Source organism: Ruditapes philippinarum, unplaced genomic scaffold (assembly GCF_026571515.1).
Source record: "Ruditapes philippinarum isolate M1 unplaced genomic scaffold, ASM2657151v2 ctg517_1_1_1_1, whole genome shotgun sequence".
Lineage (NCBI taxonomy): Eukaryota > Metazoa > Mollusca > Bivalvia > Venerida > Veneridae > Ruditapes > Ruditapes philippinarum.
In genome coordinates this window covers 362134-434222 of record NW_026862442.1, presented here as the reverse complement: position 1 = coordinate 434222, position 72089 = coordinate 362134, and the positions used below count along the sequence as shown (strand labels likewise).

At 30.4% G+C, this 72089-nt stretch overlaps 2 protein-coding genes across 3 annotated transcripts; both read right to left on the bottom strand.

Moving 5' to 3' along the window:
• Positions 1-7317: 7317 nt before the first annotated feature.
• Positions 7318-18626, bottom strand: LOC132719093 (uncharacterized). The gene is made up of 4 exons (XM_060702837.1): positions 18340-18626; positions 12301-12445; positions 9390-9756; positions 7318-8162 (listed from the first exon to the last, which is right to left on the bottom strand). The coding sequence occupies exons 2-4, from the start codon at positions 12422-12424 to the stop codon at positions 8084-8086; spliced, it is 570 nt and encodes a 189-aa protein (XP_060558820.1). The 5' UTR covers positions 12425-12445; positions 18340-18626; the 3' UTR covers positions 7318-8083.
• Positions 18627-29031: 10405 nt separating this feature from the next.
• Positions 29032-62227, bottom strand: LOC132719092 (uncharacterized). 2 transcript variants are annotated; one of them, XM_060702835.1, is made up of 5 exons: positions 62025-62227; positions 33705-33782; positions 32546-32683; positions 30909-31299; positions 29032-29596 (listed from the first exon to the last, which is right to left on the bottom strand). In XM_060702835.1, exons 2-5 carry the CDS (start codon positions 33760-33762, stop codon positions 29530-29532), a joined length of 654 nt encoding a protein of 217 aa, XP_060558818.1. In that variant the 5' UTR covers positions 33763-33782; positions 62025-62227; the 3' UTR covers positions 29032-29529. The 2 variants fall into 2 exon arrangements, with proteins under 2 accessions (XP_060558818.1, XP_060558819.1); XM_060702836.1 differs by having other exon boundaries at positions 33705-33779.
• Positions 62228-72089: the final 9862 nt, after the last annotated feature.

Sequence of the window (72089 nt, the reverse complement as noted above, 5' to 3'; positions counted from 1 at the left end):
CGAGGGGACATCTCAAAATTGCCAAAAATCACTATTTTGCGTTGATTTTTTCCTTCAAAATTGATTTCCAAGTGCTGCAACTTCTCTATGGATTGAGATAGAGTCAAATGCTTTTCAGCGTTGGTTACACGTTACCTTATGATCAATCTGGGGTCATTTATATAGCCTCTCACAAGTCCAAAATTTTCTTGGCGATGAGGGGGACTCCGCCCCCCTTCAAACCCCCCAAACAGAAGGGGTCACATCCCCCTTCTGGCAACCCCCTGATGTTTCTTTTGATTGAGGGCCGCGGCAAAAAAGTGGTCACTTTTTTAACAACATTTCTCAAACAAAAATAATTGTTGGGGGCCTGAATAGGGCATTTTTTTCAACATTTGAGAAAACAAAAAGGGGGGGGGGCGGGTGAAAAAGGCGTGTATATCGCGTAATGGGTTAAATTTTTATTTATGAATAATGTACGTAAACAGAATAAAATGTTCCAGAACTATATATTATTTTGCTATTTTAAGTAGGGTTTTATCCGGTTAGCAATGACTTTGTTCATGCGCCACTCGCTTTAAGAAAACTTATTGCCATTTTTATTTCACACAAACATTTTAGAAGTTTTTTTTTTTTTTTAAATGCAAACAATAATTTTGCATAAGATATATAGCTTTATACACTTAAAAATTGTTTGATTAACATACTTTTTGCCCGTTTTGGAAAATGAAGAGGAAATGTTTCCATATATTTAATAAAACATCAACCGAAAATTTGCTTATTGAATTTTTCAAGAAACTTTTATTTTGATACTAATATTAATATACATAGCATTTATTTTAAATTTAGTTTGATGACATATCATAATTATATTGATATGTAATGCACCAAGAAAAAAGTCAATTTCTCTTGCATATAATCTTTCAAAACATTAAAAAAATGAAGTGTAAAATAAACTTTGATTATGATATTATATTCAATAATTTTGATACATTATATTTTGTTAAATAATTGTAATTTATAACCATTCATTGCGCCTTTTATGCAAAAATATCCCCAAATATTTTCGAATTAAACAAATTTTCCACAGCTGCAAAAGACCTCTTGCATGCTTCTTTTTAAACATATATTGTCGCGGAAAATGAAATAACTCTTCCGAGCAATCAAAAGTAACTGGACAAGTTGTTTCCCTTGAATGTCAACAGCATAAACATTATTTGAATTGATGCCTTAGCGTTAGAAGCAGTCTACTGACATATCAAGTTGTTAGAGTGTTTAAGCTTGACACGAAGTCACGTTCTTAAAGGCCCATTATAAAAAGCTTTGTTTTAATTCCTCAATACACATACCTTCTTATTCTTGGTGCCCCATTATATTTCCAAAAGTTTCCCATCCGTTGTATTTTGGCATTTAGTACACATATAGTCATTTGGTATATCTTATGGAAGTCAAAATACTACTTTGTTTCGATTTTGCTAAGTTTACGACAAATAATTTCACATTCAGTATTATTTTCTTCCTTTGATTAGCATCTAAAATGCTTTAACCCATTATATAAACATTACAAAAACCATGTTGCCCTTTCTAATGAAAAAAATAATCGTTTATATCTTATGGATGGTTCACACATCTGTTATAGCATTGGATAGAAAAGAATGAATAGGAAAGAACATAATTATTGTAACATACGAACAAATATGAAAAAATAAATGAGAACCAGATTATAAAAAAAAAATAAGAGAAATAATAGCAGGGGAGAAAGCAAGAAGTATCTTTAAAAAGATACTCGGCCGAAATCAAACTTTTACTTGCATAGGATAAGCTACTTCTAACCATGCTTACCGCAAACAGAACATTTGCGCTGTCGAGTACGGACCCCGGACATGTCACCAGTCATGCCCTTAAAGAGTTAATTTTGAAGCACAAAATGGTGATAATTTACCTCCATGCAATTTCCACGGAGTATTAGCCAAAGATATGAATTTTGAGCCAAAAAGTAGGTCACTGTACGGCGGTCAATGAGAACCTAAATGTACAGTAACCTGTGACAATAGGAAAGGTGTTTTTAGCCCTGAAAAGGGCTGTTGGTGCCAGCTATAGGCCTGCCTTACAAGCCGTCTATCTGTACTAGGGGCTCACACACCCTAGTACACCATCCTCGTCGTCTCAGCCTACTTTGTAGGGCCACTCCCCTCGGCATTAGTCAGGACATCGGCAGCTGGTCCGCAGAAGTGACGAAATAGGATTCCGTAGTTAACGCCCACGGTTGAAGGCTACGTTAAAGTTGTCTACCAGCCAAGTTGAAAATCTTCTGCCGATGCCCTGTGCCTTCTCAGCGACGTGCACGCTCCGAGTGGAAATGAGAAGTCTTCTAAAGTATCAATCGAACAGGCTATTATCAGGGCTGGGAATCAAAACTGCGTCGTATCCTACAAAATGTAAACAAACGCCGCCATCTTGGAACGAAAAATGTATGTTTTTGTTTATAACTCTTTTTGTTGGAAATGACTGAAAACAAGATATATGTATTAACACGCTACACTATTTTCCGCTTCGTTCGGTATATGTTGCTTGCACAACTATTTTGTAAAACAAAAGTTATAGCGAACTTGCAACTCGAAGCGAGGCAGAATTTTTATGAAAATGTGTGGATACGACGCAGTTCATATTGCTTTATCTATCGTTTTTCCTTCAAATCAATTATATACTCGTTTTCAGAGTTCACCATAAACTCACTTTTATAGTGTTATTTAAAATGGCCAATGAAAATTCTGCCCATATTCATTTCTTTACTGTTAATTTAAGCGGAAGTCAAGGTGAAATCAGACGGCCTTTGGCAAAAAAAAAAAAAAGATTTTAAATGCTCATGTTGTAACTGCAGTATACATTCATACTTTCGAAGACCCCAAACTATCGCACGAAAAAAAACCGCGAATCTTAACACGTGATTTTGTCTAGCTAGTCGTCGAACCGGATTACTCGGCATAGGAGGAGCTATAGTTATCCCCCGCCGATGGAATCGGGAGGGGGATATAGTTTTGGCGTTGTCCGTCCGTCTGTCCGTCCGTCCATCCGTCCGTCCGAATTTCGTTTCCGGAGTAGTTCTCTGCAACTACTGGCTGGAATTCAACGAAACTTTATGGGAATCATCAATATCAAGAGGAGATGCGCATCTGACCGTCCGTCCGTCCGTCCATCCGTCCGTCCGTCCGTCCGAATTTCGTTTCCGGAGTAGTTCTCTGCAACTACTGGCTGGAATTCAACGAAACTTTATGGGAATCATCAATATCAAGAGGAGATGCGCATATCGTCGGCTTGTTCCGGTCAGACACTTTAACTCAGAGTTATTGCCCTTGATTAGTTATGTAGTATGCATATAGAGTAAAAATCGTTTCCGCGCTACTTCTCTGCAACTACTGGCTGGAATTCAACGAAACTTTATGGGAATCATCAATACCAAGAGGAGATGCGCATATCATCGGCTTGTTCCGGTCAGACACTTTAACTCAGAGTTATGGCCCTTGATTAGTTATGCAGTATGCATATGGAGTAAAAATCGTTTCCGCGCTATTTCTCTGCAACTACTGGCTGGAATTCAACGAAACTTTATGGGAACCTTCAATACGAAGAGGAGATGCGCATGTCGTCGGCTTGTTCGGGTCAGACACTTTAACTCAGAGTTATGGCCCTTGATTAGTTATGCAATATGCATATGGAGTAAAAATCATTTCCGGAGTAGTTCTCTGCAACTACTGGCTGGAATTCAACGACACTTTATGGGAATCATCAATATCAAGAGGAGATGCGCATATCGTAGGCTTGTTCCGGTCAGACCCTTTAACTCAGAGTTATGACCCTTGATTAGTTATGTAGTATGCATATAGAGTAAAAAATCGTTTCCGCACTACTTCTCTGCAACTACTGGCTGGAATTCAACAAAACTTTATGGGAACATTCAATACCAAGAGGAGATGCGCATATCATCGGCTTGTTCCGGTCAGACACTTTAACTCAGAGTTATGGCCCTTGATTAGTTATGCAGTATCCATATAGAAAAATATTTGTTTCCTCGCTACTTCTCTGCTACCACCGGCTGGAATTCAATGAAACTTTATGGGATACTAAGAGGAGATGTGCATATAGTCGCCTTGTTCCAGTCAGATACTTATAACTCAGATTTATGGCCCTTGATTAGTTATGTAGTATGCATACATCTCATTGGCATTTCCAGATTTTACTATTTAACACAAAGTTATGGCTCTGTTATTTCCCTGAATATTTATCAAGTTCAAAGAATATTACTGTTTATGCCATGATTAATATATAAATAAAGCCTTATGTCTTCAGTTGTTGTGTTAATAATAACCAGTACTCGGCGGGGGATATAAATTCAACGAATTTGCTTGTTCAATTTTGTGTTTACTTAAGAAACGAAACACAAATCCTTTTTATTTTTATATTTTTATATTAAAAAAATCAAAGAAAATCAAAGTATTTTTTTCTTCAAAACTACGTGCCTATACTAATTACATAAATAAACAACTCCCATACGCAGCAAACGTTTCCATAAGCATTTGGCAATTATTAATCTTAAGTTTCACATCGTAATTGACTTTATCTTTTCATCAGCTTTTTTTTTATGTTAGCTGTAAGATTGAAATATAAAATAGGTCTTATTTAGAAGAAATCTGAAGAGTAATTCTGAATTCAAGACGAGATGAGATTTTTGTTTAGTATGTTATTTATGTAAACCAATAAGAAATAATATTAAAAATATTCTTCCAGAGTATTTATCAAATGATACTCGTATATACGTTCCTGCTGCTCTACAAAGAGAATGTTCTGACCAACAATTAAAAAATAAGAGTCCATAAAAACGTTCAAATTACTTACGCCTGTCAAGGTAATAGGTCTTTCACTGACCAAATAGTGTCATAAATAACGGATATTAGCGCGAATAAAATTGTGAAAAAAAATCTTTTAATCTTAATTGAGGTCAAAGCAAATTGTAATAGCTGTAGGAATTGTCATTTCTATTTCATATACTAGTATTGTATTTCAAGTAGCTTTGTCACGTGACCAAATGATGGAGTGCTTTATCAATATATATCTTGGAACCCACGTGCAATTTTGGATTACGAGAAGAGTGGGTTATACATCAATAAAACATTGTCAATAAGATACAAAGCCACATAATTCACAGCTTCTGTTATTTAACCGATCTAATTAACAAATATTTCGTTAATTTAAGTCAAGTTGTCAACGTGTATAAGACTTTATATATGACAAGGATGAATTTGAAGGTTATCTTAAAATGCCATATTTCATACATGTACCTTTAATCGCGCTTTATTGGTAGAAATAAGAAAAATTCTAACAGTGCAAAGGAAAAAATACAGAAAACTTTGTTCAGTTCACAAAAACTATAACAACAAGACACAAAGAAATAGACATTAAGATAGTAAAAAATCTGGAGAAAAGGTGATCCCTCGGAGGCATTAATCACAACAAAATTACATGAAAATTGCCGGCTCGGTTTGATTGAGTCTGTACATGAGGGATAATGTATAAGCGCAACATCCCTCACACACCCTAGCACCGGCTTGAGCGCTACTCAATTTTCAACTGTTAAAAGTGTTAGAATCAATGATCCAATGACCCCGATGGACAAGAAGAAACATAACAATACAGACTTGATTTTGTGTCGTTTTTATATGACGGACGTTACTGGTAATGCAATTTATTTCATCCACCCTAGCACCGGTTTTGGTCTGTATTCAATTCTTAATTTAATTTGTTTCAGAAACAAGTTGATTTTAATTTCATTTTCCTACAGACAGGAAAATAAAGTTACATGACAACTATTGTCAGTTCTTGCAGGTGTGTTCTACTACTTGCATATTGCCTTAAAACAAAACAAACAAATATCACTGACGCTAAAATTGTTGATTCAACAACAACAAAAATATTCTTCTTGATAATGCATTAAAACTTATGTCTGGAATGGCAATATATATAAAAGCAATAGGACGAAGTAAATCCGTTATTTGTAGAAAACACAAGAGTTGTAAAGAAAGTTTGCACTTGTGTATAGGGAAATTTTGTATACTTAGGCATATTTTATAATATGTATTGTCTACCCGATGACCTACTTTTTATTAAAATTGATTATAATCAGAATTTTATTTTATGTGTAAATAGCGAAGGTTTGATTTTTGTAAACTTTGAATACTTGGGTACACGAATGGAACGTAATTCAAAGATCTGGAAAAAGGATGATCCATCCAAAGCATTAATCACAACAAAATAACATGAAAATTGAAATCTCAGTTTGATTGAGGGTGTACATAAGGGATGAAGAAAAAGTTCTAGACCCTTCAAGCCCCCCTAGCACCGGCTTGATCGCTACCCAAGCCGACTCTATAAGACGTCACGACTGTTTCATGCGATCTAGAACACTTTCGTTGATCCGTAGACGAGATGAGCACAACTGCCATCTAACTATCCAAAGGCAAAACAATGTTTACAAAAATCTCAAGTTTTATAATGGAGGCGTTATAGTTTCATTCATGAATACCATTCCATAAGTTAAACATTGATTATTATTTTTAAATTTTTATTTTTAAGACTTATAGTATGCCACGCATGTAATGATAAGTATTTACACTTTGCACGAGACGCTTGAAAAGAAAGATCATGTTTAAATTTCATAAAATTACACTCAAAACTCACGGGGTTCACCAGTCACTAGATCATTACTTGAAGCAAGATATATACATGTATACTGTACTACTTATATGAATATTGAAATAATGTCATTAATCATGTATTGAACAATTATAAAAAGGCTAAACTATCAAATGATTTAATGTATTTTCTGAAAGGTTTTAATCTTCATACGACCGTATGGGAATTCACTTAAAGTTGTCTTATGACAAAGGCTTTCTGAGCAAACATTGATTTGTTTAAGTTGATATGAATTAAAAAAAAAACGACGGAAAAGCAATGTCAAATGTCAACGAACGTTTTGCAAAACATGTAATACGATGGTACGACAATTTATATAGACAAAAAATAAATTTCAAGAAACAATATGTTAACAGCAATGTATTTATTAGAAAACAATCATTGATACATTTATTACTTTTTGTGCTTTTCATTCAAAACAATTTCCCAGTTAACAGTTCAAAATTCACTAAAATAACAGTTATGATATCCTAATTAGTGACGTATCTATTGGCACGTTATGATAAGTGTATTAAAATATATTTAAAGATGTTCTGGTTAGGTCAAATTAAAAGGAACAAAAATTTTGTCGCGACTATATATATATATATATATAAACAAAATGATATTTTTTAAAGTCGTGACATATCTGCTTGTGAAATGACATCATACATGTGACGCAACAATAAATTCATGTAAGAATATACAATTTACATTTTTCATGATTCACAAACATCAGCTTCCATCATATTGTATATACGTTTTAATTTTTCTTGATATTCTCTATGATGAAACAATCAAGTTGAGGCAATGAACGCCCAAGTAAAAGCGTTAACAGAATCATGATAAATAATAGTAATAAATATTTTTATATGTGGCACTGGAGATATGTCGTGTAGATATTAAATACAATTCTAGAATATAAAATGAGGCAAATTAAAAAAAAAATTTTCCAGCCGGAAATGCCATACAATGGTCTGGAGTTAATGATTTTGTGGACAGTGTAAGCAAGTGTTTATATTCATGAAAAAGAGTCAAGTGTTTCATTTCTTATGTTATCATTTAAATCTCTGCCAAGTTTTTTTAAATGTCACTTTTTTACAAATATGTTCATGTAAAATCAATATCATGTATGAATACATTCAGAAATTAAAACAAGGTCAGTATATCTATTAACATTGCCGCTGTACTGCGTATTTAACTATTCTTACATTTTCTTGAAATGAAAGAAACTTAAAAAATATGTTCAACAACAACAAATAAATAAAGTCATATAAACAAAATAAATTAAAGCAAATACTTTAATGCACATGAACATGTATTAAGGGAATGTGATTGTTTCTCGTCTGCGTGAGAAGTCACGTGGCTTTACATGACGTCATAGGTTCATGAATTCTTTCGTATGCAGTCGTCTGTCTCTTTTTTGGTGTGAAGCTGTAATCTTACTCCTGAGAAGTCTGAAATATATATAGTAAGAAATGGTTAAGAATGATATCTCCTTTACAGACCTGTGCGAATGACTAGCTGTTTATGACTTTATTGCTCACTATGTAGTTGATATTAATTATATTTGTTTTTATCATGATGTAATATCAAAATTATAGATCAAATCATATCTCATGTCATATCATACAATATCATACAATAACTAATATCATATCATATCATTTCGCATCATGTCATATCATATCATATCAAATAATATCATATCATATCATATCATATTATTCATATCAAATCATATCATATCAAATCATATCAAATCATATCATTTCATTTCATATCCTATTATTCAAATCAAATCAAATGAAATCATATCAAATCATTTCACATCATATCATATCATTTCATTTCATATCCAATTATTCATATCAAATCAAATCATATCATATCACATCATGGTACGTTCTTATGATACTGGGGCGCAAACGGTCGATAAGATTCATTTGGCCTTTGCTATCTATTTGTAGTATTTGTCGATCTTTTTTAAAAATGAATATTTCAAAAAGCGGTGAAGTAACCTTCTCCTTTTTTGTATTGGTTATTCATGTAAGGATATGAAACTTGAAAACTTGCTTGCATCAATTCTATTAAAGAAAGTAAAGTTTAACAGCTTGCGTGCAACAATTTTTTTAAGTATGCTTACGTTTATAAAAAAAAATTACTAAATATGGAATCTATGCATTGATATTTCATTCCCGTTTACAGATCTTAGTAGAGAATTATCGCTTTGGTATTTTCAGTATAAAAAGATTAACACGAAATAAGACCAAAAAAAATATCAATAAATAAACGTGTGTTTCTTGCAACCACCCCTGCAGTTGAGACAATGTAGAAATGTAACATTGGTTTAAAGATCTGCCTCAATATAAATATATCAATTGATATAACAGCCACACTTTCAGTTATAATTTCGTGCAAATTCCTGATGAAAATATGACGAGAAAATTCTCTAGAGATTTCAACGATTATCACTTTGTCTTGATGAGTTTCTGTGAACGGGGACAATCAACTAATCAACAATGCCTTTAACAATATTCAGTATCTGTTTATCCTATCCTTAATATATTTATTACAGTTGCAAAACGCACATCTTGAAAAGGTATTATATTACATTTCCATTAATAATCCCCTACGGCGCCGCTATCTTAAGAGACAATAGAAGTTTATCGAAGCAATTTTACCTTTTTATTATAAACGGAAGATCATCCCGGTTAGACAGCGGATCTTCTAGGCTTTCCACATTAATTTTAGACATTGTTGACATGGAATTAAAATGATTTCTGCTCAAGCGAGGACTTTGTTGTCTTGAACCAAAAAGCTTCATCACAGTTTCGCCAAATTTGTTCATGAATTGTTTGTCGACGTCATTTATCTGTTCAAGTGGTAGAGAATTGTATGGGTCGTCTTGTGCGTCCACTGAGCGTTTGAAGTAACCTGTATGCATAGATTGTGTGCAGCCTAGATACACACGATAATCCGACATAAGCTGACTGTAGTCGTTTGGTGCCCTCTCCCGCATATATGCTAGCATTGTTTCTGGATCAAATCCTGCGAACATAATTGTACACATGTTTACACATGCTAAAATCTTTTTCCCCCTTTTTTCCCAAAAAAATTCTAAACCCATTTTTATTTTAAAGTCATGAGAAATAATGTATAAAGGAAACTCATGATTATAAGAACGTTCCCTTAGATCGGCTCTGTATCTGTTGATTTATATGATTGTTTTTTAAATATCAATTTGCTCTCTTTCCTCTTGATATAATTCTGTATTCGCACAATTTTGGACAACTAAAACATGACTCGGATTTTAGCAGTATAAAAGCATGTCTTTGTAATAAAACAATTTTGAAATCATACATCGGAAAAACCAAAAACATATAATTAACAAACACAATTGATATTGTACACATCTATTAAACAATCGAAGCAGACTGAATCTTGAGAAAGAAAACACAAACAAAACAACAACAACAAACAAATTACAAAAAAAAAACAACAAAAAACAATTCAGCCAGCAGTCAACAATTCTCTGAACATTCTGTCTTTTACATTTGTATGTTGTTTTTTTCATATTACTTATAATTATTTTGTTTATTTGTCCATTTTATTTGTACATTGTACAATCAAGTAATAAATGATAACATATTAACGTACTAAAATTGTTATTGGTTACTTTCATAGACAATCTCAGGCTCAATTTAAATAATACACATAGTCCCTACTCATATCGTTTCATTTGTTTGTCCACTGTAATTTCGATTGAATAATTGACTATTCCCGTTGCTGTTTTTCTTGTACACATGTTATTGCAGAACATAAAATATTATGCATGTTTTAAAAAGAAATTATGTTCTGTCTAATACGTTCAATAACTTGACGTTTGTACGAAATCCTTTACAAATAAAAAAATAAAAGTGGCAAATACGATCTATCTCTTTAATTAAAAAATGTTAATTATTTTAATATATAGTATATTTGTTTTCTTGTTAAAACTGTAAGTTCTATTTGGAGGTAACGAGCACAGTAGTATGGGTATTGGGTAGGTATGAAAAAAGAAATACATACACTGTATATTTCATTCACTAAAGCATTATGAATTAATGAGACAAACCCGTTATACTTCTTTTTATTTTATATTTTATTTATCAAGAATTCTGTATAAACAATTTGAATATTTCGTTCAGAAATAGATGCATGAAGAAAGAGATTCATCACATCTTTCGTGTTGTTGTATCATAGGTTTTAAATTTGGATGAAGAAAACTGATATTTTACTCAGTTTGACAATTATAAACTAGAATTACGCACGCCAATTGTGAATATTTAACAACGTTTGCATTTACATTACAAATGTATTTTTAAAATTCATCACCACTTTACATTGTATTGGTAATCTTGGATAGGTGTCATCATAAATCACGTATTATACATACTTGTATCTTATTTTGATAAATGCATTTAGTTTATATATTGTTATGGTACTTAAAGGTATGTAATGCCTTTTTTAACAAAAAAATGCTAATATTTCTTCCCTTTTTGCAACAGAAGATGTTTCTGATGAAATAATATTTACCACAGAGTTCCTTTTTTGAAAAATATTTAAATAATTTATTCCTCAAAATGTTAAAAGTCAACCCACAATGTAAAGATATAGTTAAAACCATAATTATTATATACCATAAAGCAAAAATTCAAATCCTGAAACCTGAGCATTTTCAATTTTATTTCTTTTTAAATAGTTACGCTTGTTTATACTCTGGTAACACAAGAAATATAAAACTTTGTCCCCTTTGACTTAGAACATGATCGTTTATGCCTTTAAATTACGTTTAAGCTGTTTACAACTAATTTACTAACTTTTAAATAAATACTTTACTGTTTACTGAAATAAACATTTTTCTTATTTAAACCATCTAACACTGCCATATTTGCGCTGACATTATTGTATAACAATGTTGTGTTGTTATTTATATTATAATTATTTTTTATCAGAGTTTTTCGTCTTCAAAAACGTGATTACTGCTTTAACTAATAATTTTTTAGAGACAATATTTCATATTTGTATAGTGAACCTAAACAATAAAATTGCCGTTTTCTTTAAATTCGGTAAAAAATGAAACATCTCCATAAAAATACATTTTCATAAATTTCTATGTCTTAAATGAATAAAAACATGAATTGTGATAGGCCAAAGTGTTTTATTGAAAAAATAAAACCATTTGTCATCAGAAATATTAACAAAATAATGTTTTTATGTAAAATATTCTTTTTTATTATATCATTTTGCTTTTCTCTAAGATTTTATTTATTTGATCAACATATTGAGACAGACTTCGAAACTATTGAGAAATTCATGAATGATTGAAAAGTAAAAACAAGATAAATCGGGTAACAAATATTAAAATAAATTTCATAATGTACAGTTTCTATACATTTTTTATAGATTGTTATTAAATTTTCCATAAAATCTCATCCAATATGATGAGATTTTTACTCGAAAAAAAAAATGAGGGAAGACAAATAGATGCACATTTTTACAGCAGGAAACGAAAAAAATCTTTTTTTTATTATATTTTTTTTATTATCTTACCTCTGTCTCTTGAGAAGTCGTCAACAAGCCTTAGTGGATTCTCCCCACAGGCATTGTGAGCTGGGCAAATATGACAAACGCACACACAAACGAACAATATCTTCATGACATCAGAACGCTTCATTTTTATATCTTCTCTCAATGTCTGTTGATGAACAAAATCAAAACTTTTGTAAATTTTAGTTACTAATTTTACAAATAAAATATAAAAAGTAACAAAGAAAAAAATCACAACAGTTTGATAATGCTGTTATCTGTTTGATCAATAATGCTTTAATCCATCCGTTTAATTAAATATATTTTTGTCCGATTTTATATTGATTTCTTAAAATTCTAATTATGTCTTCCGGTTATCCTTTTTTCAGTTTTGATATTAAGTAAATATATTTTCAAAATAAGTCTACTATTTGAAATATTTTGTACTGTTTGAACGTTCGATTAACCCATTACACAGAGGTGCCTTTTTAACTATGTGATTCCAAAGCCATTTGCTATATAACACAAAGTTTTATTTTTCTGACTCTGCAAATGTAATGGTCAGTTTTTATACTATCCATGTGGTCAAGTGTATTGTTAAAGGTACTAGAGCCGATTGACATTCTAGAATAAATTGTGTTTAATAGATTTGTTAAGGCATCGTTTTGATTTACATTATATGTCTTACTTAAAAAAGTATTTTAAGATAGTCTATAATCAAATATTGAAATTTGTTGGCAGTTAATCTTTTATTTTATATTATATATGTGTTTAGGTAATTTGTTTACGCTTATCAAAATTTTTACTTTTAGGACATACATCCAAGGAATAATATAATATCTATAACCAAACCTTTAAAAAATCATAACAAATTGTCTTCAGTGAAACTATTTTCGTGGATCAAGAAAGATTATAATGCAACGCAATCGTATCATAAAAATTATCAGAAATTGTCTTCTAAAATTAGATCTTTGGACAAATTTACCACAGACTTGCAGTTTTTGTTACAGCATTACTATTAACAATACAATTATTCGGCAATGCATTTCAAATACAATATCATTTTGATGAAATCTTAGTAACCAAAACCTGTAATTAAACAAACTTATGTTTACTATTGAACTTGAGAATTTTTTTCTTATAAAACATAACACTTTGCTTATATAGCACATTAAAAAACTAACACATATGTATTACTTCACTGAATCTTACACTTAATACATACTATTAAAATATTAAAACAGAAAAATGATGCAAAAACAATAAATAAAAAGCAAGTACCTTTATTCCGTGGGAATATTTATTTATTTTGTTGTAAAGATATTACCTCTAGATAATTGACTTTACAAAGGTTTCATAAATCAGATTCGACGTTAACTTTTGATATAGCATGTTCCAATATATATTACATGAGCAGGTCAGTTCAGTGTCTTACGAGGTAATGAAATGAGTAATACGGTTTATAGTAAACAATTTTATAATGTGCAAGAATACAACACAATCACAGAACTACGTACCTCTTAAATGCCAAGAGAGCGATGGTTTGCAATATCAATTAAATTGATTGTTGTACTTATACTGTATTTTGCAACAATATCCTTTTATTATTACACACACTCACACAAAAATGTTGATAAAAAGTAATGTAAAAAAGGTGAATTTTTATTTTATTGAGATCAATATTAATAATATTTTATCATAAAATCAAAAATAAATCTTAGATCCAAGCTCTGCTACACGGTCATCATAGCAACCTTTTGATGACACAATTTTTCTCATATTCACTTACTACGTGTCAGTAACGCCCACAAATTCCAAGCCTTCAGCATCTATTACAGAACTAATATTTAGATTTAGATTTTGAAATGGTAGAGAGGTTGGACCAAGAATACATTTTATAGATAAATTATTTAATTTTCATTCAAATATGGCATTGAGGGATGGTCAATGTGTAAGTTTCGCATTGTTCGTTTCATTATACAAGTTTCATGATAAAAATATGTGTCTTTGCTTTTATTATATTTAATACATGATCCAATATAGCGAGAGAAAAACAAATTGATTTTTTTATCAAATATGAATGATGAATTATTACATAAAATTTGAAAAAAATGTCAATGGAGAAAAAAAATGAATCAAGTGATTTTACAGACTAATTAGGCTTTATCAGGTGAGCAACTCGACCAACAATATTTATACCCGTTTAAAAGTATTTTAGTGATATAGCTAAAGGTATTGCAATTCTTAATTCTGTAGAATCAGAAAAAACGTGTAATAATGTCATAAAGGACACCTTCAAATATTGATAACTTTATCTGATTTAGAAATGTTTAAAAAATGTATGGCTTGGAAATCTTAATGTATTCAAACGTTCTAAGCACATTTTTTTTACAAAATATATCGAACAAAATGAACCTATTTTCAATATTCTTCATTTCTGATAAAAATTTGAACGATCCCTTTGTTTGCAATCAATCTATGGAGAATTTGTCATTGCATTGAAGACGAATTAATTTTGATTCTATTTTTATTTTCATTTCAAATAAAGTGAATGGATTTCAAAACTCCAATGCTCCAACGTTTGGAAATATGCCAGTCTGAAGAACATCATTTGAATATTTGATGTATATCTCTGGTCACACAATTTGTTGACATGTGTACACTTCGCGTGTCTTGCTTATTTGTAAGGTTACTTTGTAAATAAACTAACAGAAGGCAAATGGTTTTGACATTTGAAGAAAACGAAAACATACCAGTGTATGAATAAAAGGTACATATTCAAATTCTTGAAATTTGCGAGGTTTAATCTGCTCTTAATCATTTGTTCGTTTTTTGCACTTTTCAGATGACTACTTTTATTATGTGAGATTTTAATAGAACAAAACAGAACATTAAATTAATCAGATACAGCTTATTATAATATTTAGAGATTTTAACGAAAGCGGAGATTTTGTCCGACAAATAGTTCATTACATTTTCTTTCAATTCTTAATTTGATTTCGATGTCAATTCCAGTGGTCATTTATTATATTCTTTAATATTATTCTTATTTAATGATCAAAAATTAAAAAGGAATTTGTTTCTACGAGATTTAAACACTTTTGCAGGGTAACAGGAACAGTAAAATATATATCAATAGTAAAACTTTAATCTGCCGGGAGTGACAAACATGACATTGTTAAGCGTACATTTTTGCATTTATAATATATTTTTATGTTCTAGATAAGAGTATATAGACAATGTTCACCACAGAGAAGTTGAAGATGTACTATCATCATCCTTGAATAGAATATTTCAATTACTTAAAATTATCTGCGAAATTCTTGCTGAATTTGTCTTATTTGAAATAAAAAAATGAATAAACTATTTATGGGAAGCTGCATTCCGTATTCCGTAAAACAGGTCAAGTAAAGTTGGACTTTTCTTAAAAAAGTTTTTTAAATGACACTACATATTCATATTGTGACCACCTATAGTGTGTAGAATCTTAAACATAACATATCTACTTTGTGTGATGTCAAAACGTTATCATTTCATATTAAGAAATGGACTGTGTTGCAATTATCACTATTTTCTTATATCAAATTTGAGCATAGTATCTCCTTAATTTAGGATATTAGCTCATACAGCTTTATATGATAATTTATAAATTACCATGTACTCTTATCTAATTCTGATCGTGTCATACAAGAATATGTTGATACATTCTGAGTATAAAGTACATTATTAAATGACAGTTTAATTTGTTCTTTCGTTTATAATTTTTAAGTTCATTCGTTTATTATTTTTAATAAAATGTTTATATTTATACCATAATGATTATGATAAGAGAATAATTATGATACAAAAATGTATAATCTTTATAATCTTAGTCTAAGGGTAGTAATAAATATTAATTTAAAACCCAATTGTTTGGTTTATACGATGAACTATGATGATTTTATAGGTTTATCGGTATAAGCTTACCTCTTTTATCGACATCGTTGATTTTTTTTTCAATTTATATTTTTTTTCAAATGCCATGTGTAATCATTAGTTTAAGGTATTTAAAAAAAGTTACAATTCGGTTACCATATATTTGTTTTAACATACTGTATTTGTATTCCTGAATTGTTCTTCTTTAATTTTAGGTTGTTAAATAGTCCAATCAAATATTGAAAAATAAAGTTAATTCATTCGTCTAATAATATAAGGTAAATTCATTTTGCATTCTTTTTAAACTCTAAAAATCATGAATTGTTTAAATATCTTTTAAACTGTTGTCTCATGTTTGATATTTTCTATGAACTACAAACATAAATTTTGAATAAGTATATCAGTAATGATATTAGATGATTCTTAGCAAGAGGAAAGTTTCGAAAAAGCTACATTTTTTCGACTTAATCATGCTTTATATTTGATTGAGTTTCTTTGAAACTGAACTGACAGCAGTTAGAACAGAATATGTACTAGACGTGCACTATAGAAGATGGTTTAATTTAAAAAAACGCATCACATAAGCGACCCAACGTGTTCAATAAAAGTAATAATATGGATAAGAAAGCATCTCTCTTCATGTGGCACTAAATAATTAAATTAAATGTAATGCTTTATTGCGATATATATTTAATTTTGTCAACATATTGTTGTTTTATCTGACAAGGTAAATATAGTTAACATATTTCATCCAAATAACTTAAAGTGTATTACATTGATTCTAACCTTCACCCTGTTGGAACCAGCAGCAATTAGCCTATGCCACATGTATAGAGCCAGGACAGCTTGTGCTCTATACTACTGGCTGACCAACTTTTAATTTTCATCTTGATATCCCAGAAATTGATAATGAACAGTTTAAACAAAAATGGAATATATGCAAAAATGACAAATACTTTATTTGAAGTAAAATGCAATAGCAACATTTTACATTCCTAAATGAATTATATAAAGTTATAATTATACATGTATCATAATTGTAGTGAATTTATGTGCTTACTTTGTACATTTGCAAATGTCGTAACACACTTGTCTTTCATGTACATACAATGTATATATCCTTTTTATTTGTCATTTATAAACAATAAATATGATTGATTTTATTTGCTGAAAAAAAAATGTTTGCCAGTATTAAAGCATCATGCCTATAGATTAAAGTTAATATTCATGTATTTGAAAATGTACTAAAGATAAAATATTGTAATGGGAACAAAGAAAATAATTTTCACCTTGCTAATGGTAATTTGCAGTTCAAAATTACCAAAAGAGGGTCAAAATATGCAAAAAGCCTTTACTGTGTAAGTCACGCAGTAGAAATATGGTATGAAATACTACATTCATAAATCGTACATAACGTGTAAATTATTACTTCTATCTTTAAGATAAAGGCTCATCTTAAGGCATGCAATCTAAGACATTTTTTTATTTCAATAAATCCGCAAGAATTAATTTTTATGTTACAGTTTAGTTTTATTCAAATCAGCATAACCAATGTGCCATTATGACGCTTACAAAAACTTTCAGAGCCTTTTGCATTTAAACAACAGTGATGTCTATACATTGCCATTTTATTCTTACGTAATAAATTACATACTTTTTATAGTAATGACATGCACGACTCTAGTCGTAACTTAATTTATGATATAAGTCGTAGACAAAATGCACATTTCTAACAAGTACTTATAATTTATGGCTTTTTAATAGTGATGACATGCACGGCTATAGTCGTAACTTAATTTATAATAAAAGTCGTAGACAAAATGTACATTTCTAACAAGCACTTATAATTTATGGCTTTTAATAATGACATGCACGGCTATGGTCGAAACTTAATTTTTAATTTAAGTCGTAGAAAAAATGTACATTTCTAACATGTACTTACAGTTTATATGGCTTATTTGCAAAGCTCTCTTTTAGTATATTAATTCTGTATATTAAGATAACACAAAATAATTTTAACGTTTAATGTCGATTGAAAATCTATTTCAATATGCAAATATACACTGATATTTATGGTAAAAGTTGACAATTTTACGCATTTTAAACATTTTCGAACAAATTAATATCTATTTTATTTCAGATACCTACCCGATTAAATAAATCCAAAGCAGCCAGCCTAAACACAATTATCTTAATATAACAATTAAATTTTCAAATAAAGTTAATTTGAAAAGGTAAATTATTAATAAAAAACCAAAGTATACACAGATATTAACTTTACCGAAGTATTAAATATATAGCTTTAATTGTGATATTTTTGTAACCGTTTAATTTATTGGATAAAGTTCGAACACCGAATCTTAATATTTGCTCAATTAGCAGTCTTTATATAGGTTGCGTTTTATCCGCTCCACTCAGTCTTTGAAGCGGAACCGCCTTTGTCAGAACACTTATCAAAATCAGTTATTAATGATAGAGTATTGGAGGATGGGATATTTTATAGACCTGATGAAAATGAAAATGGTATTCTTATTGCCCCACCGAGTAATAACAAACCAATTATTATTAAGTGGGGGATGGTATTAAGTGCTAGTAAAGAGTGAGAGATTGTCTCGCTTAGTGCTCACAGTGAGTAACCGCACTCTTTTTTTGGATGGTTTGCATTGCTTTCATTCCAAGAGTAAACATTTTACACTTTTTTATGACTGTGGTATGATAAACATCTTAACCTGTTGACTCTATGAAATAGATTTGACCTGTTATCAGTGTCGTACAGTTCATTTAGGGGTGTCATTGACAAAACTAGAAATTTTGAGCTTCCAACTGTGAAGAGCCTGGTTAGACTTCACGAACATGCAAGGTAGCCAGGGTTTATACTGGTGGCAAGGGCTAAATCGCATTTGGTACCATCAGGTTAAGGTTTAAAGACGAAAATGCGACTTTGGTCAGGCATTGATCATAAATGTATGCTATAAGATAACCAATGGTGAATTTATTTAATTTCGTTCTTTATAGCCATGAAACGTGTGTATTAAATGTAAACGACCTTTTTGTTGATTTTCCTTCTTTATCTCATGTGTGACACAGTATGGTTTACTTAATACCATTTTGACCTTTATGTTAATTTCTTTGGTACTAAGTAAATGATATATATCCTATTTTGATAAAATTTTCATAATTTTCTCATATATAGTTTGTTTCTGATAATTGTTAAAAATTTGATTTTTATGTAACTTTTCGTCAATTGTCACCTCGGTGACCTGCCTTAAGATATTTTTTATCGAAAAGTTTATTTCATTTCAGTTTAGAAATACTTTAAATTTTGTGGCTTTATCATACATTTTGTGATGGTTTGTTACATAGAAAATTTCATCGCGGTCTCTTAAAACATAAACAAATGTCAAAATGTTATTTCCTATTTCAGAATTTCATCATACGAATGATTATCATATTTTTACTCATCTTGAAAGTGTAAAAAATATAGAAAGAATCACTAAAGTGAATGCAGAACGTAAGTACAGTTCAGATTTTATCTTATAACTTCAGTTTTTGCACAATCTCAGATAGTGTAAATTCAACCCAAAGTTTGCATATGTGGTTTCAACATTTTTGAAGTCATTCAGGAGAGCTAGTATTTTTACTCTATATGATGATTTTGTAACGTATTGAACTCCTCAAAATAACATTGTCATATCAACCAATATATAATCCTAGTTTTCTAGCAATAATATAATGTTCAATTCATAAGATAAATATGGAAATGCAGATATACAATGTTCCATTCGTAAAAATAAATATATAATGTTCCATCCGTAAAAATAAATCTGGAAAAGCAATTATATAAATGTTTCATTCGTAAGGATAAATCTGGAAAAGCAATTATATAATGTCCCGTATGTATAAATAAATCTGAAAAATAAAAGATATATAATGTTCCATTCGAAAAAAAATCAATCTGGAAAAGCAACTATATAGTATTCCATTCTTAAAAGTAAATCTGGAAAAGCAAATATATAATGTTCTATTCGTAAAAGTAAATCTGGAAAAGCAGATATATAATGTTCCATTTGTAAAAATAAATCTGGAAATAGAGATCCATTGAGACCAATGAAAACAAAACTAAATATTTTTTTTAAATTGCATAAAATCTCAGACGCGGGTTTATTGAGTATGTTCATGAAATATTATAGAAATTATCTCTCATAATAAATAAATAAATAAACAGTGTCCTATATGACAAAACTCTTGGACAGTATAAATAAATACACACCTTCCGATCGCTATCAATTGTTGATTTCCATCGCCCATGTGGGATCTCCTCTTCGTACAATAAATATAAGAAGGACTCACAAACTCGGATATTAAATGCTGTTAAATGCTAGGCTGTAAAATACTTTCATTTAGTATTGTCAGATTATCTGATCATTTTTATTGATCGGATATGATTTATGCTGATTGTTGATCACTAATAAAAGTTGGTACTAAATGGTATTGCATCATTGATGATTTTCTTTATTAACACCTTTAAGCAAACAGTTTTTTTACTTTGTTTTAGTATCACAACTATCAAGAATAGTGTCATTCACCTAATAGATAATTTTGTCGAAAAAATATAATCAAAACCTATTGCACTTTTCCAGCCTTCTCTGATAACCTTCATATTATATTTGCTTAACTTGTGTCATTATTATATTCTGTCCGTTGCCGAGTTGTTAAGCTCATTGTCTTTAAACAACTTGCCCCTAATCGCTGTGGGCCCAAATACCGACAGCGACTTTGGATTATTTCATGCGCTAGCTTACGGAACGTCGATGGTTCTACTCAGGCGCCCGTTCGTCCCTAAAATAATGCACGGAAGGGCACAAGAGGTCTACCTCTACCAATAAAGCTGGAACGTCACCATATAACCTATTCTGTGTCGGTGTGACGTAAAACACAATCATACAAACAATTCTATTCTTCGGGATCATTGATACCAGCACTTTTAAGTGTACCGCTCAAGCCGGTGCTATGGGGCGTGAGGGATGTTGCGTTTATACTCAATCAAACCGAGTCTGTAATTTTCATGTAATTTCGTTGTAATTCATGCTTCCGAGGGATCACTTTGTTTCCAAAATTTTATACTTCACAATAGCAGGTGTCAAGTGCCGTGTGGCAGCTGTAAAAAGTTGCCACGTACTTCACTTGAGTGTTTGTTATATTTGTTTGGTCTTTCGGGATCATTGATACCAGCACTATTAAGTGTTGAGAATTGATTACCACTCAAGCCGGTGCAAGGGGGCGTGAGGGATGTTGCGTTTATACATTTTACCTCATATACAGACTCAATCAAACCGACTCTACAATTTTCATGTAATTTTGTTGTGATTCATGCATCCGAGGGATCACTTTGTTTCCAGATTTTTATGCTTCACAACAGCAGGTGTCAAATGCCGTGTGGCAGCTGTAATAAGTTGCCACGTACTTCACTTGAGTGTTTGTTATATTTTTCTGGTCCTTCGGGATCATTGATACCAGCACTATTAAATGTTGAGAATTGAGTACCCTCAAGCCGGTGCTAGAGGGCGTGAGGGATGTTGCGTTTATCCATTATACCTCATGTACCGACTCAATCAAACCGAGTCTACAATTTTCATGTAATTTTGTTGTGATTCATGCTTCCGAGGGATCACTTTGTTTCAAGATTGCATGTCTTGCACAGAAAAGTTAGGACGTTAAAGAATTTACACGCTTTTATCTACGAAAATTTGTCGGCCCTTTACATCAAATGTAATATATTTGAATTAAGTTACAAGTCCGCAATAAATTATATCCTCGACAAAGAAATTCTAGTTTGAAAATGACTTCATTTTTACATTTTAGAAACTATTTAAATTACTCAATTGACGTGCAAATTGAACTGATTTGCACCAAGTCGTCACTTGTTTTAGTGTGAATTTTCTTTTTTGTATTGGTCATTTATGTTTTCAAAATTTTGAAAATATGTCACTGATTGTATCACATTTTTATTAGACATGGCAAATACGTGAATATCGTGCCAAATATTATAGACAGTTCATCTGGTATAATTGTAGATGTAGTAAACAGATAAAGGTGGGAGTGAGTCATGTTTAAACAATGTATCATCAGCGATTTGTTATGTTTAACAAGGAAAGCTGTCCTGAATTTACAACAGATATTTTTCAGATAGAGTTGTTTGCTTGGCTTACACGTCTGACACGGTAACGAGTTCAAACGTTAGTCTTGATAAACATTTCTGTAAGGATTACTATTATTGGTCAATTTATGAAAAAATTGCGAAATTATCCAATCAAAGTCTTTCTTCTCTTTTGTGCTGTGACCTTGAGGGAAGTCACGAATGTACTTTTGATTTGCATCATGCGAGAAACGTAGAAAATTTGGCAGTATAATAAACAAACAAGAATTAGGTCAATAAAAGTTTTAGTTTTTAAGAGCATGACCTGCGCAGATAAACTTTGGTTAATTAATATTAATTCGTTTTTTTTTCTTAACTCATATTAACAATAATGAACGAAGTGTAACACTTGCTGAATATTAGTAAGGACAGTTATTTTTCCGCGTTTTTCAATTAGAGTTTAGACATAAAACATCTCTTGAAATGTCTCATCATATATAAACGTAACTATTAATTTTACATCACATCAATCCTGTTGTTTCTATTTTGCAACTGTTTTTAGAGTTTTGATAGCATTGAATTAGAATAGTTCCGCATTCATTATGTGCATATGGGAACTAATAAAATAGATTGCTTTTTTATCAAATAGATTGCATAACATATCATGACTTCAACATATTCTGGAATTTGTTTTCCTACAACAGACACATGAGTTCCCCATTTTAACATTTAAGACCATTAAAAAAATACTAATATGATGTCAATTACATATTTATTACTGAAATAATTTTTCAAAAAGAAGTCCATACTTTATTTCCTTGCCCTACGAGATCCTTCATTTTGTTGACGACTGAATACTACTTAAGCTTTGCTCTTGAGGAATCTACCCTTTAACGGATTTTGGAATCTACAATTTCGGGATTCTCGGTTTAGTGTTTGGCTTGATAATACATTTATTTAAGATACAATGTACTTATAACGTCTTTTATTCAACAATAAGAACTCTGTGAAATGTTACTTGTTGTGATGGAAGGGATGGCGTCCTTTTGCTTTTTTTCAATCTTGTTGTGTCTACTGTAGTCAATTTTTGAACGAGCCTTTGGTTTTAAAAATCGGCTTTGCACTTTTGGACCTTCCATCTTTCAAGTTAAACTGCTGAAGGAATGACAATACCATATGGCTAATACCGATATTACTAAAAATAAAAAAAATAAAAGGGAATGAAAATGTAGATAAGTCATAAAAATATACTTATATTATACTGGCGAACCGTTTATGAAGACGTGTACTATGATTTATGACTTTTAAGTGAACTTTATTGCCCTTTACTCATACATTTCTCCTTATTATGCCGTGATGAATGGAATTCATAACATTCTAAAAAAGGTATGTATGAATGTGAAAAAGATGAATAACACATTACTTCCCGCACATTTTTTTTATACTTTATGAGACCTCTGATATAAACAAAGAGGACAATCACGGAAAATCATTTCATGACTAATATTGAAGAAAAAACACCACACGTATGCTTATTGAATATTTAAATGATTAACAACAAAGTTAAAGGTTAAATTATTCATAAATTCAAGGATTATATAATAGACACTATAGTTCACAATTCTGTTGATTTACATGTCAGTTTGTACACTTGCTTTTTTGTATTTTGCAGTTTTTGTCGTGTTGCTCGATGTCATTTTGATAATGAATTCAAATGTTGCTATGTGGTTATGTATAAATGAAGGTCATCTCATTTCATGAAATGGGCGTTTTGTTTAATTCAATTTGAAGAAGCCATCAGGCTTTACTAGCTTTCCTTAAGCTTTCCCTTTTTGTATATATTTTCTCTCTCACTCTCTCCATTATACTTCTTATGCACTTTATCATACCATTAACACTTTTTAACACTCCTTTTATTCTTTCAAAAACGTTTAATTAGAAGATCTTTTGATACAAATATATACTTGTTATAATTTGATTATATTGATATGATATTAGCCTTTTTATGTATTCAGTTACTGTGATTTGAATATTTGTATGTTATGATTAAAAAATAAAAGAGAAAAAATGCCACACTAGTTTATTAGTAGCAAAATATGCATTTTCGTGTTCTAACAGTTGCATTTTAAATTTTTTATCAAATGATGATATGAAATATTATGGTTCAATTTCTTTGAAATGCTATAGTTTCACAACGAAGAAACTCAATAATGTGACTCAAATTGATTTTGATATATTTGTTAAGTAATAGAAAGAGCACCGAAACACGAGGCTATCTGATTTGTACGAGGGGGCGTAGCCGCCGAGTATTAATCAGATTGCCGAGTGTTTTGGTGTTCTTTCTCTTTTGTATCATAGTCATAACATAAAAGCACGTTCCCTGTTGTCACAATATGAAACCCCGGCAAAAATGAACCAATGAAAAACATCTGAATATGAAATTTCTGTCGCTTTCCCTTTCTCTGCCGTCACAATATGTAAACCACAGCAAAAATGAGCCAATCAATGGGCATATGCTCTGGAGTGCGGGTAACTAATACCCGCACTCCAGTTAACGCACTGTGCATGTATATGTAAACGATTTAACCCTGACACATTTTCAACAGAAAGGTCTCCAAACTATGATACAATAACAATATAATTTTAAACAGCTTATTTAGAAAAGATTTTATACTTTGTTTTAGACCTTCTGTAAGTTCTTTTCCCCTTTCTTTTATGATGTGTAGAGTAACATGCATTATATTATATGTACTCGTTTTGTGATTGTTTATATAACGTATCTAAATATATCTTATAACTCTTTTAATATTATTTATTAGATATTATCAATCACAAACACTTGCATTGATATTATATTCATATGTCATAATGAAAATAAATAATAAAGTTGTTCAACCTTGAAATGACTCTTTTGATATTAAAGCAATATCCGTGAAATTACATATGTAAACATTATGTAAAGTGCAAGTAAATGAATATACCCGATTTTACCTTTGATTATGTACTTTTAAGCAGTTTCACTGAACAGTTTTCAATGATAGACCTTTTAAGGTTTTATAATTGAACTTAGCTTTTTTTGTTCTTCTTTAAAAAAAGAAGATCTTTTGAATTTTCCATATTTTTTTTACACCATGAATATTGCAAATAGATAATTAAGGTAAAACAAAACAATTTAAAGATACATGGTTTGGATAATTGTCTGAAATAAAATATACAAATAAATGGTGATGATAAACTTTTTTTTAGAGATTTTAGAGACTTTTATTAGTCTTAGCCGCTGATATATTTGAATAAAACAGCTATGTCTAGTGGGTTTTTACTGCAAATTTATTTATATACGCACAAGCACTATGTGCAAAGCAATTCAAAATTTCATTCAAGAAATTTGAGAAGAATTCTCAAGAGACACTTTCACGTGATAAATCTAAAATGTTTGCATGTTTGCATGACTCAGATTGAAAAGAAAACCTGTCGATTTTTCTGGATTAGATGTTATGGCTTATTAAAATCTTTTCATTTTTAGACCCATTAAGATTTCTTTATGCCAGCGTAATATTAGGTGCATAATGAGCAAACATCATATGTTTCATCAAGAAATATCACGCTTTCCCCGTTACCACATTTCGCGGAATATGAATTTAAAGATTGTCCTAGATGATGTTAGAAGGGCATATAGTTCGATAGGCATCAGCATTTTATGGATGTTTTGATAGCTTTTTTACATCTTTTTTTTTTACCGACTCACTTGTGTACTTGTAGAGGAAATAAAGCAAAAGATGGACAAAAAGTAACTACTGCAAACAAAAATGGTTGTTTGGTACAAAAATATAAAAGATCAAAGAATTTTTGCGGTAAACCAAGATAATAAGCCGAAGTTTTTTGCACTGGGACATATGATTATGATATAACTTTAATATTGTCAGTGTAAATGGAATCAATTGTAGGTTTTTGTAAATGATATGAAACCTGACTGGTTTAAGGCTTGTGCCCATTGACACATCCTGTTATAAAACAGAGTGTTTATGAGAAAGTTGGTCTGAAGATAACATCTAACACTTGAAACCACCGGCGTTCATAGACAATAAAGACGTATTAAAATGTTTTGTTCCATAATTCCTCAATTTATCTCATTGACTTTTCATGGGTTTTCTAAAAATGTCTGTTTTTTTTGTATCCAGATTTGTCAAACAAGAGCTTTTGCTGAGCGGACCGTTTTCTTTTGTTTGGTTGCAGATGTTTTCCGGAAACGTTTTAGCTAATAGAGAAACAAGTTAGTTTCCGAATCTATAAAATATCATCCGGATCTTTATAGAAAAAGTTCATTAATTAGAATGAATAATTTTTACCCTTTTTTTTCTTTACCGATTATACTTTCGATATTAAATGTATGCCTAACTCGTTCTCTGAAAGATTAATACGAAAACGTTTTTTACATTGTCCTATAATATCAAAGCTTCATTTTAATCAAACTAATAGGTTAATGTGTCTAGAAAAACTTAAGAATATGATGGTAAAAACACGTAATGATAAAAACCGCTATGTGTCCGCATTTCTTTTGTCTACACTCTCGGTGAACAAATGATTTTATAAGAAATTACATCTATTTATTTTATGCTTTTCAGTGGATTACTGATTTATCCGTGAAAATTAATTATATTTGATAATTTCACAGTGAAAATTATCAACATATAATTTCACTTTTTTCAATGACGAAACTACTTTTTTAAGATTTTCCCCATGTGGTACCTCAATTTTATTTTTACTGACCACTCTGACAATGTCAGGCTGTTAAAAGAAATAGCAAAGCTAAGATAGATAAATAACTTAAATGTTAAAAGTAATAAAGAGAGAAAACTTACTTCTATTCATTCAAATTCCAATCACCAAATTTCGTCTCTAAATTTTTTTGTTTCGTTTTTACAGTCTGAAAAATACATTCCTTCCACATGCAAAACTGCTCTTGATGACATTTGGGCATATTAAAGTATCCTACGAGCAATAACTGCCGTATGCTTTATGAAAAATTGAAAAGCATTGACAGCCATCACTCGTAGAATAAGTAAAACAACCCAGCGTTCCTTAGCAAGCTTCCAAGTTTTCCATTTTCCTAGCTCCTTTTCTGAATGTTTTCACTTCTGTCAACACTTATTTTTTGTCTGTTACAATCCTCAAATAAGTTTTCTTTCTTTTAAAAAGGTGTATGACTAACAAATCCAAATTATATCCCTCTGAATCTTACACAATTATTTTCCTCCCATGAAATACACAACTTTAAAAAATGGCTGCCGCTTACATTTTACAAAGCCAGGTCTAATATAAATTCGCAGTAAGTAACAGAAATATGGATGGATGGTTGGACTTTTTCTCCTACAAGAATTGTTTGTTTTTATTATTAAAACAAGCGATCATTCATATTTTTTTAATAAAATGAATAAATATCACCGTCATTTAACCTTGATTGGCGGACTTATTGTTCAGCTCAAGACTTCTTGTTTTTAATGTGAAATTCCGTCTAAATTGGGCTCTTAATGGGGGAAACAAATTTTAATATTAACGTTAAAATTATGGAAATTTCGTTTTAACTTGTTTTTAAGCATAAAATAAAAAGAAAATTTGTTTGTTTGTTGTGTAAGATGTAATTTTATTTCATCTCGTGAACTTTAAAAACAGTATTCTCACTCGTGGCTACGCCACTCGTGAGAATACTGTTTATAAAGCCCACTCGATGAAATAAAATTTCATCTTACACACAAACAAACAAATATCCTCTATGTATTTACATAAATCTCTATGTCACAGTAGCATCGGAATCTTTAATGTTGGTATGTTGCAAGTTCGATTTGACTGAACCTAATTATTGATAAGTATTTTTACTGTAAATACATACTCCTTGTTGACATAGTTACATCTTTAACATATTCTGGTTTGGAATATCCCTAACGACAGCAGATACTAAGTCTGAACTAATTCACTAATTTCAGTAATGGAACTGTAGTGAAAAACGTTCAGTTGCTTACTATAATATTTTAAGAATCTAAAGTTAAGTTTCATTAAGTTACTGAAAGGAATGATAACACGTGGATGCTAAGAGAGTGACTTGTTTGCAATACATCAGTTCCATTCTCGACCACAGCCTCTATCCAAAATATTGTTTCCTATTATAATTAGCATTGTCAAAAGATGCTTGTAAATAACATTCCAAAATAGTATCATATTTCAAATGTGCATTGATAGAATAATAAGACACTTTGATTTTAATATGTTTAATTGATATATAATGTAATAAATGTGACACAACTTAGCAATATTTTCAAAGTTCATTTATGCTAGCTTACCAATGGCGTTAACTTTATTTTCTTGATAACATTTCTTTGTTATTTTGGGAAGTTATTCATTCTAATGCTGAAATTCAACTGAGATCTGAAAAAATCAGAGTGAAATATTACCCTGATTGCAAAAGAACTAAAGTATAAAATATAAACATAAACTATTATATTTAAAATCCATCCAATTATTTTTCCGCTCAAATTTCGGCTTAGAAGATGAAATAATGGTATTTTTTTGCTCTAGGTGTCACTTTTTAACTCGTCAGTCCATCTTCTGAAGAATGCAACAGCACTAACATTTAATCATCAGCACCACAGAAGGCCATTTCTTGCTGCAATAACTCACTTCTTATAAAATATAAAAACTTTGATGAACAAAATATTAATAACATAAAAACAACATCAGTATGAAAAGTAATTATACCATGTAACAGATGTGTTAGAATGACAGGGAGTCAAAAGAATATACACAGCAGTTTTCGATCTTTATTATCTGACAAAAATTTTGATTATGATAATTAAGAATAAAAGAATAATCTCTCGCGAGCTTAACTGTTCCTTATCGGCGTGAATATGTTCGAGTATGCTATACATATAAGACACATTTCTTACAGACAGGAAAAGCTAATATCATTTGAATTATTATTACTCATACAAAAACATGCTGGCATAACATAGCGATCCAACGTGACACATCCATTAAAATAGAATAAAATATGTACGAAATAATTTCAACAACAATAAATAAATGGAAAAAAATAAGTCTATAATTTATTAAATAAAGCACATTTAATCAAAACTTTTTCTCCCATTAAAATGAATGAGTATAAGAAATGATTGCCTCTAGTTTTCATTAATTTGTCTATTTTCGTGGTGTTATACGTCTAAAAAGTCCTCTTCGTTCAAAACGTGGATCCTTTTCGGTAATTTATATCGCAGAAGTCTGAAAGACAAAATAATACACTCATTTAGATAGGGAAATTATAAAAAACATATATAAAACCATTGCATCATGTTTGCTTAATTGCTAAATTTTATTTAGAACCTATATACATGTCTGTTTGAAATTAAATAGTTTTTTCCATTGTTTTGTTAACATCATTATTTCAATCAATATTATTTATTATTAACATATATTCTTAACAAGATTGAAGCATATTTTTTTGCAATCGAAAATAACTGATGCATATTCGATTTTTAATTGTTTTTGAAGATCTTGCGTTTTTGCACGAATTAAACAACACTTTTTCAGACAAGTCTATAACATGAACTATATTTTATTTTATAACCAGTTTTAAAATGATCCAATTGCAAAACAGGGCATGTTGAGTACAAAAACAAATACAAAAAAATCAGACTAACACAGTGCGTGTGTTTTTTATTTGTTACAACATAGATCATCTTAAAAGACCCTTTTACAAATATATATTTCTGTTCAAATGGTAAAATGACGAATGGGATTGATGCATAAAGGCTCATTCTTTATCTTGATATTCGATACGTTTAATTCTACTTTAAGATGAATGACCTTGATGATAGATAGCATCTGTTAATTAATAGGGTTTTTTTGCTTTTCAGATTTCTTTTATTTTGTTTAACTCATTATGGTTAGAGTAAGTGGTATTGCCATCCACCAATACACTTAATGTGTTCATGTTTGTCTCTTACATTTCAGTGGCATGTATATAAAATGCTGAATTAGATTTTTTATTAGAACACATCTGCGGATGTTTCTTAATTTAAAATTTCACCATAAGCATGTGTAAATGTTGGATTCTGTTTAAGTCGCTGCAAAGGGCGTGGATAGTAGCTTGCTTTTTTCAGTATTGTTCCTGAACAAACAGGTTAAATCAAACCAAACCAGCAACATTTTCAGTTTTGTCGTTTTTGGACTTTCTTTAAGCTCTATTCCATATTATGTACTATGCTCCCGACAATACATATTTTCATATGATATTCACGATGATTAAGCTTTGTTTCTTTCTTTGTTGGCTTTATTTCATGGTGCTATCATTATTTTAAATTTTATCATCATCAATATTCAGAAATTTTTAAAACTTAGTAACCTAGGCCATATAAATTCTTCAAAAACATTCAATGTGATATAGCTTCTTCGACCTGTCATATTTCCCCCTAAAAAACTAAGAAATAAATGAAGCTTAAACTAAATTCTTACATACTTAATCATAATAATTTATCGTCAACTGTTTTTAACATACTAGTTTATAGACTACTTTGCTTCAGAAATGGTTTACCTTTTTACCAGTAACGAAATATCATCATTTGTTTCTATTTGACTGTCTAAAGTATTTCTACTTAATTCTGACATCACATTGATGTTATCTCTATTATATTGTCGAGATTGGGCATCTGATCTCAGAAGCTGTTTAAAGGCCTCGTCATATTGATCAAATAACTGATTTTCTGCCTGATGTAACCGACCGGACTGCAGTGAGCTGTCGGTGTCTTCAAAACTCTTAGATCGCAACGACTCGAACGATTCTGGCAAATCATCATAATTGCGTTTACGTTTAAAGTATCCTGTTTCCACACTGCTTATGCACTCAAGATATTTTTTCCATTCTGATGTTAGATATTTTTTGTGGTCGGAAGGTAAATGTTTAACTTCATTTTCAAAGTCCAGTCCTAAAAAAATAAGAAACAGTCTTAGAAAGAAAAAAAAATCTTAAAAATAAGCCTTTAACTTGAATAGAAATATAAATCATAAAAGATGGCCGACATAAAAAAATCTTGAACCACTTATACAATTATCATATTTATCAACACTTAAACCATAGCATATTTATCACGAAAATTTTTTTATTAGGGTTGAGAGATTTGGGACTTTTCATCTTCTGTAATGAACTGGCGAACAAATTTATTTCACATGAAATTTACAACACATTACAATCTAACTTATAAGTGTTAGAACATACAAATGTGCAGGCATCAACGTGCATATTATACAGATTATCTCTAATGAACAAACCAACCCGAGTTTACAATTTTCTCCTTAAAGTGTGTAATTATGTTTTCACTAATCTGAAAGGATCTCCCACTTTCAATATATCATATTCTTATTGACCATTTTAAATCAGAAGGAAAGACCTATTGTGCATATAGCATTACAAATGCCAAAAGTTTCTATGTTTATACTGCGTAAATATGATCAAAAGAAAATAACTGTTATTTTACTCAATATAAATTTAAGTATAATTATTTAAAATTCTTTTCAAATGCCATTCATATTTCCATATCTTTTTTATGTTTTAGGCCTATAATTGGCCTTCCGTGGAAAAATGGTAGCTTTTCAAGACGTGCTGTTAGCTATGTATGTGTTCAATGACTCGTCCGTCTGCTTGGCTTTATAGGGAGAGCAATAATAACTTGCCATCAAGGGATCGCTAGTGCGATCCCCTGGTGAGGCGAAATTTCTCCTTGATAATGGATCACAGACAATGAGTCTAATGGTCTTTTGACTCTCACCTCTAATTGTGAAATCATGTGGGATTAGTAGTTGGTCACTTGTGGAGAAATCGATAATTACTGCTTTGTTATCTAGAAAAGTCGGTTCGGTGCACTGATCGCCGAGATGGGACCAAGGTATATGTTAAATCGGCGTAAAAACAGACAAGCAGACAGACAAACAAACAGACAGACTGGGTTTATGACTCAATAGCACCGAAAGGAAACTCACAAGAACAATTCATTATTGACCATTTTGATAATTGGCATTAGAAGACCATTGGTTACTAGAGTATATTGTTTATAATTTTTGTTTTTTTAAATTTTTATTTTTATAAATAATGCATGAAAATTAATTATAATACAAATCTGTGCCAACAAATACCTTTACTATGAAACCATCTCATGAATTAAAAAATGTTTTTACCATGTAATTCAAATTTCTGTTTTGCCACCATCATTGGGTTATTACCACATTGGTGTGCAGTACATATTTGACACATGTATGCACAAAGGAAAAGTTTGATGGCATATCGAGGCTGCATTAGAGTTTGGTAATGAGTACCTGCAAAAATAAAAATAATATTAGGTTTTATTGGTATACTTATTTAATCAATCTCAGTATCAATTTCCAAATCCTGATGTTTCATACTTTTGAAACATAAGTCTCAGCCATTTAGTATTAAATATTTTTCAGAATGGTGTGCATCTAACTTGCACGTATTTTGTACTTATTATTATATATTATTAACATTGAGGTAACAGGCAATTATAAAAATTAGACTCTCGGTTTAAGCCATTTTGTATGAATTTTCAGGACATTTCCCTTTGAAAAAAAATATGATTTAAACATCATACTCAAATATTTGATTGGCCTTTAATCATTTGCAATCAAATGTTATATTTTATATATCTATTGCTATCGATGTACTCTTACTTACCGACAGTCTTATTTTTATAATTGCCTGTTAGCTTAATGTAAATTATAGAAACACGTGCAAGGTAGTGGCATATCATTCTGTAGAAATATTGTGTTCTTTTATTTTGAACAAAACATACAATTTGAGATTTCGAATATAAAAAGATCAATCAAATTAAGTCAAAGTAAAATTTTATATGTTAAAATTGTTTAAATATATTTATTTACTCTGAACTGGCAAAACATAAAGTGAATATGCATTTTTGTCACAATAACACTTTTTTGTATATAAAAGCCCCATTATGTCCCAGAAATGCTTTTAATTTTATTTCTCAAATGCATTTATCTTTGGTGTACTTTTAAAAATTTCCAAAATGACACTCTTTGGCCAGTAAACTGAATCATCTTTTTCTTTAGTTGCCTTTTTGGCAATTAGTGCTTTAATATTTTGTATGGAAGTCAAAATTCTACTCTTATTACATTTTGCTACCTAAATGACAAAATATTTCACATTTAGCACTACTTTCTTGAGATAACGTTCATCTAATATGTTCTTAAACCATTATTTAAACATTTTTTTCTTAAAAAAAAAAAATATTCATTTATGAGGCATAATGTTTCTTCAATATATCATATGCAATCAACCCATTTAAGTTAATACTCTTACCTTTGATAAGTCTTAATGTTGAACGTACAAATTTAGCTTGATCCGACTTCCCTTGCATCTGCCCTTTCTCCCCTGCTGCTGAAATTCAATAATAGTTGAATTATACTTAATTTCAATCGTTAAATCTAAAATCACAAGGGATATCTAAGGTATGTCGACATTTGCATTTTCTTGCGATTGAATCAACCAATCAATCAATTTCAGCATTTAATAGCGTTACCTTGGTTCACAATATTACGTAATTATTTCAATCAATTAACCATCTTTGAACCGAAAATACCGAAATTTATTTGAATAAGTACACAAATATATACTTCAAACAACTAACGTGTATATACTAGTAGGATGCTTAAGTGAGTGAAAGATATTAAAATAAATAGTTTATATTAAAAATGGAAATTATTTTTTAAATGCATTTTGCTTTTATACAACATTATAAATACAGTTCAGTAAAACATGCTTAATTTTATTTAATCATCATGAAGTTCGGAAAGCTATATTGTGTCTTCCTTTATTTATTCTTTTTGAGTGAGAATAAAGTACAGTTTTTTTCTTATTTCAAATTAAAAATCGAATTTATGGAAAAACTAATTTATCGGCAAAGATCTGATTACATTTATAGAAAAATGTTTGAATTTCTATGAAAAGTACAAGAGAAAACTTATTACAATGTTTGTATATTATTACAAAAAAAAAATCAAAAAAAATCAGTAATTGCCTCTTGCCTTCTTAAATTCATCTGCTTAAAACAATTAAAAAAACTCCATAGTTTTGACTTTGAAAAAAAAGAAAAAAAAACGGAGGTTTTTTTACCTTAAATTTTTGTCCTTATAAAAAACGATATTTTTGCTTATAAATAAATTATTAGCATGGGGCTTAGAACAAAGCGAAAACTACTAAATTTCCCATGGGGCCAGGAGGGAACACTTTATTTTTTGGTCCCCCATGCTTTTAAGCTTATCATTATTATTTTCACAAGTTTGAAATTGTTGTTCGCTTTTAAGAAAATTTACTACTACATGTATTTTTATTTTCATAACAAGCATTTTGCAATAATTTCTTTTTAAAAATCAAAACATTTGGTTTTTGCGGCAAATATATAGCTTTATACACTTTAACTTGAAATTGTATCATAGTTTGGGGACCTTTCTGTTGAAAGTGAGTCAGGGTTAAATCGTATGCATATACATGCACAGTGCGTTAACTGGAGATATCATATTCAGATGCTCGTTAATTGGTTACTTTTTCTTAAGTTTCATATTGTGACAACAGGGAACGTGTTTTTAATTTTTGCCTATGATACAAGAGAGGAAGAACATAAAAAATCGGCATTCTGATTTATATTCGGGCGCTACGCCCTCTCATACAAATCAGATAGCCTCGTGTTTCGATGCTCTTTTCATTACTAAACACGTTTGTACATTCGTGGGCTTTATCTTCAACCAATGGGTAGAAAATATGTCAGATAGTATCATTTCATTGATAATGAAATTGATTTATGCTACTATTGTTATGTTAAAGTTACTATAATATACTAACAGATATACATACATGTTGTTTATGAATATTTACTTACATGTGTAACATTAAGTATAGGTTAGTTTTTATAAGTATTTACAAAACTAAATTGAATATAGACGCCACAGCCGCAGCTCACTAATAAACACTTCCCACTTTAGTGTTTTAAATTATTTTTATAAACAGTTGATTTACTACACTGATTAGATTTACCAAAGTAAATGTGTTATGATTAATTTGAAACACTGCAATTCTATTTGACCAAAAAAAAAAAAATTCAAACACTAGAATTTGAGAAATTGGCATGCCTAATTGATTACGTTATATAATTTCTAAAAAGTTATTATACATTCTTTTCATTTTCAATAAATAGTTTTGGTAACAAAAATATATTTAAGAAAGAATTGTTTGAACCAAAAAAAGAAATAATAGCGGGATATAGTATGGTTATTTCTTATCAATTTGTTTCTTCTATAATGTTTATTTTCTTAAGCATAAATCTCTGGAGGGCTTAAATTACTTCTATATTTATTTAGTCTGAACCTGTAACTGTCACCAGTAAAAGATAATGGTAGATTCGCCAAAAAAAGAATTGTCACAAATTAATACTCGTATTATATGGAAAGATCAATTCTCGAAGGGGTCGTTAGTGTTTGTAATGGTTCGTACTTTTCTCACATTTAGTTTTAAGATTGCTATCCTGAAGGTGTGAATTGTTTTCTAAATGACGGTTTGCAAGAGCATTAGGAATAGAGTTGGTGTTTAAAAACGTGTTAAGTATTTTAAACAGAAGAAAACAAAATTCCCTAATGAAATTGAAAATTCAAGCACATCAAATTCTAGCTAGTACAAAGCTTCCACTCGATTAAGAGCACAGTTTAAAAGGTTAGATCTTTCCCGATACGTTTGTTCCCATAAGTTTGAATACACACGTTGTTTCATATCTGGAGTTATCTGTATTTATGCACCCGTTGCTGGTATGAGCTGTAACACTGCCAAAAAAAGTTTTTGGGAAAGGAAATACAAAAGATGAAAGTTTTCCCTTTGATTTAAATTTAAACGTGTGCTAATTATTTTGTAGTTAAAGCCTTAAAAATTTTAAACTGGGAATAACTCGAAGAATGGATTCCCAAAAAGTCGTTTTTTTTTAATTTTTACCCCCAATTTTGGGCAAAATTTTTTATTATGTATCGAAAACAAGTCTAACCCAACAGGTTCCCGAAAAAATACCCAAATAATAAAGGGTTTTTTTTCCCAAAAAACCCCACTACAATCCCAAAAAATTTCTTTACTCAATGGTGGACAAATGGGTTTGATTTGAGATGTTCCGGGGCCAGCAAAACCCCGGATTTGGCAACCTATGTAGAAAATAAAATGTGGGAAAGGAATAGAACACCGTACTTCTTATCCAAATGTAGTAAAATTCGATTCCCCTAAAGGGGAGGGTTTCCCTTTTGTTTTCCCGAAAAGTCTTTGGGAAATTTAAAACCCAAAAAAGATTTTTTACATTAATGGGAAAAGCAAACAAGACTAGCGAGAAAACAATCATGTTTTAATTGTATATAACTAACATTCAAACCTTTGAGTCCCTCTTATCATTTATTGTATTCTTAATACAAAAATACATGTGCTTACAATTCTTAGATATCATTTTGTTTGAATTTAATATTTCATTTTCTGAAAGTTGTAATAGTACGATTATTATGCAATTTTAATGTAACTTCCTTTGTATCCATTTGTATAATTATTTACTTGATTTGTGTTATATTTCATATCACTTTGTCTATCAGTATTAAAGATAAAATATTTGCAAATTATTATTCAATTTTGCTGGGCAATTGAGTTCCTTGCGCCCTGTGTAGACGATACAGAAAGGAAAATCCTGGCGTTGTCAGGTATCAAATATTTTAGTATTCAATGCATATAATTCTCGAAAAATGATGAATTTTTTGTCCAGATTGAAAAAGATACGAATTTATTTAAAATACATTAGCGTAGAAAGGGAACATAAAATTTTAGATTTTTTTCTTCATCTTTCCTGATTTCCTCTTGCAATAAATGTTTAGAACACTCCCGAAGCAAGCTTAATATTTAAAAGAATCTATCCAAATATGGACAACTATTGACAAATGTTATATTCAATGACCTTTTGTACCGTATTTGTTTATGTAAAATTTAATTGTTTTATTATGACAGCTATTTAAGCATATAAGTGTTGTTTGTTTACCCTCCATAAATGCAACTTAAACTTCTTCATAAAATTTGATGTTTTTTTTATAGAAATATGTATACGTGACAATGTTGTAAAATTCAGAACAAAGCAAAAACTTTATTCAGGAGTTGTACAATAAGTACAACCAACCATCACACATACCCCCGCCCCCCCCCAAAAAAAAAAAACAAAAAAAAAAAAAAAAAAAAAAAAAAAAAAAAAAAAAAAAAAACACAAATACACACAAACAAAACACAAAAACAACAACAATATATGTATAATGTCACAAATAGCACAATATCTCTAATTTAGCACAATCTTGTATCTCATGTACTGTAAGTGTTATAATAATGATGTGTTATAAGTACAAATTGGAAATGAACTCCTCGTTGTCTTCTGTTATCACAAGTACCGTTTGATCGATCTAAAATGTTAAATTTTATGAACTCATTAAAATACATTCTTCTGACATGAACAGAGCAGTTTTTCCAATATTTTACGAATGTCCGTCTAGATTTAACAATGTTAATTTAATTTGATTCATTTTTTTCGCGAAAGATTTTTAAAGAACAGCGTCGACCTCTTATCATGTAATTAATGCTTTCAGAATATGGTTTATTCCATGTGTGGGTGCTGGGGTTGGTAAATTGGCATACAAATTTTTAATTATAGTACTTTACTTTTGAATGTATTACAATGTAAAAATAACATGAACACACCTAATTTAATTGAAATTAACGTTAATTGGCACCATGATTATATGGCCAACTTTGCTTAAAATATTCAGGTTTTAAGTTGTTCAAAATTTTGATATTGTCCGCGTTTCATTAAAATGTCTTTAATAAAATATATCTCTTTGAAAGAAATAAAATAACTCTTATCAATTAGCTTAAATATAGGAAAGAAACAAATGTATTAACTAATAATTAACATGCTAAAACTTTTTTGAGGCATTTTAGTTAGATAATTGTAAGGCATTTAAGTTATTATTAATATTTTTGAGCTAATTAAGTAAAATATTTTTGAGCCATTCAGTATCATATACATACATTTTCATCTTTGCTATTCAAAGACATAACTAAAGACATACCTATTAATAAATACTTGTACATGAAAATTGTATTATCCGCAATATAAGTATTATGTAACTTACATTATCATATGCGGTGCATTTCTATCGGAAGAATTTTTTAAAATATTACATGTTTATTATTTACATACGCATTCATGAATTTACTTCGTGCATTTTCAATAACGACTTCAATCATTGTCATAGCATATTGTGTTTATATAATAATGTATGTTTTTAAAATATGTTAGTTTACATAGAAATAATATTATCAACATTTAAATATACCAGTTTACATTAATTTTCATATCAATCATTGTTTTCGTATTTTCAGAGATATTTAAGTATTTAATAGATTTAACTTTTATTAATATCTTTGACAACGTCTTTGTTTTGAAAATTAAAATAGATGGAAATAGAGTCCTTAAAGAAAGTCCAAAATGGCAAAATTGAAAATGTTGCAGGCTCGGTTTAATTTATCCTTGTTCATGGACAGTACTGAAAAGTAATGGCCTTATAGAAATTCACCAAACCATTTTTACCTTTTGTTTTGTAAAGTTCAAGCAAATCAATCTTTACTATCATGGGATATATCTTAACTATGATTTGGGACTTGTCAACATCGCAATTAACTCATTTCACGGAACATTGACATTGCTGTTGGTAAGGCCAAGAGAAAAACTGATTACTATTCCCCCATGGAATTTTGGTCAGGAAATCAAATAAATTTCCAATTCTGCTTTTTTGAAAGAGGGTATGTTGTTGGTCTTAATTACTGTTGCCTCTAATCACTTGGGAAAACTGCACAATTGTCATTTATGATTTATGTCATTTATCAACATGGATGCAATTTGTATGGTCCCTGCTGTCCCCGCTGTGCTCTTTGTTGACAGAAGTGGTCAATTTTGTAGTTTAAACGTTGGACAAAACAAGGTTTTCTAGAACAGAATGTCAATAGCCAAATATGATAATAGTCAATGTTTTATGATAATTATTGAACGTATAATGTTGCAATTTGGTACACAAAATTTGATCTGGCCGTTGTAAGCACAAATAAGGTGTACTTTGTATAAGTGAGAAAAGAATGGTTATATATTTTAACATACACACATTTTACAATACTATTTACAGATAGCTTTTTAATGCAATTTTTGTCCACTTAGATGGATATCTATCACCTCTATTCCGCATTAATGGAATTCCTTTGTCTATTTGTTTTACCATAATTACAGGCAATATGCTCAATCCAGAGATCCCTTTATACATCTAATAGTTGATTTTTGCAGACGGGTTTACTGTTACGTGTAAACATAAATAATTTTAGTTCGACTTAGAAGGAAATTATAAGATTGTAGACAAACATTTAAACCCGTACCTGGAAGTAACAAGTACTAACCAATGGTTGACAAGTTTTCACTCTGTTACTGATGTATTTTATGGGTACTTTATAATAAATATATCTTTATTTCCTCCAAAAGAAGAGCACATATACTTATCCACCATCTCAGCAAACAATTAATGAAAGAGGCTGCATAAAACTGAATCTTTTTAGTAATCGAAGTAAACTAATTGTAGACACAAACCTAAGTAACTCATTCAGTTAGTCAGAGAATAAACAATTAAGTGTGAATACCGTATTCAGATATAAGTCAAGATAATCTTAGCTATTATTGAGTATACAAAGAAATGTGTGGGACTCATTTGTCTAAAATTATCCTTGTACAGTGCATACCTAGTGGTCCTCAGATTCAAAGTATTTTCAAACATATATGATCATTCTTTATCGTTGAAGGTCCTGAAATTTATATTGTTTTTAAAGCTTTTTATTTCCGATTTTCTTTGACAGTTTTAAAGACATATCATTGGCCATATTCCTGAGTCCTTTTTTGTGTCATTTGCATTTTGAAAATTAGTACAGTTAGAGAGATTAAATAATTTTATGGAAAATGTCTGACCCCTTCTCCAATGATAATCGAAGGGTCTGTGCCGATTCGATATACAGAACATACGGGCCGTGTGAAATAAACCTTAAATCGCGTATTAAATTAATAAAAAAAAAGCTCGTAAACAAATTCTCACGACATTGTTCCTTTTAACTTCTGTGACATTTTGATTCAAGAGAAATTGTGTGTTTGCTAATTTCAAGGCACTTTTCTTAGCATCAGTGAAAGTGAAATAATGAATGTGTTCACGCGTAAAAAAAATTCTCGGCGCCGATCAATCGGAAATTAATATTTATTCAATGTAATTAAAACAGAAAAAAAGTAAATTTACCGATCATTCCCAGTCACGAACGCATTGTTTTGTAATAAACAAGCGCTGTCTTTCACATGAGGGCATTAAAGTTGCCTTATAATTTTAAAACAATTCTGATGTTTGCATTAATAAATGAACCCCGCATCGTGGAATGAAAAATGAATTTGTTTTTCATGATTGATAATTTATGAATGTCTTAAATCGTTGTTTGGTGGGGTGCTATCAATATTCTTAGTTTCAGAGTAAGATAAAAACATGTGTACAGATTATGTTGATCACTACACTCAATAAGCGTTTTGCTCTCTTCTGTTTTGTAATTTACCTGTCTCGTATTGATAAATTTGATAAAACCAATGCTGTGATTTTATCTAGCATATCAGATTGCCAGTTGGCTAGAAAAAAGTAAAAAACGAAAACTCAAAATGCTGACAAATACGGCAAAATTAGAAAAAAGTAAAGCCTGTTGATAGCATTTTACGATGTTTTAAATTATTGACACAACTTAAATATTTCTCATGGGTAAATTCAATTTTAAACAAATTATAAAATTTTAACTGAGTGTGAGAAAGAATTAAGATCATCACACCTATGCGACATGTCTTCGGAATGTTTTACAATGATATGTACTTTTTGCAAACTAAAATCAAAAAGTCTGCGGAGCACGGCTCTAAACATAAATGATGACCCCACGTCGAGTGTCTTTTAAACTTTCTAATTGATTCAGGTGATGATGAATTTCATAAAACTTTGGAATTTTTGTTTAATTCATAGCTTCTCATGAGATTTATAACCAGTCAGTCATTGAATAAAGTTATTTTCTAGAGAATATTAATTCACATGTAACGTGCGGGTTATCAACACTTACAACTCATTAAAATGAAATTATTTACAAAAACGTGAATAGTTTGACTAGTTAAAATCTCAAAATCATGAATGGTAAAATATTTCAGGCGTAGATTACAAAAAAGGGATAATGTTAAAAACATTTCATAAAAATGTTGAAGAAGATAACTTTAAAGGACAAATGATGAAGATATTCTGTAGTGGTATTTTTGATATTGAAGAATACATTTACAGTTTTACACAGATTCTATAAGGTTATGCTTTTTTTTTTCATCACATACTTTACGTTTATCGTAGAAATAATTTTTCCAAGACTAAAAAAAAAAGATTCACATAAAACATTTGCGTATTAGTTAATATATTTTCAACAGTAGAACAAAACTTATCAGTCATCTAGCATTTATTTCTAAACCAAGCACATGTGTTTAATGACTTTACATTTTTGTATATCATATCTAACCATCGTATATATTGTCATTATATGCTTCGCTATATCAGAAGTACATTTAAGTCTTAAATCAATTGCCACGTCTCAAACTAAAGCAGAAATAACCTCGACTGAAACAGATTTATTCTCTATTTTTGCTTTCATGTCTTATCAATTTTCTGTATATCTTTTGCAAACATTTTCGGTCGTCTCCGTACTTTAAAGTACATGCAATTATTTATATTACATTTATCAGATTAATATACCCCGCCCTTTTAAATGTCTGCAAAAAGCCTAAAATAATACAAATTTTTCCGCTAGTACAGAATCAATAACATAATAAGGACACGGTTTATTCAAATAAGGATTAAAATGCCGAAAATCAAAACTGAATGCAGTCCGGTCTGTAAATAGAACAAGGCCTTGTCCATTTTTTAATCCTATTAAAATACTATGTAATTATTATCATGGTCCGATACTTTAATTAAGATACACATTTTAATCGTTTATTAAACCACCATTTATAACTTAAAAGTCATGATGTTAACGACCGGTAAATTTTTGAGGACATAAACTTGTCCTTAATTTTTACAAATATAGTAAAAACGTATAAATATTATTTGTATAAATATTATCATTGGAAATAGACCAGTTGACGAAAGTCAGGTAAATCTGTAGTTACATATAAAGAAACAATAGTTACATGAAAAGTACATCTGTAGATCAAAATATAGAAACAATAGTTACAAGAAATCTAAGTATAAATAGTGATAACAATATACTGTTTCCAAAAACAAATCCTACTTCTCTTAAATAATCATGACAATAAGTGAAGTCAAAAACAGAAGCGATATTTACTGAAAGAAATATTCATTATTATTGACAAAGTATTCATTATATAAAATACTTCAAATAACTATAACTATAACTGTCACATTTGAATTTTGAATGAGTCTCGAACGTAAAAATGTTCGTTTGTAATATATTTCCACGGATAGAAGAGAGCACATTTTATTATTCAGATTTATTCAAACAGTATAGAAATACGTTTATGTTGTTTACCTTAATTGATTAACGACCTTTCATTTCAATAATATAATTTCAAAAGGAAATAATGTCCTTTTGATCGTTTCTAATGGGTGGACAGTTGTAACAGTTGCAAACCAATATATTTCTTAAAAATATACTATGCTGATCTTGGGGTAAAATAATTTTATCGCAGAAATTTTTTTGGAATCTATGTATGTCTAATTTTAATAAAATCATGTACAATATGTGTGTGGGAAGCTGCATTCACTTTTAAAGGTCAAATAAATTTGGTACTTTTTAAAAAAAGAATTGCCAGTTTTATTAATGGCACTATATATTTCTATTATGTCAACCTACAGTGTTCAACGTTTAAAACGTAACATATCTACTTTGTGTGTTGTCAAAACATGGTTATTCTATATTTACATAGGGGGTATAGCAATTATCAATATTTTATATTATCAATTTTGAGCATAGTATATCTGTAAATTGTATTATTTAAACCAAGATGTTTAGGAAAAATTAGATCTGTATTTGTCAATATTCCGTCCAACCGTTTAACATCCAGCGAAGAAAAAAAATTATATGGCAAATAAATAAATAAATAAATGAATGAATGAATGAATGAATGAATGAATGAATGAATGAATGAATGAATGAATAAAAAAAAAATAAATAAATAAATAAATAAACTTGGTGGAAGTGAAATAATGAAAGTAACCCGAATAGTGCTCAACCTAATTAGTTAAAGAAAATATTGTAAATTTCTGAAAAAAAGTACAAATACAATTGAATTGAGTCATATTTATTGGCATAAAAGCAATGGAATTTAATCTATTTCAGTATGAATTTAAATGTGTCTTGACCATCTCTTGCGTACTATATTTATTACTGCTGCACAGATAGCAGAAAACAGTAAAAATGAGAAAAAAATCAATAAATAATAATAAAATAGAGCATACTTTTATAATTCAGATTTATAGACACAAAGTCGTGGTGTTCATCATTACAACAGATATAACAAATCCTTTTTCTTTAAAAAAAAATTGTAAAAAAAATGTTCTGAATAAATGCTATAAAATACAAGCAACAGTTTACAGTCGTTTTTCAAAAATGATAAAGCCTTTTTAAATATCTGTTTTCTCAACATATACGGATATGCCTATTTACTGCTGTGGTCTTTTTTTTTTTTAGATTTAAACATGATCTACAATCGTATTCACTTTTATCAGCAGTTTTGTAAAGAAACGAATGTAGTCGGATTTTTAGATTGAGAATAGTATCTTAAGTAAGGGAGATAACCGTAACAAATATGTCGGTGTATACTAGTGTATAGTAAAAGCAGGTACAAAATGTTAAAATGTATACGCCTTTTGGAAGGCGATTAATTTCACTTTGGAAGAGGATAAACCCCTCTTTGGAAGGGAATAAATCCCTCTTTGGAATGGGGATGAATTCCTTTTTGAAAAGGGGATAAATTCCTATTTGGAAGGGGGTAAATTTTTCTTTGGAAGAGGATAAATTGCTCTTTGGAAAAGGATAAGGGGATAAATTCCTCTCTTATGCCGTCGTTTCCTCTTGCATGATCGTAAAACAACAATTAAAATGCATACGCGCAGCAATATAGTTCGGCGTCATTTAAGTAAATCAGAACAAATCTTACAAAATACATGTATGCCATGAATTTGAATTTGATTTATTTTTGAAAAACATCTTTTTTGCGGTTCATAACAGTACAATAAACATCAATGTTGCCATTTCATGTAAATATTGCTATATGCGTCGTATTTGTTTCTAACATAAACTAAATTCTTTGTCTAGCCAGAACATAAACCATCCTCAACAATTAATTCCAATGATAAGTACAACTGCATTTCTAAAATGTTATACTGTTTTTACCAGTGGAATTAATTTATATGTATATAAAGTAGAATACAGTAGCTTGTCACGTGTTTCCTTCCTATGGAAATGGTTCTTAAACGTATTAATCCGCGTTATCGCCTCTCATCATTACATTAAGTACTTTAATTTTGTATTTAAGAAAAGTGTGTACCGCACTAGATGGATTTGGTTAGAAATAAGGATGATAAATGAATGCTTAGAGGGATTAAAATTCCTGTAGAAGTGTTTTCATCTAGTTTCCAATATCTCATGGTTGACCATAGTTACACGTGTTATTGTTACTGGTTAAGGGTTAATAAACGTTAAATGTTGATGCTGCACATCAAAGACGCCGCCAATGATGTGATTAGTCACAGGTAAGGTACAAAATCAGCCTTGACAATTGTTCTCTATTACAGTTGAATATCCGATGCATTTATCATTTTTTCTTGGTATGTGCTCGTTGTTTAATAAGTTCCATATTTTTGTGAAAAAGTAGAACCTAATCCATATAATCACAAAATTGTCATGTCTGAAATTCTAAATAAACCAATGTTTTCTGTTGCGACAAAGATTGAAAGGCCTGCTCGAAGCAAAATAAATTCGCGTTAAAAATTTACCAAAATCCGCCAGGAAATGCTCTCCGACTAAGACATGATATCACGTTTGTTAACTGAATATAAAATCTTCAAATCAACCCCTTTGTACTTTTAAAATGTAATATTACACCACTTTTTTGGCGTTTGTTGTGCATTGCAGATATTCTATCTACAATGAATAAAGAGGCAACAATCAATTGAAAAATACATTACGGTAGGTAAAGGAATTGCGATGAATTATACCCAAATGTCTGGTTCCCTGTCCAAATTTGGTTTCTGTCATTAGAATATAGACTGGCACATTGACACGTTATTTATAAGGTAAAGAAAAAAAAAGAAAAAGAATATGGTGTTAAACATGACACTATCACTTAAGTTAAACGTTTATTTTAATTCTTTAAAGCTCGGCGACATCAGAAACATCAGAAAAAACTATTTTTATTAGTGAATCTGAAAACATTGTAATTTTGTTAAAACACAACCAAATCAAAACACAACATAACAATAAAAAATAAATAAATAGATATATAAATAGACAAATAATCAAAAGCAATACTAAAATTTCCCACATTGCTGAATGGAGGAATGCATATCTACAAGTCTAATAAAACGAAGAAAACCTTAAAAATAGCTTCCCTACACGTACCATACCATTATTACAAGTAACATCGGAAAATAATGATGGGAAATAAATTTTTATTAATATGACAAGCCTTAATTTATTATAATTATTGTGTTGTCTCTTATAAGGGTGCTTATTAATAGTTACGCTATTCCAAAAAAAAAAAAAAAAAAATAAAATAAATAAATAAAAAATTTAAAAAAAAAGATAAAAAATAAATAAATAAATAGACGTTTGTTTTTATCTAAACTGATAAGTTTTTAGTCGAGACTTAACAGTGTATTGCCAAATCTTTTGTAACTTTATTCAGTTTTCGAGCTCGTAAAATATCATGAAAGATTTATGAACCAGTCACGTACATGAAGACATTTTCTTTTAAGACAAACCCATAGAATATTTCAATAGAGAGAAAAAATGTTCACATGCTATTATTATCGTTTTAATTACAGAAGAAATCGAGAAAAAGTCAAGTATTTTAAGAAAGAAGCAATGGGTCGCCACATGACATTGTCATGGATTTTTTTCTATGTAATGAAATGTGTTAAATGAAGAGAATTCATGACACGCTTAAAGTTCTAACAAATAAATTTAAATTTTCAGATGCAACAGTCGATCGGACGGGAAGTCAATTAGCCTGCTCTAACTGATTCAAATAATTTCTAAGTGATTTTGAGTTTTTATTTAGTCCCTATGTCTGCAGATAATTAAACATAAAGTGATTCTGTTCATAAAACGCCTGCGGATAGTGTCTGTTTTGCAATCAAGAGTTATCTGAGGAACGGCTATGCAATATAGCGGAACAAATCAACTTGGCATAAATTTGATCGTTTTTTTTGTATGTCATCCTGTAAAACTGTCTTATAGTTAAATATTTTCTTTATTATCGTGTATAAAAAATATTATTCTAATGTTGAATTTAGACTTTTTCTAAATTTAAGTTTCGCTTTATTGTCATCAAATAAATTCGAAAATCTAATTATATAGAGGATATTTGTTTGTTTGTGTGTAAGATGAAATTTTATTTCATCGAGTGGGCTTTAAAAACAGTATTCTCACGAGTGGCGAAGCCACGAGTGAGAATACTGTTTTTAAAGTTCACGAGATGAAATAAAATTACATCTTACACAACAAACAGACAAATTTTCTTTTTATTTTATGCTTAAAAACAAGTTAAAACGAAATTTCCATAATTTTAACGTTAATATTAAAACTGTTTCCCCCATTGAGAGCCCCATTTATTCGGAATTTCTCATTAAAAAAAAGAAGTCTTGAGCTGAAAAATAAGTCCGCCAATCAACATTAAATGACGGTGATATTTATTAATTTTATTAAAAAAATATGAATGATCGCTTGTTTTGATAATAAAAACAAACAATTCTTGTAGGAGAAGAAGTCCAACCATCCATCCATATTTCTGTTACTTAGTGCGAATTTATATTAGACCTGGCTTTGTAAATTGTAAGCGGCAGCCATTTTTTAAAGTTGTGTATTTCATGGGAGGAAAATAATTGTGTAAGATTCAGAGGGATATAATTTGGATTTGTTAGTCATACACATTCTTAAAAGAAAGAAAACTTATTTGAGGATTGTAACAGACAAAAAATAAGTGTTGACAGATGTGAAAACATTCAGAAAAGGAGCTAGGAAAATGGAAAACTTGGAAACCTGCTCAAGAACGCTGGGTTGATTTAACTTATTCTTCGAGTTATGGCTGTCAATGCTTTCAATTTTTCATAAAGCATACGGCAGTTATTGCTCGTAGGATACTTTAATATGCCCAAATGTCATCAAGAGCAGTTTTGCATGGGGAAGGAATGTATTTTTGAGACTGTCAAAATGAAACAAAAAAACGAAATTTGGTGATTGGAATTTCATGAATTTGAATGAATAGATTAGAAGTAAGTTTTCTTCTTTTTATTACTTTTGACATTTAAGTTATTTATCAATTTCAGTTTTGCTTTTTCTTTAAACAGCCTGACATTGTCAGAATTGTCAGCAAAAATAAAATTGAGGTACCACATGGGGAAAATCTTAAAAAAGTAGTTTCGTCATTGAAAAGAGTGAAATTATATTTTGATAATTTTCACTGTGAAATTACCAAAAATAATTTTTTTACGGATAAATCAGTAATCCACTGAAAAGCATAAAATAAAGCTCAATAATGCCGAAACATCATCGTACGCGTATTATAAATTATTAGAAACTACATTTTGGTCAGACCACGGGTTCCTGCCTAATCTGCCAATGATTCTTATGCTTTTGTTTCATTTACAAAGACATGTAGCAACTCAACAATAACTTTTTCCAATCTTTTTCATTTTATTGATATGAAAATAAAATTAAAGTTTTTGTCCGCCCCAAGCCTGCCCCACAAATATTTTTGTATCATACCCCTTGTGAAATCAACAGGTATTTTTTTCTCCATATGTTTCAACTAAACTTATATTATATCGACAAATGACATTGCTTCACAAACACAGTATCGTATAAAAGTATTGCCTAAATGATTACATTTGTAAAAGAAATAACAATATTTACATACATATTTAAGATATCTCTTTTTGATTCTTTAATTTCAAATTTTGCATATTAAATTAATGTACAATATACTTGATACCTCTTATAATATCGTATATATCAGAATGAAAAAAAGTTATTTATAATAATTCGTAACATCATTTTTTATTGGATAATCGTGGGGTGTATATATTTTTTTTATAAATCAGCACGTTTGTATCAATTTTCATTGGATTATTTTGGCTTTTATATTATTAGTTATAAATATATTTTGACAGGTTATATGGCCCTATGTAAACAGTTGTTTGAAAATATGACCCGAGCTGCTAGGCAAGGGTACGTTATATTGCAAACAACCGTTTATATACAGTAATATAACCTGCCAGATATATTTATAACGAATTTATAATACAGCAAGAATCTTTTTTTTGGAGAAAAAAGTGAGATTTCTTCATAAATTGACAGCAGACAACAGTGCTAGGGGGCGTGATGGATGTTGCACGTATTCATAATCCCTCATGTACAGACTCGATCAAACTGAGTCTGCAATTCTCGAGGGATCACTTTGTTTCCAGATTTTTATACTTCACAACAGCAGGTGTCAAATGCTGTGTGGCAGCTGTAAAAAGTTGCCCCGTATTTCACTTCAGTGTTGTTCTATTTTTCTGGTCATTCGGGATCATTGATGCTAGCACTATTAAATGTTGAGAATTGAGTATCGCTCAAGCTGGTGCTAGGGGGCGTGAGGGATGTTGCACGCATTTATAATCCCTCATGTACAGACTCAATCAAACCGAGTCTGCAATTCTCTTGTAATTTTGTTGTGATTAATGCTTCCGAGGGATCACTTTGTTTCCAGATTTGTATATAAAACTATATAAATGTCACGACTGATCCAATGAAAAGCGACGTTACAAACGTGCAGTATTACAAAGTTCTATATGGACGGCTGCTGTCAATTCATGAAGAAATCACACTTTTTTCCCTACAAAATGAAGTTTGTTGTATCGTAAATTCGTTGTAAAGATTCTTGACAGGTTCCTTTTTGTATATAAACGGTTGTTTTGCAATATTACCGTTTATATAGTTCCGTATTTGTCAAAATCTTTATAATCAAAATCTTTATACATATACAGTAATATCTAGTGACATGTCATTAATAATGGTCACATGACAAATATCAAGATATATATGTACACATTATAACAACACAAACAACAACAACAAAAGAAAAACACACGCACGCACGCACACAAAGTACAAAAGAACAAACATACAAATTCAAAATGATATAGATACTAAGATTTCTTATGTTAATTTAATCAGCTCTGGGGTCGTTTGTTTATGATATTAAAACATAAAAGGGTTTGCCTGAAGACATAAAGATAGCTAGATTCCAAGATTACAAATACTCATTTTCACCTGACAATGCATTTATTTTGCTCTACAAATAATTAATTTTCCTCTCCAGAGAACGTAAAAGATTCTAAATGAAGAAAGATAAGGTTATTCATTAAGAGCCTAAAAAATAGATATAATAAATTCTATTTCTGAGAAATCAAGGAAATGTTCTTAGTAAGAATATATACCTCTGATATAGCTATGTTTTCATAAACATTTGCTTGTTTAAACAAACCTTTTTTTAGAATATTATGTGCTTATGTGATTATTTTTGAAAGTATGATTTTGCAATATTCTTTTTAAAAAGACGCAGTTCACTGCTCTAGACACTATAATTTCCAATTAAAGCAATTAAACAAAAACCAGACAACAACAAAAATGCGTTAATCATATATGTAATACAGTAAATGTAGGAAACCGTCTAGTCTACTATAATAAGTATAAAAGTTATTTCGTTCGCAGAAATATTATTACTTAATTCATAAATTTAATTAATTAAATCAATTCTGTGTTAGTTTGCCAGTTCCAAATTAATAGAAAGTTTTTACCATATATAGCAGAACGTAATTAGTCATCATCCTTTATTTGTTTGTTTTGATAACCGTCGAAGACGTAAGAGATATAAACTTGGCGTTGTCCATTCACCCGGACGTTTGTCCGTATAAACCAGAACTACATTATGGGGTTTGGTCTATTGTTCTCATAACAATAGATGTCTTTGGTGTCATTCATTCCGCTTCTCTTGTGGGGTTATTTTCTGCATTGTGGGGTTAAAAAGAGCAAAAAAAAAATAACAAAAGAAAACCCCATAATGTAGCTCTGGTAAGAACGTCCGTCCATCCGTCTCGGACAAATTGCATTGGTTTATGACCTTCATTCCGTCCATAATTTTAGTTAAAATTGAAAGGAAATCACATTAACCATCGTTTTTTTTAAGTGGACATTTTCACTTTTTTGTTGGGTCATTAGGCGACTTTCCAGCATTACTGATTGAGGAAGACCCCGGGACATTTTCACACAAAGAAAAAGAAACCATAGCCCCAAAATGTTGGAAAGTATGTCCACACATTTAAGCGGCATTATGGGATAGATGTATTGGTTAATTAATAGTTGCGTATGGTGTGAAATGAGCTTGCTTACATGTGCGAAAGATCTAAGAATAACCTTATCATGTCAACTCAGGAAGAACATCCGTCTGTCCGTCAGTCACAATTTGACCGGAGCATAAAACTTCAAACAATTTCAGTTAGATTCATAACACATGAAACATAATAATAAGTGGTTACATCTCATTGAGAAATAGTGCAGCGCCAATTGTAACTCTCTTTGCAAAATGTTTGGGTCATTGTCTTTTGATAGTTTTCATTCTTTTTTTATGGAGATATCAACTCGAAAGGTCATTAATGGATAAATCTTAATAAGGAAAAATGCATTATAAAAGAACTGTCATCATTTTGAAATAATTGCTCTTGTACTTTGCTATGTTTCATACCTTAATTTTGAGCGATGCTATTTAAGAAGTATTGGATGTTTCAATGTAGGGAAAGTGCAATGCACAAGAACAACGATTTTCTAATGCATAATTTTGAATTTAGATGGCTTTTTTTAAAAATTCTGTACAGAAGTTATTGCTCTCTGTTTCTTTTCTGTAATTGTTTTCCATTAAAATTTATCTACAGAATATGGTTGTGCAATACATTGGATATGAAATATTTTATCCTGCATTATTATATGATCTAAATATAGCTGCAATCTCATTGGTCTAAACAGTAGTCAACAGAACTTTTTATAAAATCATTTCCCAGTCTAAAAATAGATTGAGACTCATATTTAATGACCATACACCGTAGACTGTTGTAGACTGTTAATTACGCGTGTTAATTAAAAAAAATAATTGTTGCGTTTTGTTCTTTATGGCATATTTTTTTTTATTGAAATATCATAACTTTACTATTATACTTAAAGGCTACACCGCAATGATGAGTATAAACTTGAATTACTTTTGTATGCGCAGCGTTCGAGTAGTCGTTGCAGGCCTAACACGTGCTTCTTTTTTCTCGCGCTTCAAAGAGGCAAAAATTTTACATGTATATAAGGTTGTACATTTTGTGATATTTTTTAATTCTTAGCCTATTCATATAATAAAACAATAATTGACTAGTGAGCTATTGAATATGATGTGATATTCACCGGCAGAAAGTCATATTGACCTCAGCTTTTGCCTGGGTCAATATGTCATCTGCCGGTGAATATCACATCATATTCAATGGCTTACTAGTCAATAATTGTATAATATTATATTGCAATATGTTTTCAGATATCTCAATATATTAAAGCTTATTTAAAAAAAACCCAAAACATTTTATTAAAGATAGAAATGTATTCATCTTGAATTAGCTTGACTTCAAGTGACATTTACATTAAGTTATTTAAATTCCTTCATTTATAATGCTTTTTTAGCAACACGTTTTGAAATCTGTTATAAAATGGATTCTGACATACCATTTATTGGGACATAACATTATGTGATAAACTCTTTCAGTCAATGTTCTGTAGGTTTTACCCTTGATTGTCTAGCAATTTATGTAGTTCACAATATATTGCAACATATTGCAATGTTTCAGTAAATATCACAATATATCGCAATATGATTTTTCTTGCAATACCCATCCATACTACAGCATATCTATATGGACAATCAATGCCTTTATGTAACTACATGTATAGCTAATGTTTTTACATTTTATGATATTAATAGTGATTCCAAGAAGGCAAATGTAATAAATAAAAGAAAAGCAAAGATTCCGAATGTGATGTGTTATTTTAAAATATGAATTAGAAACAACATATGGCCTTCGAGAATTCTCGCACCTGCGTTTCGTTACGTTATATAATGTCACTTAAAGAACAATTAGAATTGTAACAAAAAAATCAAAATGAATTCAGATGTTGAGTCCACACTTGATTAATATCCTTTAATAGTTTGTACGATTTTATCTCTAAATGTTTCTTCCGGTAAAAACCAATTAGAGTGCGATTAAGGGATGCGTTCATTAGTGCTGTTGAGGAAATAATATTACTTAAAATACATTTATAACACTGCCCAACAATATATTTGCTGTTTCTTTTACTTTTAAAAAAATCTTTGGATCTGGCTTGTTATTTTTTTACATTATTTACATTAAAATTAGCACAACAAGCGTATTATGTTTTATTTAAAGAAAGTTTCAATAGCTATCCATTGGCAAAATCTGCATCAGATTTGTATACTAAAATACTTGCGTTAATTTGTCTTAGTTTAAGCCTATTTAACCATTGGCCAGATCTCTGTCGTCGCTCCCCCCTAACCTGCTTTCTTGGATACTGTAACTAATAACAATTTCTCCGCAAGTGATCGGCGGCTAATCTCACTAAAAAAAGATCAGGATCAGAATCAAAGGATCCTGATTTTATTTTCATAGTTTCACTAAAATTGATCGTATTTTGCTGAATGTTACATAGCGATTATGTAAAATATTGCTGATTTGCAAAGAAACAATCGTTTTTCGGATAAAATAGACAAATATCGAAATAAATACAAAAATAGTCGAATCAAAATGAGAGTTAGTTTAAGGATAAATATCAATATTTGAATCAGTTGTTAAATGTTTATATCTTTTAAAATAACAATTTATTACTTCTAAAATTTCATAAACATGCTATTTCAGGTCCAATTTTATCAAATTGATATTAAATATTTCAGCAATGAGGATGAACAATGGAGAATAATTGAGTTTTTAGATATGATCTTGATCTTGATCCTGATCCTAAGTAAACACGTGGTCAGAAAATCTGCTGCGAGAGACATTTGCCCCTTACACTGAAGTCCAAAATCAGTTGTCACGGAACAATCTCGCCTCGCCCAAGTATCGTTCTATACAGAATAATTTGACGGATAGACAATAAAATTATAAAAAACATTTAACCTTCCAGTCAGAAATTAGTTTAATTGAAGGTGATCACCACATTATAGTGTAATTTGTTTTAAATGGTTCGTTACTTTTTTGCGTGGTATTTATGATACATATTTTCTAACTGTAAAGCGTTGATATATATCATAGGTCATAGAATTTTACAGAACGTAGAAGACATTGGATTCTTGATTAACTTCTGGGCAATTGTCAATAGGTATGAACTATTCGTAATTCAAAATAGCCTTACCCTGAAGATAAACGTCATCAGACTAAACTATTGCCTTAGTGGGGTCAGTGATTTTGTTTTCTGCAAACTTATTTAGACAAAATTATCTATACATTAGACAAAAACATGACATCCTTGGGTATATCACAATTGTTTAATCAACAAGTATGTTGAGGTAAATTCAGAATTTTAAGGATTGGCGTTTTGCTTGACTTTGTCAAAAGTAAATAAACCAAATAAAGTAACCGTGTATCTAATATAAATAAATCGACTTTTATCGCAATCACTTCGATATATCGAATGCGTAGTTTTATGGTTATGGATGTCTTGGAAGTTTAATTGGAGGTAAAGAAAAGTGAAGACGATGCAATTCTCATGCTCTCTTTACATTATCCAGCCAGACAGAACCACGGGCGACCAGTAGGACACCGTTCAAGAACGGGGTTCCAGAGAAGACAGCAAATCCGACGCAAGGGGATGAAATTGCACTGGGACAAAGGTAAAAAAGAAAACGAAATGAAGCAGTCCTTAAAGAAAGCAAACCATCACAGGGTGGATGTATATGTATTTCTTATGCGATTACTAGGTCGACATTATCTTGCCAAGTGTTATCACCTCATTATCTCAATAAAATTCAGTTTGAAGAGAATTATGTATTATCCAAAACTAAGTCGTCATACATTCAGAATACAAAAACAAAGTTAATGTTCAGGATTTGAAATAATTTATAATGTATAGTTACAGTGAACTTTAAATTCTTAAATACTATTATACGTTTTTATTTAACACAATAAACACAACGGTTTAGACTGTCTTGGATTGACAATTCAAGACAAATAGTTACATGTTCACAGTAGGCGTAGTTGCGTAGGTACCTACTAAAATACTAAAATGTCAATCCTGTAAAAAGTACATTAGATTTTCTCCATTTGCCCTCTTTAAAAAATGTAAACAAATCAAATAGCACTCCCCAGAGATCAGATTAATGATATTTTGATGCTCGCTTTGCCATATGTTAAGAAACCAGCTTTGTAAAGACACGTTTTAAAAGTCAAAATTGTTCATTAATTTACCTAGAAGTTCAACTCTTATTTATGTCCGAGTCACTTGATTTAAATATCATCTTTTATAAAAATTATATGCTTACAAAATTTCCAATAATTTATATAAATGGTTAAAAAATGGATACAAAAGTTATCTTAGTTATATTTGAGACTTAAAGGGAGACACAGGCAAAATTTTTATTTCTTCGTTTTGAATTTTTTATTCATTATTTTGTAAATGACCTCAAAATAAATAAACTGGGCAGTCACAGGAACAAAACTTTTCTCCTTGTAAAGAATAAAATGGTGGTTTTCTAACTTGACCCACATGGATCAGGTTAGAGCGTTAAGATTTCAAATTAGTGAACTCGGGAAACGTTAAAGAACATGTCAAATGAATGACTTAGACTTGTTTCGATCATACAATATCTACAATACCTGTTATTGTAACTTCCAGGGTTTGTTCAAGTCACATTACTTGTTTTAAAACTACTTGTTGATTCTGTCGGCGTCAAAATTTCGTTCAACATATATAGATGTACTTATGCATAAACTCAAAATATATATGACTGATACAGAAAGTCATGCTGGTACTTTAGCATGATTTGAGTACATAAGATCATTTTAAGATTGTTGTTACTAATTTGCCTGAGTATCCCTTTAAATTGACATGATTGCCATTGAAATGTAAATAATCACTTAACTTTAAAATAAAAAATTACTTAACATTTTGTCATAATTGTATTCAATTTTTACATTTTACAATACGGAAAAAAATCAATAATGCATGTGACCAACGGAAATTCCTATAAAAATCGTTCAGTATGTATCGGTAAAGTTCGACATGTATACATACATGTATTAAGTATCTTTAAGTGAATTGCTGAATTCAAATTTTGGTTGATAATATCATTTAAGGGCATGAATGGTGACATGTCCGGGGTCCATAATCTCAGTTTCTAAAAGGGCAGATGGACCCTTATTAAGCATAGAATACATACATACATCGGTAAAGTTCAATTCTTCAAAAGTGTGGGGCAGTCTTTTTATAATAACGGTCGTTTTTATATTATATCATAAACATATTCCACTCTCAATCATTGATCAATCACCAGTATAATACTCAATCTTTTGGAATATATTACTAATTCAACTCAAGATGACAGCTAAAAAATTGGTATAGTGTCACAATAGTGCCATGATAGTGTCATAAACATTTTCTATCATAATTCTTACCCCTTCGTTAATAAGGCAGTTATAAAATTAAGAAATATGTCGCGTTTCTGCTGATTCTTCGCAATATTCTTTTTTCCTCGAACACCTTTAACTTACATAAGTAATATATATAAATGTCATTCTAATAAATATTCTTTGGCTTAACCAATTTAAGAACATTTACGTACTTTTATTTAGCATATAAGCTGTTAGATTTATCAACCAATGTTGAAGTGTTTAAGTCAATTATACTTTTACAGAAATTTTACCATTTTTCATAGTTTGAATGGAGCGCAGACATATTTTTTCTGCTTAATGATTTATTTTTACAATTCAGTTAAAGAAAAAAAACACGGATTACAATTAAAATATTCATGTTATATACTGTTTTTTCCTTCCCGTAATTAAAAACAGATGATGACTTCATTTAAAGAATGTCATGTTTCTACTTTGTCAGAAATGACTGTAACACAAATATGTTTACTTATTTCAAATAAATGAAACTAAAGCACATCTGAGTCAAACATGCTGTACTCCTATATTTAGATCACAACCACACATTTTTCTATTTTATTGGTAAAAAAATCGGCTTTTAGAAAAAAAGAAAGAAAATGACAGACGATCTCCTTAAACAATGATATGTATTGACGGTGTTGAAGTTTACTAAAAGAGGCGATGCGGACAAATTGCGCTTTTCCAAGCTGTTCATAAAAGGTTCATGCACTTTGACATCATATGATTCTATTTTTTTTCTCTAGAATATTAAGTTACAGTTGACGTTCCCCAATGGCATGTGTTTTTCTCTCTGTAATATTTACTGATATTCCATGGAAATAAAAATGATACACTCTTTCAACCCTTTCTCGACATTTAAACATTATAAGGTGATTAATTGAAGTTTTAATCAGATTATTTCTTTACATTATCGTTCAATAGCAATCGTAAAAACATCGTTTCTTTCCGTGTACTTTGGATAAGTGCCCTAGTACACACAAACGTAATTCGCTCCAAGGTAACTTTTGCAAACATTTTCAATTTCAAATATCACTTTTGTTATTTTTTCTACTGTATAAAAACATATTTCTTTCACTTTTGCAACAAAAGAGGCACATGGAGACCACCCTTTTTACCATGTGACTGAAAGCAATTCCAATATGTCGCCTTATTATGTCAGGGGTGTACTGCGAAGAAAAATCGCGGAGGATATCAGATGAATCAAACTATTACACATGTACATCGTCTTATAAGTAATAGTTATAGTATATGAAACGAGGCAGTCACGGGGATATACCACTGGCTGGGGCGACATCAAGGGATGTTTCTGCTAAAAAAAGCGAGGCCGTTAGGCCGAGACAATTTTTTGCAGAAACATCCCGAGATGTCGCCCAGCCAGTGTAATATCCTCGTAACTAACGAGTTTCATATACTATAATTGTTTTATCGCAATGGCATGTTTTCTTTTTTTTGTAATAGAAATAAATAAATAAATAAATAAATAAATAAATAAATAAATAAATAAATAAATAAATAAATAAATCAATCAATCAATCAATCAATCAATCAATCAATCGTTAACTACATTATGTACAGTTATATATGATAAGGCAGTTTTTTTTCAAGTTGTTTTCACTGCCGCAAAAAAGATATACAAAAGACATCCAATGTAAGAGGCGGATTGTAAATTGTAATATTGATTCAAGATTAAAGAGCTTTTTTCAGTGGAAATAATTCATTCAGCAGATGTACCAGAGTAAATTACATTTCATTAATTATCTTTGTTTATATTTTTCATTGTATTTATTTATTTTATTTTATTGATTCCATTATTTTGCTAATGGGAATGGTCGTTACCACTGCCCCATTGGAGCCTCTTTGAAAAAACTGCATTGATATATACAAGGTGCGAAAAAACTCAAACGCTATATAGCAGTCGAGTTTTTTTCCTATATGAATCAATGAAAAAATGATACTGTTATATATCAATACAGTTTTCAAATGCTCATTGAAGAGTACTGAGTATAATGGGTTCGTAAGAACAAAGGAAAAGTTCCAAATCATGCGATAATTATAAATATTTTTTCCGAAATATATACAGTGTATATAAAAAATTGATAAGATCTAGACAGAGCTAAAAAAATCTTTTTCAAATCAAAATAGAATATAAATAATCCATGTAATCGCTATAATGAAGATATGTCTATGATATCAGAGGAAGTTTTATTTTACAAAGCAACATTTCTTCTTATCAGATTTTAGCGCATCAGTGAATTTAAAAATAACATGTTTCCTATAACAGAAGCGTATTGTCTTCTTTTTTCTTATATCATTTTATAACAACAAGAATAAAATGAAATGATATTCGGCCTCTACATCATGTGAAAAATTTACAATACAAACATTATCTTGCATTTCTTTCAGTTCTATTCTTTGTAACCTACCAGTTGGTACGTGTAATAAATGAGAAGATTTTATTACTTTCTTATTGTATAAATACTGTCTCTGGAACACGGCTAAAAGATAATACCTATTCTTTAAAATACATGTTTTACAAACTGATTCTAGAGATGTTTCGACTCGATCAATAACATGAAATAATGAGACGTTTTAATTTCTTATTTGCTTGTAAACATAATCAAATAAAACATGATTTCATTTTTACCCATCAAAACTCACCGATAAAACGTCTCATATGTGTCAATTATTAAAACATATCTAATACGTATTAAAAAAACAAATATTTTTTTTTACAGCCAATCATTTTAATGACATTTATTTTCATTCCTTTTATTTCAAAGAAAGAATTTCCAACTAATAAACCTACTTATGGTTTTGTTTCCAATCTTCTTAAATTACAAAACCAATTGCTTTGTGATTCATGATATTTTTTATACATTAAATGTAAGAAAATGAAAAACAACTCCTTATTTTAGAACAAATGAGCCGTGTCACGACAAAACCAACATAATGGGTTTGCGACCAGCATGGATCCAGACCAGCCTGCGCAGTCTGATCAGGATCCATGCTGTTCGCTAGCAGTTTCTTTACTTGTTATAGGGTCTTTATGCGAACAGCATGGATCCTGATCAGACTGTGCGGATGCGCAGGCTGGTCTGTATCCATGCTGGTCGCAAACGCACTATGTTGGTTTTGTCATGACGCGGCTCAAATGTCATTTGATGAAACCACGAGCCATTGTCACGATTTTTTCGGATTTGTCCAGTATACATATTTTAAGTTCTGTACTATACTATATAACAAATACTTTACCATTGAAATAAAATAAAATCACAGACATAAATGGATAATAAATGATATAGTATGATATTTTCAAGCTGACTGCAATAGCATTACCTGTTTTCTTCTACATTTTAAAGGAACTCCACTGAGGCCCAAAAGCCTAAAAACATTAAATTTGTATCCTTACATAAAACACTTAAAAAAGAGAAAAATGCAAAAGATTATTTAGAAATATACTAAGAAATTAAATCGTATTTTATGCTATTCTTAGCCTGATTTGAGTGAAAAGCATTGCAACGTTTTTCATTTTTGGGTTATTATTCGCTTTAAAAATAATTATTATCCTGGAAAAAACTGTTGAGCGAATGATCTAAAATTTTGCACACAAATTATTAGTCTGCACCTACACCAAATGGAGCATTAATCTCGAAAAAATATATATCCAGTCATGTCATGTTAAAAAAACCTTCAGTGGAGTCCCTTTAAGTTTCAACTTATTTTACTGCAGCACATACTTGTAAAATTTTATATAAATGTTAAGTATGTACCAAAAGCCAAATGGGTTAGGTTACATGTTCTTACAACATTTGATTAAGCTCTACCCAGAAATGAATATCATATTTTAGACACATGTGCTCGAAAATACTCGGATTTTTTCTTAAATATTTATTTTCAAATATCAATATTTGTTATATTAATATTTGTGTTATAAATATATTGTTTTTAAAACAAAATATCAAAATAAACAAGATATCTCACAAAACTAAACAACAATGATACTAGTAACTGGAAAATATGAACTACTGAATTATTTATGTCATTTTTGACATTGTTATATTATTTTCACATATTTAATTCAATTTAAGATTTTAATGAACCACCTATTCAAACAGGTTTTAATGCTACTACTAGATTACAATGACTAGATATATCTGACTTGATAATAAAATGAAAAGATTTTGTTTAATAGGAATTGTGCGGAAAACGAATTAGCGAAAATTAACGAAAAGCGGATGCATCAGTATATAGACTGACATAATTTATTTGCATTTTACATAACCTTAACGTACTATTATGATATTACAGAAACATTTAAAGCAGCATGCTTCCAGATTCATGCGAATCATTATGAAATTGTTGAACATGTTTTTAAAAGTAAACATTGTGACGTGAACAAAGTATTGCAAACGACATTTTCAATACACGTAAATTACCAAATACATGTCATGAATATACAAAAATGGCCCATGCTTTGTTAGTCACGCAGTAGAAATATGGTGATAAATGCTGCAAAAGTAGTCATTAATCGCACATTATATGCAAATTATGACTTGAATCTTTTTAGTTTTTCTTAATATCTCAGTACATTTTTCTCAAATTTGATTTTCTTCAAATATTTTTGCTCATGTGGAGGCATGCAGCTTAAAAGTGGGGGTCAGAGAGCTCGTTTCTAAATTAACTGTACTTCAATGTGAATTTTCATTTTACTATTGTAGGTAAGTTCTTGTGCAGTTAACTTATACTTAAGTCTGAGAAATTTTGCTATATATGTTTTTTTCTTCATTTTACCGTTTGTAACAATACACGATTTTATGAAATTCAACTAAACAGTTGTGTAACCTTTTTTGAGATCAATTTAAAAGACTGAGCATTATTGAAAAATTAGCTACCTTAAAAAAAAATTGGCATAAGTTTAAGAAGTAAAAATAAAAAAGGTAACTAATAAGTGAGCTAGCTACGTTGAAGGCCTTGCTAATATGTGAATTATCTGCTTTAGTGTTTTTTTTTTTTTCAAAATCAAGGGCAGATAACTCTAAAAACGAGCTCGGTTGCTCTCGGTCACTTACAACGTTTCTACAATCATACATCTTAGATCAAGGAAACTTTAAATAAATTATATTACACCGTTTTCATTCTGCTTATATTTTATATAGCTGTAGCAAAAAATAATGTATGATATTCACTCAAGCTGCATTTGTCTTAGCAAAAATAGAAATGCATTTTCAATTGAAAAGACACTGGCCTTCTACACACCGCATGAATTTTACCTCTTGAATATTATTAAATATATAATTTGTAAAGATATTGTCGTCAAATCTTCGTTTTATGTCAATATTTGGTTACGAAATAAACAACAAAAATTACTCAAATAAATATTGAAAAACGCGTAGTGAAATATTTGAACTCATCATTTAAATATATAATTATTACCATCAATCTGCATGTACTTTTATCAATGAAAAAAACAATTAATTATTATAAACAAACTTACTTTCTCTTTTTCTGTAAAGTCCTTTCTGCTGTTCGCTATTTGTTTGTTGAACTCCTTTTTATATATGTTTTATGTTGACCAATTCAGCAATCAAGTTAGTTTGTTCTATTTGCCACAAAAACAACACTGTTATACAAATTTTCATCAAAGTAGGCGTCTTTCGGGATTGTCGCTTCATTAATATTTATTTTTATCAAAATCGGCATGTTTGCGCTTAATTCAGTTTCGTGCGCATGCGCAAGCGGGCATCGATCATGCGCAAACATTCGACTTGAGTATTTCCTTAGTTTTTATTTTGCTATAAAGTGATTCTATTGATAATTACACTGTGTTACATTAATTTTTTTTACGTGTGACGAACTCTTTCAGAAAAAGGTAAAAAACCGATTGCAAAAGACTCTCGAGTGAATCGAATTGAACGTATAATGTGCTGTAATTAGGCAGAATGTAGTAATATCTACTTTCGATGCTTTAGTTATTACACCTATAAGTGGCTATAGATTAGTTGTTAAGAGCATCAGATGCGATCGCTATAAAGAAAACAAATAGTCTTTTATAACAGTAAAGCCACAAATTCACTAATGGTTTATAGTACACAGAAAATGCGAACAAGTGCCTCAAATGTTTTTTTGTTAAATAATTACTGCTAGAAAGTAACAAATATATTTAATAAACCACCATTTTTGTTGAATCACATACGAAGAAATGTGAATAATATCTATTATGAATATTTGATTGACTTAATACTCACACAGTTTATCAACTAAATTAAGTAACTTAATGTTTAAGTAAAAACAGGCAATTTAAGTTTGCATAACATGTTGTCCAATTTTAAAAAGAACCATAGTCTTTCTATTAGTCCTTATAAGATTTTTGTATGGTGCAAGATACAGATACAGAAAGATGTCCCAAGAAACGATGCTTCTCCTAGTTCTTTAGCGTGCCATGTGTTTAAGTACTCATAAACGGGACCTCAAATTTTAATGACTGATCAGAAATTTTAGTTGAAACAGTAACCTGAAGTTTCCCGTTCTAGTATAGTCCGTTCAGTGCAAACCGGGGACTATAGGAACATTCGACGAATAAGCTCGGAATTTTGCGAAGGTGGCTACGGAATAACAAGGATGCTGATATTTTTACACAATATAACACGAAGTCTCTTCTGTGGCTCAGACCTTAATTGATTTTATTATTAAAATACAACAGTGGAACTATCAGTAGTAAAGTGCTTGGCCTTGCCCATCCATACTATATCATTAGGGTCGTTCCCCCACAAAGCGAAATGTCATTTATCAATTCATTAATAGATTCAAACGGTTCATTATTAGTGAGAAATGTTGTTTAATAATTATAATGTTTAATACGACTACGAATTTGTTCATTATCTTTTTTACTTTACAATTCCGAAGAGACACACCTATTTCTTAGAAAAGATTACGAAACTGCTATCGACTAGATATTGGATATATAGTTCTCACATACAATTGCTTTCCTTTTTTGTCATTAGTTATATAATTAGTATGACATATATATGTTTATTTGATATAAATGTCCGTCCGTCCGTTAGTATGAAAATTAAAAATATTTTTTTAAGTAAAATTCTAAGTTCAAAGCGCATGCAGACATTGGTGCTAGAGTGTGTGGGTGATGATCAAAGTTTAATGTTAATCATTTAGCAAATAAAAATGTTAAACTAGTAGAAATATAAAAACAAATCTTCGCAAAATTTTAAGTTTAAAGGGGAGATAATTATTGTGGAAATATATAGTTGCAAGTGATATAAATCTTATGTCATATGATGTAGATTGATGATAAAAATAATAACAATAATGAATAATACGTTTACGATAATGCCCGAGACAAATGTGAAAATGGCACAAATAACTGGCCATGTAAAATTAGAAAACTGCTCGCGGTACATGGTTTTGCCGAAATATGGAATTTTCCCGACAGTGTATTGATGAAACAGTTCTTACCTATTTTTAAACAAAGACTTATCGACTGCATGTTACGTGCAGATGTATCTAGTAATGTTGTGTGCTTAGACTTACACGCCTTCGAGTGTCCTCCCACAGACTTAGAATTGAGTCCGAAAGGTATGGTCGCGCCCTGTAGCACGCCACGAAAGAACTTGTCAATTCTGTGATGCTAACGAGCTCGAAGACGAATATCATTTTGTTATAAAATGCAGTGCTTATGAAAATCTACGTAGCCAATATATTAAGCGTTATTTTTACATTCGGCCTAGTATGGCCAAATTTATAGAATTACTGCAATCTCAAAGCCATAAAGTACTTACAAACTTATGCTATTATTTAAAAAGGGCAGACATCAGACGAAATGATAAATCTAGAATTTTTCAAAAGTACTATGATGCTCTTTTGATTATAATTATAATTATACCGTGATGTTCTTTCTTTATATTATTTAAATATTTTGCCAAACAAATTCGATTAAAAGCGAAGTTATAGTTCAATTGTTCTCCGCTTAAATTTAGTAATCTTCATTATTCATTTACAGAAGTAATTTATAGATATAAATATTAATTGATAAATGGAGTTTTGTCACTATCTGTAATGTATTGCATTGTATGTAGTAAATATCCCATTGCTCAGTATTGTATTGATTTTTTTCTTTATGTGTGTTTTTCCTATTTTGTAAAATATGTGACCTAAAATTATATTTCAAAATGCTTGTTATGAAATAAACTTTGTTCTGTTCTGTTCTGATGATAATAAACATATTTTTGAATTGAATCCCTTCAGTTATAAAGAAGTTAAGGAAAAATATAACTTTAACGCTAAAGTTGTAGATTCGTTTTGAAACGTAGGGACCTTGATATAACACACAATAATGTGACATGAAAATAATTGACGGCACTAAGAACAGTGGACCTAGTACTACTAGTATTTAATAGCACCATTAACATTTGCAACAGTAGCCGGTTAAATAAGCCACACGGGCTATGTTATCTAACAAGTTGTTCTTTTTTCAGTATTTTTATTTACTATAGTATCTTTTTTTTGCAAAGTGGAGGGGGATTAATTTAGGTTATTGATAATTTATATTGGGGTATCAGTATTCTCTACAACTTTCCATAAGTTTCATAGGCAATCATGAAAAAATAATGTAAATCAAACTCCCTATTGATATTTAATCCCCTCAGTTTTTGTCATAAAGTGGTCGTCGGTTTTGGAATTTTTAGGTCGGGGACTACGAAATCGATTTTTTTAAATAGCCCTTTAACCTTAGGGGAAATTGGGTTTTCCCTAAATTTTTTTTTAAAAAATTGTTTTTTTTTTTTAAACGGTGTGATTTTTCCCCAGGAGGTAAAAAATTGAAAACACAAAAAAATGATTTTTGTTATTGGGGGTAGCAAACTAAAAAATTTACAAAATGTTTTTAAAAGGGGAAATTATCCCATTTTTTTTTAAAATTTTTCCTACAATAAAAAGGGACGGGAAAAATTTTTTTAAAAAAGTAAATATCCAGTTTAACAAATTTTTTTTTAGAAAACTTAAAAAATATTACTTTTTTATCAAAAAAAACAATAAGTAAAATTTTTTCTAAAACCTTAAAAAAAAAAGGTTTCTTTAAAAAAAAAATACTGGGCCAAAATCAAAAACTGGTTAACATGCAAAATCATGTTATTTCTAAGTTTTAATTGCATAACAATGATATAATAATTATTTCTTGTAAGTAAAAAAATACCCATTTTGTAAACATTGAAAATTATAGCATATTGATATTGATTATTTTTCAAAGTTGGACAACTTCTATTTTAGGTGTTCCTTTTACTTGTTTTAAATTTGACTCTATAAAATTTATAATTATTCATAAATTAACCTTAAAGTTAAAGAACTGTCATATTCCTGTACATCTTATTTTAGAACTATCCTTTACATTTTATTTAATAGTGGCAAAAAGTATCAATTACATTTTATTTTAGAGCTATCCTTAAAATTTAATATGAAATGGTAAGAAACATCCTTTTGATTTTATTTTAGAGTGGTTAGAACTATCACTTAATTTTTATTTTAGAGCGATCAATGAAAAATATTCTTATATTCAGTCCTTCCCTGTTAATTTTACAGGAAGTCAAACTGATAGCACACGAACTTCTTCCGAAATACACCACATTTTTCAATCTCCTACGCAGTGATCTTCCCTTATCAGTACAGAGATCTCTGCCATCACAAACATTCAAATATCAACATTTGATATTTGATATTTTTTAACTTTTGAATTTATTTTTCATTATTTTGTATACTTTTGGTATTTTTTTGGATAAAATATAACGAACGTAGGTACAAAAGGTTAAAAATAAAACAGAAAGAGAAAAATGACGTTAGATTTTCTTTGTAACGGTCGGTATTTACATTTGAATTTCGACGTTACGTCATGTGACTTCCATCATCATGTGAAGGCAGTGATTACAATTCTGCCAAGGGAGGTAATCACTGTGAGGAGTTTGCACATTTTTATTCAAGCACATGGTATCCTTTTACGGGTTTTGATCCCTGCACTATTTTCACTCAACCTGTCGTTAAGTCGTAAATCATCCTTTACCATCAGATTGCATAGGTAACAATTAAGTCAATAACATATATATGTTTGATATGTACATGATCGAATCCTTGAGAAAAACCCATATATAAGGTAGCATCTGCTGTTATATTATGACAGTTAACCGCTTGCAAGATTGCTCCCAACAATGCATATGAGCCACGTCACGACAAAACCGACATAGTGCGTTTGCGACCAGCATGGATCCAGACCAGCCTGCGCATCCGCGCAGTCTGATCAGGATACATGCTGTTCGCTTACAAATACTATATTAAGTAGAGAAACTGATAGCGAACAGCATGGATCCTGATCAGACTGCGCGGATGCGTAGGCGGCTGGTCTGGATCCATGCTGGTCGCAAACCCATTATGTTGGTTTTGTCGTGACGCGGCTCATATCTATACTTAATGTTTAAAGGCACATATAAAGCCTCATAAGTGAATAAGATTTACATGTATTTGTTTCCTGTGAAGAGAAGGCAAAATGCGTTGTATGTTTTATGTCTAGAGTGTAGTGTTGAAGATGGAATATTTGGTTATAAAGTGACAAAACGTAAACAAAATAGGTAGTTTGTCTCACAGGGATAAGCCGCTTTGATTTGATATCATCATCTACCTCTCCACTCCCTCAGTCCCAGTTACAACCCCCAAAAATATTATTTAAAGTCAATTTCCACATTTATAGTATTCATAACAACAATAAAATGATTCTATTACACAATTTTCATTATACCTATATAGAATTAGTTATACAAGGGTAGCAACTTATTTTAAATAATATTATTATTGGTTGCAACTGGGACTTGAGGTGAATGGTAGCGGTAGGGGATGATATCAGATTAAGCGTCTTATCCCTGTGGTTTGTCTTCTTTACAAGATCATGAACAATTTACTACTGATCCAAAAGCTATATATGGCAAATAAAAAAGAGTGAAATTTGAGTGGCGGCGTGGTTGGGTGGTTAACGCGTCGGACAAGTAATCTTAGGAGTGCTGACCGCGTGAGTTCAAATCCGTCAGGGGCAAGCGTTGTTTCCTTGAGGAAGAAACTTTACATTCGTTGCTTCCAGGAACGGATTCGAGAGTGTTTCAATAAGCTTATAGCTACCAACACAATTGAACTAAAATGAATTTGTATAATTTATAGAATCCCAGAAGAACGCTCAAAACGCAAAATTGAAAATGTTGCAGGCTCGGTTTGATTGAGCCTGTTCATGGACGGTACTGGTAATTGTATGCTTCCGTCCATGTCGCCCCCTAGCACTGGCTTCATTTCAACATTTGATGATGAAATTTTGAATTTCGCAACATTTACGGATGTGTTCATATAGTGCTTATCGTAGGACATTAAATGTGACACGTTAGAGCCATTCCATGAAAAGCGGCATATGGCCCAGTGTGTGTGCAATAAACGAAAAAAAAATGAGCGAAACTAAAGAAAATGGAATTTTGAAAGGGGATCAGAGGTAATAAAGCCTGCTTATCACAGCATAAATTCCAAAAGCCGCAACATATTCTGTACCGTTTCGGAAACTTTTAACTCAACAACTTAAATAAAATGCTTAAAGGACTATAAATGATGTCATTTTTGGGACTTAATGGACCTTAAACAACCTTTACCAAACTAATATTTTATCATAATTACTCAGCTTTAAATATATGATATGTAAATTAAACCAATATAGGTCACATACCCAGCTAAATGTAATATTTATTATTTATTATATTCAATTAAAACTTATTCTTTGATGTGTAGAAAAAAGGGTTGTGACAAAAAGTTTTATCAAGATTATATCGTAGACTTTTCCTGGAATATCAATGACAATTAATACATTTAACAAGGACAGTTTATAAAAGATTAAAATCTGAAGTTTTGCCAAATTTCCTATTTTCTGTAAAAACCTCAATGCGACTAACCAAGGTGTTTTGTACGGTGGCATAGAGGTGACATTTGCAGTTTTATTTTATCTCGTGGCCACGACTTATTATCTTGAGGCCTCAAGATATTATCTCGTGGCCACGACTTATTATCTTGTGGCCTCAAGATATTCATCTCGTTGGCCACGAGTTTATTATCTTGTGGCCACGACTTATTATCTCGTGGGGCCACGACTTATTATCCCCGTGGCCACGACTTATTATCTTGTGGCCTCCAAGATTATTATCTCGTGGCCACGAGTTATTTATCTTGTGGCCACGAACTTATTATCTCGTGGGGCCACGACTTATTAATCTTGTGGCCTCAATATAAATTATCTTCGTGGCCACGACTTATTATCTTTGTGGGCCACGACTTATTAATCTCGTGGCCATAAGATATTATCTCGGTGGCCAACAAGTTATTAATCTCGTGGGCCACGAGGTTTATTATCTCGTGGCCACGAGTTATTATCTTGGTCGCCACGACTTAATCAATCTCGTGGGGCCAAACGACTTAAATTATATTGAGGTACGACTTTATTATCTCGTGGCCACGAGTTATTATCTTTGTGGCCACGACTTATTTCAGGCCAATGAAAATGGTCGTTTCAATCTTGAACAAAAGTTAATAACAATAAGACCTTATATCACACTGGCCACAGCTTTTCACAAGAGCGGCGGGTCAAACTCCGTGGCGGTGAAGAAAGGGAACGTTTTTATAATTATTATTCTTCTTTTTTTGTATGGTCATGTGTTTCTTTCAAATTCTTTTTTAAAAGATATACTTTTTGTCTTAAATTTAATATTAGAAAATATTGATTAATTGTTACATTAGTCCCGCTTTGTACATTGGGTTAACATAAAATAAAGGGATGCTATGACTTCACAGATAGGTAGATATGTTTATGTTTAAAAAATTCTACACAGTATAGTGTGTTCACCATGAAAAATAATATATGGGGATGGTCAGTTTTTTTTAAAAGTAAAGAATTACTTGACCTGTTATAGGGGAACGCAGCTTCCTGTACATAGTTTATTGATTTCTTTATTCAAGTTAGACGCATTAAGTTAGAATATAATTAGAAATTTTTTAAAAAATGATGTGATTTAAATTTTCAAGGATGAGGCACGGGTATATCTAATTTAATTGAGATTTTTAATTTAAGAAAATTATGCGGTTTGATGTAAATACTTTTTAAGGTTCGTTCCATTGAAATAACTTGGCCCCTTTTCCCTGTGGATTCGAAATCCCATTTAAAGACTTGGGTATCTAGATAGTTAAATTATTGAAGATATACTACAATGTCACAAATGATAAGTGACTAACCTTTGACGGCTGTTATCCTGAATCTTTTTCTTTTTTTTTATTAAAAAAAACTGACATATACAAGTTTCAAAGACATAATATTCAATTCTTTTAAGATTCTCCTCTTTGATTGCTACTGCTTACTGCCTGTGCTATTGCTACTGCCAATTTTCACGGGTTTTATAATTTTGCTAACTGCTTTTCTATGCTACCTGCATGTTTTTATAATTTTTTACTGCTTACTACTCAATGCTTACTTGCTAACATCCTAACCCGGTGATGAAACCAGCTTTAAAAGTGAGGTGTATTTTAATGAAAAACTGCATCTACAGAAACTTGGATCCTTAAAAGCTTAGGACCTTTAAGATAAAATACAGAGGGCGCAATTAGTGATTGACAAGACTTCTCGTGGACGTGTTTATCGTGGTAAATCAGTTTTATAATGATATACAAGTGATTAGCCCACTGAAATTCAGCAGCGTTCTGTAAAAATGGTGAAAAGTGAATATATGGTGGTGATTGACACGCCCCCTCCTATGACTGCCTATTGGGCCAATTGTATATTAAATTTTTGCTCAAGATGAAACGAAACCATTTTCATTGGCTAAAATAGTCGTGGCCCACAAGATATAAATCGTGGCCACGAGAAAATAAGTCATTGCCACAATATTATAATAACTTCGTGGCCCACGAGATAATAAGTCGTGGCCTCAATATATTTTAAGGACGTGGCCACGAGATGATAAGTCGTGGCCACAAGATAATTACTCCGTGGCCCACCGAGATAATATATTGAGGCCACAAGTTTTAATAAGTCGTGGCCACGAGATTAATAAGTCGGTGGCCAAGAGATAATTATCTTTGAGGCCCAACAAGATAATAACTCGGGGGCCACGAGGATAATAAGTCCGTGGCCACGAGATAATATCTTGAGGCCACAAAGATAATAAGTCGTGGCCACGAGATAAATATGTTCGTGGCACAAGATAATAACTCGTTGGTCCACGAATAAATATTGAGGCCACAAGTTAATATTAATGTCGTGGCCACGAATAATAAGTTCGTTTGGCAACGAGATAATTATTCTTGAGGCCTCAAGATAATAAGTCGTGGCCACGAGATAAAATAAAACTGCAAATGTCACCTCTATGCCACCGTAGTTTTGCGAGAAGCACCTGACTTCCCAGCCACACACAATATTCACAAAAAAAATAAATATTAAAAATTCAATTATAGATGATTATAACATCAAAGAATTTGAAAGAAAACAAATATAGCTCTTTAAATAGGTCGATAATACGGCTAATATGAAAATGGCACTTGCTCCTATTACAAACGGGTGAAGGATAACTTTTTCGAAAATTGTCTAGGCTAGGAGCGGTTTTAGAATTCAAGTAGGTTAGGAATATAAAAATATATTACGAGGTGTGCAAGCTAAAACATTGAAATATGATAATTTAGGCCTTTACCAATAAGACGGAATTGTTCATTTGAAAACCTATGTTCATTTAAAAATAAACTTATTTTAAGAATTTTGAAATTATTACGTTAGTCTTGGAACAAAGAATTTTAAGGGAACAAACAAAAAAACAAACAAACAAAGAAAGAAAGAAAGAAAGAAAGAAAGAAAGTAAGAAAGAAAGAAAGAAAGAAAGAAAGAAAGAAGAAAGAAAGAAAGAAAGAAAGAAAGAAAGAAAGAAAGAAAGAAACAACAACAACAACAACGACAACAACAACAAAAATAGCGAGTGTTTATTCTATGCAATAAAGTTGACCTCAGGTGGCAAAAAATGAAAATTCATTACTTATTATAAGACCTTGTTAGCAAAAAGCATCTATAAAGTATTAACATAAATAATAAAGTTTAGTTTATTGGCATACTAGTACACAGGGCCATGCATTATTTAATTTTATCTGAATAAGTTTATCTGATGAACCTTGTATATAATTATGTTCTTGCTATTCGCTTGATACTAATATTTATGCGTCACAACATTTTGGTTGGCTACGAATGAGGACTAACTGTGCCCTTAGATGTTTAATCTAATTAAATGCAGTAAGTCCTACAGATGCATAAATATTCTGCATGCGTACACGAGTTCCATGTCACTTGTAATTACTGATGCTTTAAAACAGCACGCCTCCAGATTTATGCTAATTTTCATGAACATTCTGAAAAAAATATTTGAATGTGTAATATTGTGAAGTAACCAAAAGGAAACGATTTACACATTATAAATGGCACTTACAAACCATTTAAATTTCCAAAAAGTGG

What these genes read in the sequence shown, in the direction of transcription:
- LOC132719092 (XM_060702835.1), bottom strand. Translation starts at nt 33,762, where the DNA reads ATGCAAGGGAAGTCGGATCAAGCTAAATTTGTACGTTCAACATTAAGA. An exon ending in AACATTAAGACTTATCAAAG is followed by an intron (nt 32,684 to 33,704) that starts GTAAGAGTATTA and finishes TTATTTTTGCAG; the next exon opens with GTACTCATTACCAAACTCTA. An exon ending in ATTTCGTTACTGGTAAAAAG is followed by an intron (nt 29,597 to 30,908) that starts GTAAACCATTTC and finishes TTTGTCTTTCAG; the next exon opens with ACTTCTGCGATATAAATTAC.
- LOC132719093 (XM_060702837.1), bottom strand. Translation starts at nt 12,424, where the DNA reads ATGAAGCGTTCTGATGTCATGAAGATATTGTTCGTTTGTGTGTGCGTT. An exon ending in CGACTTCTCAAGAGACAGAG is followed by an intron (nt 9,757 to 12,300) that starts GTAAGATAATAA and finishes TTATGTTCGCAG; the next exon opens with GATTTGATCCAGAAACAATG. An exon ending in CTTCCGTTTATAATAAAAAG is followed by an intron (nt 8,163 to 9,389) that starts GTAAAATTGCTT and finishes TATATATTTCAG; the next exon opens with ACTTCTCAGGAGTAAGATTA.